Source organism: Pseudophryne corroboree, chromosome 12 (genome assembly GCF_028390025.1).
Source record: "Pseudophryne corroboree isolate aPseCor3 chromosome 12, aPseCor3.hap2, whole genome shotgun sequence".
Taxonomy (NCBI): domain Eukaryota; kingdom Metazoa; phylum Chordata; class Amphibia; order Anura; family Myobatrachidae; genus Pseudophryne; species Pseudophryne corroboree.
The window spans coordinates 176,512,625-176,584,236 of record NC_086455.1 but is presented as its reverse complement, the minus strand read 5'-3'; the positions used below and the strand labels follow the sequence as shown (position 1 = coordinate 176,584,236).

The 71,612-nt window shown below is 50.9% G+C and overlaps 1 long non-coding RNA gene across 1 annotated transcript; it reads right to left on the bottom strand.

The window, feature by feature from the left end:
• Nucleotides 1-33,489: 33,489 nt before the first annotated feature.
• Nucleotides 33,490-63,497, bottom strand: LOC134980600 (uncharacterized). Its single transcript, XR_010190443.1, has 3 exons — nt 63,226-63,497; nt 34,871-34,996; nt 33,490-34,705 (listed from the first exon to the last, which is right to left on the bottom strand). It is a non-coding gene; the product is annotated as an uncharacterized LOC134980600 (long non-coding RNA).
• Nucleotides 63,498-71,612: the final 8,115 nt, after the last annotated feature.

Here is a 71,612-nt window from a genome sequence, read left to right as displayed (position 1 = left end):
CTCTATGGTCCTCTCTGTATCTCTAGTGCAGGGGCCCGCCTGTGTTCTCTATGGTCCTCTCTGTATCTCTAGTGCAGGGGCCCGCCTGTGTTCTCTATGGTCCTCTCTGTATCTCTAGTGCAGAGGCCCGCCTGTGTTCTCTATGGTCCTCCCTGTATCTCTAGTGCAGGGGCCCGCCTGTGCTCTCTATGGTCCTCTCTCTATCTCTAATGCAGGGGTCCGCCTGTGTTCTCTATGGTCCTCTCTGTATCTCTAGTGCAGGGGTCCGTCTGTGTTCTCTATGGTCCTCTCTGTATCTCTAGTGCAGGGGCCCGCCTGTGTTCTCTATGGTCCTCCCTGTATCTCTACTGCAGGGGCCCGCCTGTGCTCTCTATAGTCCTCTCTGTATCTCTAGTGCAGGGGGCCGCCTGTGCTCTCTATGGTCCTCTCTGTATCTCTAGTGCAGGGGTGCGCCTGTGTTCTCTATGATCCTCTCTGTATCTCTAGTGCAGGGGCCCGCCTGTGCTCTCTATGGTCCTCTCTGTATCTCTAGTGCAGGGGCCCGCCTGTGCTCTCTATGGTCCTCTCGGTATCTCCAGTGCGGGGGTCCGCCTGTGCTCTCTATGGTCCTCTCTGTATCTCTAGTGCAGGGGCCCGCCTGTGCTCTCTATGGTGCTCTCTATGGTCCTCTCTGTATCTCTAGTGCAGGGGCCCGCCTGTGCTCTCTATGGTCCTCTCTGTATCTCTAGTGCAGGGGTCCGCCTGTGCTCTCTATGGTCCTCTCTGTATCTCTAGTGCAGGGGCCCGCCTGTGTTCTCTATGGTCCTCTCTGTATCTCTAGTGCAGGGGCCCGCCTGTGCTCTCTATGGTCCTCTCTCTATCTCTAGTGCAGGGGCCCGCCTGTGCTCTCTATGGTCCTCTCTGTATCTCTAGTGCAGGGGCCCGCCTGTGTTCTCTATGGTCCTCTCTGTATCTCTAGTGCAGGGGCCGCCTGTGCTCTCTATGGTCCTCTCTGTATCTCTAGTGCAGGGGCCCGCCTGTGCTCTCTATGGTCCTCTCTGTATCTCTAGTGCAGGGGCCCGCCTGTGTTCTATATGGTCCTCTCTGTATCTCTAGTGCAGGGGCCCGCCTGTGCTCTCTATGGTCCTCTCTGTATCTCTAGTGCAGGGGCCCGCCTGTGCTCTCTATGGTCCTCTCTGTATCTCTAGTGCAGGGGCCCGCCTGTGCTCTCTATGGTCCTCTCTGTATCTCTAGTGCAGGGGCCCGCCTGTGTTCTCTATGGTCCTCTCTGTATCTCTAGTGCAGGGGCCCGCCTGTGTTCTCTATGGTGCTCTCTGAATCTCTAGTGCAGGGGCCCGCCTGTGTTCTCTATGGTCCTCTCTGTATCTCTAGTGCAGGGGCCCGCCTGTGCTCTCTATGGTCCTCTCTGTATCTCTAGTGCAGGGGCCCGCCTGTGTTCTCTATGGTCCTCTCTGTATCTCTAGTGCAGGGGCCCGCCTGTGCTCTCTATGGTCCTCTCTGTATCTCTAGTGCAGGGGCCCGCCTGTGCTCTCTATGGTCCTCTCTGTATCTCTAGTGCAGGGGCCCGCCTGTGTTCTCTATGGTCCTCTCTGTATCTCTAGTGCAGGGGCCCGCCTGTGCTCTCTATGGTCCTCTCTCTATCTCTAGTGCAGGGGCCCGCCTGTGTTCTCTATGGTCCTCCCTGTATCTCTACTGCAGGGGCCCGCCTGTGCTCTCTATAGTCCTCTCTGTATCTCTAGTGCAGGGGCCCGCCTGTGTTCTCTATGGTCCTCCCTGTATCTCTACTGCAGGGGCCCGCCTGTGCTCTCTATGGTCCTCTCTGTATCTCTAGTGCAGGGGCCCGCCTGTGTTCTCTATGGTCCTCTCTGTATCGCTAGTGCAGGGGCCCGCCTGTGCTCTCTATGGTCCTCTCTGTATCTCTAGTGCAGGGGCCCGCCTGTGCTCTCTATGGTCCTCTCTGTATCTCTAGTGCAGGGGCCCGCCTGTGCTCTCTATGGTCCTCTCTGTATCTCTAGTGCAGGGGCCCGCCTGTGTTCTCTATGGTCCTCTCTGTATCTCTAGTGCAGGGGCCCGCCTGTGTTCTCTATGGTCCTCTCTGTATCTCTAGTGCAGGGGCCCGCCTGTGTTCTCTATGGTCCTCTCTGTATCTCTAGTGCAGGGGCCCGCCTGTGCTCTCTATGGTCCTCTCTGTATCTCTAGTGCAGGGGCCCGCCTGTGCTCTCTATGGTCCTCTCTGTATCTCTAGTGCAGGGGCCCGCCTGTGTTCTCTATGGTCCTCTCTCTATCTCTAGTGCAGGGGCCCGCCTGTGTTCTCTATGGTCCTCTCTGTATCTCTAGTGCAGGGGCTCGCCTGTGTTCTCTATGGTCCTCTCTGTATCTCTAGTGCAGGGGCCCGCCTGTGTTCTCTATGGTCCTCTCTGTATCTCTAGTGCAGGGGTCCGCCTGTGTTCTCTATGGTCCTCTCTCTATCTCTAGTGCATGGGCCCGCCTGTGTTCTCTATGGTCCTCTCTGTATCTCTAGTGCAGGGGCCCGCTTGTGTTCTCTATGGTCCTCTCTGTATCTCTAGTGCAGGGGCCCGCCTGTGCTCTCTATGGTCCTCTCTGTATCTCTAGTGCAGGGGCCCGCCTGTGTTCTCTATGGTCCTCTCTGTATCTCTAGTGCAGGGGCCCGCCTGTGCTCTCTATGGTCCTCTCTGTATCTCTAGTGCAGGGGCCCGCCTGTGCTCTCTATGGTCCTCTCTGTATCTCTAGTGCAGGGGCCCGCCTGTGTTCTCTATGGTCCTCTCTGTATCTCTAGTGCAGGGGCCCGCCTGTGCTCTCTATGGTCCTCTCTGTATCTCTAGTGCAGGGGCCCGCCTGTGCTCTCTATGATCCTCTCTATCTCTAGTGTAGGGGCCTGCCTGTGCTCTCTATGATCTTCTCTATCTCTAGTGTAGGGGCCCGCCTGTGCTCTCTATGGTCCTCTCTGTATCTCTAGTGCAGGGGCCCGCCTGTGCTCTCTATGATCCTCTCTATCTCTAGTGCAGGGGCCCGCCTGTGCTCTCTATGGTCCTCTCTGTATGTCTAGTGCAGGGGCCCGCCTGTGCTCTCTATGGTCCTCTCTGTATCTCTAGTGCAGGGGTCTGCCTGTGCTCTCTATGGTCCTCTCTGTATCTCTAGTGCAGGGGCCCGCCTGTGCTCTCTATGATCCCCTCTATCTCTAGTGCAGGGGCCTGCCTGTGCTCTCTATGGTCCTCTCTGTATCTCTAGTGCAGGGGCCCGCCTGTGCTCTCTATGGTCCTCTCTGTATCTCTAGTGCAGGGGCCCGTCTGTGTTCTCTATGGTCCTCTCTGTATCTCTAGTGCAGGGGCCCGCCTGTGCTCTCTATGGTCCTCTCTGTATCTCTAGTGCAGGGGCCCGCCTGTGCTCTCTATGGTCCTCTCTGTATCTCTAGTGCAGGGGCCCGCCTGTGTTCTCTATGGTCCTCTCTGTATCTCTAGTGCAGGGGCCCGCCTGTGTTCTCTATGGTCCTCTCTGTATCTCTAGTGCAGGGGCCCACCTGTGCTCTCTATGGTCCTCTCTGTATCTCTAGTGCAGGGGCCCGCCTGTGTTCTCTATGGTCCTCTCTGTATCTCTAGTGCAGGGGCCCGCCTGTGCTCTCTATGGTCCTCTCTGTATCTCTAGTGCAGGGGCCCGCCTGTGCTCTCTATGGTCCTCTCTGTATCTCTAGTGCAGGGGCCCGCCTGTGTTCTCTATGGTCCTCTCTGTATCTCTAGTGCAGGGGCCCGCCTGTGTTCTCTATGGTCCTCTCTGTATCTCTAGTGCAGGGACTGCCTGTGCTCTCTATGGTCCTCTCTGTATCTCTAGTGCAGGGGCCCGCCTGTGCTCTCTATGGTCCTCTCTGTATCTCTAGTGCAGGGGCCCGCCTGTGTTCTCTATGGTCCTCTCTGTATCGCTAGTGCAGGGGCCCGCCTGTGCTCTCTATGGTCCTCTCTGTATCTCTAGTGCAGGGGCCCGCCTGTGCTCTCTATGGTCCTCTCTGTATCTCTAGTGCAGGGGCCCGCCTGTGCTCTCTATGGTCCTCTCTGTATCTCTAGTGCAGGGGCCCGCCTGTGTTCTCTATGGTCCTCTCTGTATCTCTAGTGCAGGGGCCCGCCTGTGTTCTCTATGGTCCTCTCTGTATCTCTAGTGCAGGGGCCCGCCTGTGTTCTCTATGGTCCTCTCTGTATCTCTAGTGCAGGGGCCCGCCTGTGCTCTCTATGGTCCTCTCTGTATCTCTAGTGCAGGGGCCCGCCTGTGCTCTCTATGGTCCTCTCTGTATTTCTAGTGCAGGGGCCCGCCTGTGTTCTCTATGGTCCTCTCTCTATCTCTAGTGCAGGGGCCCGCCTGTGTTCTCTATGGTCCTCTCTGTATCTCTAGTGCAGGGGCCCGCCTGTGTTCTCTATGGTCCTCTCTGTATCTCTAGTGCAGGGGCCCGCCTGTGTTCTCTATGGTCCTCTCTGTATCTCTAGTGCAGGGGTCCGCCTGTGTTCTCTATGGTCCTCTCTCTATCTCTAGTGCATGGGCCCGCCTGTGTTCTCTATGGTCCTCTCTGTATCTCTAGTGCAGGGGCCCGCTTGTGTTCTCTATGGTCCTCTCTGTATCTCTAGTGCAGGGGCCCGCCTGTGCTCTCTATGGTCCTCTGTGTATCTCTAGTGCAGGGGCCCGCCTGTGTTCTCTATGGTCCTCTCTGTATCTCTAGTGCAGGGGCCCGCCTGTGCTCTCTATGGTCCTCTCTGTATCTCTAGTGCAGGGGCCCGCCTGTGCTCTCTATGGTCCTCTCTGTATCTCTAGTGCAGGGGCCCGCCTGTGTTCTCTATGGTCCTCTCTGTATCTCTAGTGCAGGGGCCCGCCTGTGCTCTCTATGGTGCTCTCTGTATCTCTAGTGCAGGGGCCCGCCTGTGCTCTCTATGATCCTCTCTATCTCTAGTGTAGGGGCCTGCCTGTGCTCTCTATGATCTTCTCTATCTCTAGTGTAGGGGCCCGCCTGTGCTCTCTATGGTCCTCTCTGTATCTCTAGTGCAGGGGCCCGCCTGTGCTCTCTATGATCCTCTCTATCTCTAGTGCAGGGGCCCGCCTGTGCTCTCTATGGTCCTCTCTGTATGTCTAGTGCAGGGGCCCGCCTGTGCTCTCTATGGTCCTCTCTGTATCTCTAGTGCAGGGGTCCGCCTGTGCTCTCTATGGTCCTCTCTGTATCTCTAGTGCAGGGGCCCGCCTGTGCTCTCTATGATCCCCTCTATCTCTAGTGCAGGGGCCTGCCTGTGCTCTCTATGGTCCTCTCTGTATCTCTAGTGCAGGGGCCCGCCTGTGCTCTCTATGGTCCTCTCTGTATCTCTAGTGCAGGGGCCCGTCTGTGTTCTCTATGGTCCTCTCTGTATCTCTAGTGCAGGGGCCCGCCTGTGCTCTCTATAGTCCTCTCTCTATCTCTAGTGCAGGGGCCCGCCTGTGCTCTCTATGGTCCTCTCTCTATCTCTAGTGCAGGGGCCCGCCTGTGCTCTCTATGGTCCTCTCTGTATCTCTAGTGCAGGGGCCCGCCTGTGTTCTCTATGGTCCTCTCTGTATCTCTAGTGCAGGGTCAAGCCTGTGCTCTCTATGGTCCTCTCTGTATCTCTAGTGCAGGGGCCCGCCTGTGCTCTCTATGGTCCTCTCTGTATCTCTAGTGCAGGGGCCCGCCTGTGCTCTCTATGGTCCTCTCTGTATCTCTAGTGCAGGGGCCCGCCTGTGTTCTCTATGGTCCTCTCTGTATCTCTAGTGCAGGGGCCCGCCTGTGCTCTCTATGGTCCTCTCTGTATCTCTAGTGCAGGGGCCCGCCTGTGTTCTCTATGGTCCTCTCTGTATCTCTAGTGCAGGGGCCCGCCTGTGCTCTCTATGGTCCTCTCTGTATCTCTAGTGCAGGGGCCCGCCTGTGCTCTCTATGGTCCTCTCTGTATCTCTAGTGCAGGGGCCCGCCTGTGTTCTCTATGGTCCTCTCTGTATCTCTAGTGCAGGGGCCCGCCTGTGCTCTCTATGGTCCTCTCTCTATCTCTAGTGCAGGGGCCCGCCTGTGCTCTCTATGGTCCTCTCTCTATCTCTAGTGCAGGGGCCCGCCTGTGCTCTCTATGGTCCTCTCTGTATCTCTAGTGCAGGGGCCCGCCTGTGCTCTCTATGGTCCTCTCTGTATCTCTAGTGCAGGGGCCCGCCTGTGTTCTCTATGGTCCTCTCTGTATCTCTAGTGCAGGGACCGCCTGTGCTCTCTATGGTCCTCTCTGTATCTCTAGTGCAGGGGCCCGCCTGTGCTCTCTATGGTCCTCTCTGTATCTCTAGTGCAGGGGCCCGCCTGTGTTCTCTATGGTCCTCTCTGTATCGCTAGTGCAGGGGCCCGCCTGTGCTCTCTATGGTCCTCTCTGTATCTCTAGTGCAGGGGCCCGCCTGTGCTCTCTATGGTCCTCTCTGTATCTCTAGTGCAGGGGCCCGCCTGTGCTCTCTATGGTCCTCTCTGTATCTCTAGTGCAGGGGCCCGCCTGTGTTCTCTATGGTCCTCTCTGTATCTCTAGTGCAGGGGCCCGCCTGTGGTCTCTATGGTCCTCTCTGTATCTCTAGTGCAGGGGCCCGCCTGTGTTCTCTATGGTCCTCTCTGTATCTCTAGTGCAGGGGCCCGCCTGTGCTCTCTATGGTCCTCTCTGTATTTCTAGTGCAGGGGCCCGCCTGTGCTCTCTATGGTCCTCTCTGTATCTCTAGTGCAGGGGCCCGCCTGTGTTCTCTATGGTCCTCTCTGTATCTCTAGTGCAGGGGCCCGCCTGTGTTCTCTATGGTCCTCTCTGTATCTCTAGTGCAGGGGCCCGCCTGTGTTCTCTATGGTCCTCTCTGTATCTCTAGTGCAGGGGTCCGCCTGTGTTCTCTATGGTCCTCTCTCTATCTCTAGTGCATGGGCCCGCCTGTGTTCTCTATGGTCCTCTCTGTATCTCTAGTGCAGGGGCCCGCCTGTGTTCTCTATGGTCCTCTCTGTATCTCTAGTGCAGGGGCCCGCCTGTGCTCTCTATAGTCCTCTCTGTATCTCTAGTGCAGGGGCCCGCCTGTGTTCTCTATGGTCCTCTCTGTATCTCTAGTGCAGGGGCCCGCCTGTGCTCTCTATGGTCCTCTCTGTATCTCTAGTGCAGGGGCCCGCCTGTGCTCTCTATGGTCCTCTCTGTATCTCTAGTGCAGGGGCCCGCCTGTGTTCTCTATGGTCCTCTCTGTATCTCTAGTGCAGGGGCCCGCCTGTGCTCTCTATGGTCCTCTCTGTATCTCTAGTGCAGGGGCCCGCCTGTGCTCTCTATGATCATCTCTATCTCTAGTGTAGGGGCCTGCCTGTGCTCTCTATGATCCTCTCTATCTCTAGTGTAGGGGCCCGCCTGTGCTCTCTATGGTCCTCTCTGTATCTCTAGTGCAGGGGCCCGCCTGTGCTCTCTATGATCCTCTCTATCTCTAGTGCAGGGGCCCGCCTGTGCTCTCTATGGTCCTCTCTGTATGTCTAGTGCAGGGGCCCGCCTGTGCTCTCTATGGTTCTCTGTATCTCTAGTGCAGGGGTCCGCCTGTGCTCTCTATGGTCCTCTCTGTATCTCTAGTGCAGGGGCCCGCCTGTGCTCTCTATGATCCCCTCTATCTCTAGTGCAGGGGCCCGCCTGTGCTCTCTATGGTCCTCTCTGTATCTCTAGTGCAGGGGCCCGCCTGTGCTCTCTATGGTCCTCTCTATCTCTAGTGTAGGGGCCCGCCTGTGCTCTCTATGGTCCTCTCTGTATGTCTAGTGCAGGGGCCCGCCTGTGCTCTCTATGGTCCTCTCTGTATCTCTAGTGCAGGGGCCCGCCTGTGCTCTCTATGATCCTCTCTATCTCTAGTGTAGGGGCCCGCCTGTGCTCTCTATGGTCCTCTCTATCTCTAGTGTAGGGGCCCGCCTGTGCTCTCTATGGTCCTCTCTGTATGTCTAGTGCAGGGGCCCGCCTGTGCTCTCTATGGTCCTCTCTGTATCTCTAGTGCAGGGGCCCGCCTGTGTTCTCTATGGTCCTCTCTGTATCTCTAGTGCAGGGGCCCGCCTGTGCTCTCTATGATCCTCTCTATCTCTAGTGTAGGGGCCTGCGATTCTACAGTAATCCCTTCTCTGAGACCCCAGAAACCCAGTATTAAAGTCTACAGATTACAGGCCCCAAAGCTACTGCGGTCTCCTGATTGAATTTGTTCATTGGATCTCTCCCAACTCGTTCATATAAACTATTGTCAGTCTGACACCTCATTCCCCCAATCTTACCTCCTTTCCAGCATTCACTCCCTAATAAGAAGAGAAAGAGAGAAATGTCTTCTCAGATGTAAATGTCATTGCTGGAACGTCAGGTTCTGGAAGAGATTTATCATATTTGTACGGCGGATAGTGTACGCCGGAGACAGGGCGAGAGGTGTGGCAGAGAGTGGGCTTTACACCATGGATCAATGCAAATCTACCTCCGATCTTAATCGCCCAGCCCAGAGCAAGGCCGCCAGTACGTGTAGTGCCACCATGTGATGCCTCCGCAATACCAGGTGCCCCTGCATATTTACCCAGGCTACGTATGAAGGTGCACCAGCGCATGTTTTCCATCACAGCTACTGCACGTCACCTATCCGCCCTGAAAACGGCCATGACATGCCTGCGTTTCCTGCACCAACACTGCATCACCGCCCCTGAAAACACACCAGCTGTCAATCACTATGCGATGACATCATGCCGGGATGCGATTGCATTGTGAAAGTCCGCCCATGCGTGATGTGAATGCAGCGCATGTGCAGTCGTCTGATAATCGGACGATTTGTGAATTTGCAATTTTGCAACTGAAGCTGAATAAGTACTAGTATTGGGGTGGTGCTTGTAGCCAGTGGAGGAGGACTAAGGGGGGTATTCAGCTTCAGGCGAAGCGGCATTGCGGGGATGGCGATGCTGCATTGGACAGGTGTAGCGATAAAAACTGGGGCGGGTTCAGGACAACCGCGTGACATCACACACTTCTGCTGCATCCCGTAAAATGGCGGCCCGGCTGCGGAGGCAGGGGGGCTTTCACAAATCAGTGATGCAATCGCAATGACATAGCAATCGCATCGCTGCTGGGTGTTTGCATGTGTAATAGGAGGCGTACGCTGCTTATTCCAGACCTTCCACGACTTCTTCCGGAGGAGCCTGTGGCAGGAGAATGGACCCCGCAGATTAAGGATCTGGCAAATCGACGGTCACAACAATTTTATTTGTAAGGAGATGATTGGTTACCACTATAAGGTCAACTGCGTTAATAGTGAAACACATACATTAGGCATCAGCAGCATTGGCATTAAGGCATGTGAAAATCATTGCTGTATAATTACCATCAATAAGAATTGTCAGGTAAGAACTGGTTTGGTACTAACTTTACCCAACCAGCTAGACTGTCCACACGGTGGCGCTAACCGCCTAGCAATAACATTCAGTTCTCGGATTAGTAGAGCCTGCACGGCAATGATGAACTCCTGAGCTAGTGTCAGCGGACACCAGGTAAGTACTCGTAGGAAGGCGTGCCGGGTGGGGGTATTTGTATCCACGGAAAAGGTAAGTCAATTACTGGGATATTGGGGGGTATGGCATTACCCTCCTTAATTCAAGGGGGGACCCTTTGTAATAATAGACCCCACTGAGTGTAAGCTGACTGGGGTAAATATGAAACAAGTAACTGTACAGCAGTGGGGACCTGCTGTTTGCTCCGCTGCTTGTGGCTGATGATAGGGGCTGGTGGTCACAGTGTACTGGCTGCTGGGGATTCTCCTGTGTGCTGCGTGGTAGCACCGTGTGCTGTGGGGAATCTCTGCCCCTCTGTTGCCCTGCTGTGGCTGTAGCCGGCGGCTGTGCGCTCCCCTTCCCTGCGGCTCTCTAGCGGCTGACAGGCGGGCAGATAACCATCGGGTCCCGTCTCTCTCTAGTGCGTTGCCTCTTCTCCTGTCCAGCGACCAGCACGGCGCTCTCTGTCCTCTTCACAGGCGGGTCAGTCCACATATCGCGCGCACTCTGCTCCTCTTCACTTTTTAAACAGTCCCTCCGCTCTCCTTTTGCCGCGTCTCATCCACCAATCAGGGCGGCTGTTCGGTTTCTCGCTCTATAGGGACAGGGGTCATTTGTCTCTGGGTCCCAGAGCCATCCCGATTCTTTTCCGGCCGCTGTGGTTGCCTAGCAACCGGGGAGATCTTTAACCCCCGCACTCTGCTATAGCAAGCCTTCACAGACAGCCTTGGTTGTGGTGTTCTGTCCAAGCCCACACAAAGGGGCCTCCCCTGAGCCGGGGCTCCACACGTGCTGGACGGCCTCCAGCAAGCGCTCGCAGCCAGTTGCAGCTTCGCTAAAATAGTAAAACTGCAACTGAAGCTGAATGAGGGCCTAAGGAGTCTATTTACTAAGCCTCGGACAGAGATAAAGTGGACGGAGATAATGTCCCAGCCAATCAGCTCATAACTGTCATTTTCCAAATACAGCCTGTGACATGGCAGCTAGAAGCTGATTGGCTGTACTTTAATCTCCGTCCGAGGCTTAGTAAATACTGTATTCAGACGCCTGTCCTGTTTCCTGATAATGATCAATGGTAAAGTATAGTATCTGAGGCTTTTAAATGTTAAATAAAAATAAGGCCCCAAATACACAGTCACTTCCCCCACTGTTACAGAGCCGCAACGAAACTTTTCGGTGCCATGTGGCAGAGATTTGGCGCCCCCCCCCACCTACTCCCCGTTTTTTCAATAGGGACATAATATGCATACCTCGTGGGGAAGGGGCATGACAAAACTGATCCCAGTGAAAGCCCATGCTATGATGCCCCTTCCCATATATATATATATATATATATATATATATATGTATATATATTTTAAGGCTGAGCAAGTTAACACGTTAATATCGCGTTAACGCATTAACTAATTAATGGCGACAATTATTTTAACGCTTGGCGGCCATCGGGGAAGACATGCAGCTCCTCTCAATCTCCCTGCAGTCATTGGCGGATACAGCAGAGGGCAGGCCCGCCATCAAGGGGGGACTTCAGACCTGGACTGAGATGGGGCCCGGGTGGCTGCACTTATGATCGGGGGCCATTGCAGCTGCCTGCCTGCAGTGCGCACCGGCGGCTGCCTTGGAAGGACCTGATTGGCTGCCGGCCCGTGACCTCCGATTGGCTCACGGCAGGCTCTGTACTAATAATAGCGTTGCGGCTCTGTTCCTCCATGTCGTGGCTGCCTGGCGGTTCGCAGGCAGCTGGCTCTGTCCCGATCTTTGCTGCTGCCTCCCGGGTCCCCTCAAAATGTAAGTTTTGTAGAATGCAGGGGGGAGGAATGGGGCAGCGTTTGTGTGGAGAGGGGGGCCCTGCCTCATTTGTCAGTCCCGGGCCCCTTCATTTCTGATGGCAGCCCTGGCGGAGGGGGATTGTGGCGATCACCCCCCCTAGCACTGTGCAGTTGTAATCAGCTCTCTTCGTCCTCCCAGCTGTTGGTGCATACAGTAATTAGCTGCGGGCAGCCATGGAGACCGTGACAGCGCCGGTGCCATTTCAAGTGCATTGCTGGCCGCCAGCGAGCCAATCGGAACTCGAGGACTGGCAGCAAATCAGGAGCGCAATACACTACTTTTGAATTCATTAATGAATCTTGCACATAACAATGCGATTAATCGCGATTAGAAATTTTAATCGCTGCCCACCACTAATATATATATATATATATATATATATATATATATATATATATCTCCAATTGCAGAACTCACCTAATATTAACACTTCAAACTGTAATTCATCTGAGTTCAGGGAGTGTACCACTGGCACCGCGGATGTATGAGTGCTGTGGATTCTAGCCTTGTGGGTAAATTTAGCACAGCTACGATCAACTCTGAATGACCCCCAAAACGTATTACAGTTCTGTGAGAGTAGATCGTTGCTCTGCAATAATTATAACTTTAGGCTTTTGTTGTAAGGTGTTGTCTCAATAATCTTATGGAAATAAATCTCCAAGCAAGTACAGCAGGCGTTACCGGTGCTGTAGCCGTGGCTCTGTACGGCAGTGACTGCTAGGAGGGTGTAATGGGTGACAGCAGTAATACAGACAAGTACAGCAGGCGTTACCGGTGCTGTGCCCGTGGCTCTGTACTGCAGTGACTGCTAGGAGGGTGTAATGGGTGACAGCAGTAATACAGACAAGTACAACAGGCGTTACCGGTGCTGTAGCCGTGGCTCTGTACGGCAGTGGCTGCTGGGAGGGTGTAATGGCTGACAGCAGTAATACAGACAAGTACAACAGGCGTTACCGGTGCTGTAGCCGTGGCTCTGTACTGCAGTGACTGCTAGGAGGGTGTAATGGGTGACAGCAGTAATACAGACAAGTACAACAGGCGTTACCGGTGCTGTAGCCGTGGCTCTGTACTGCAGTGACTGCTAGGAGGGTGTAATGGGTGACAGCAGTAATACAGACAAGTACAACAGGCGTTACCGGTGCTGTAGCCGTGGCTCTGTACGGCAGTGGCTGCTAGGAGGGTGTAATGGGTGACAGCAGTAATACAGACAAGTACAACAGGTGTTACCGGTGCTGTAGCCGTGGCTCTGTACGGCAGTGACTGCTAGGAGGGTGTAATGGGTGACAGCAGTAATACAGAGAAGTACAACAGGCGTTACCGGTACTGTAGCTGTGGCTCTGTACTGCAGTGACTGCTAGGAGGGTGTAATGGGTGACAGCAGTAATACAGACAAGTACAACAGGCGTTACCGGTGCTGTAGCCGTGGCTCTGTACTGCAGTGACTGCTAGGAGGGTGTAATGGCTGACAGCAGTAATACAGACAAGTACAACAGGCGTTACCGGTGCTGTAGCCGTGGCTCTGTACTGCAGTGACTGCTAGGAGGGTGTAATGGGTGACAGCAGTAATACAGACAAGTACAGCAGGCGTTACCGGTGCTGTAGCCGTGGCTCTGTACGGCAGTGGCTGCTAGGAGGGTGTAATGGGTGACAGCAGTAATACAGACAAGTACAACAGGCGTTACCGGTGCTGTAGCCGTGGCTCTGTACGGCAGTGACTGCTAGGAGGGTGTAATGGGTGACAGCAGTAATACAGACAAGTACAACAGGTGTTACCGGTGCTGTAGCCATGGCTCTGTACTGCAGTGACTGCTAGGAGGGTGTAATGGGTGACAGCAGTAATACAGACAAGTACAGCAGGCGTTACCAGTGGTGTAGCCGTGGCTCTGTACGGCAGTGACTGCTAGGAGGGTGTAATGGGTGACAGCAGTAATACAGACAAGTACAACAGGCATTACCGGTGCTGTAGCCGTGGCTCTGTACTGCAGTGACTGCTACGAGGGTGTAATGGGTGACAGCAGTAATACAGACAAGTACAACAGGCGTTACCGGTGCTGTAGCCGTGGCTCTGTACTGCAGTGACTGCTAGGAGGGTGTAATGGGTGACAGCAGTAATACAGACAAGTACAACAGGCGTTACCGGTGCTGTAGCCGTGGCTCTGTACTGCAGTGACTGCTAGGAGGGTGTAATGGCTGACAGCAGTAATACAGACAAGTACAACAGGCGTTACCGGTGCTGTAGCCGTGGCTCTGTACTGCAGTGACTGCTAGGAGGGTGTAATGGCTGACAGCAGTAATACAGACAAGTACAACAGGCGTTACCGGTGCTGTAGCCGTGGCTCTGTACGGCAGTGACTGCTGGGAGGGTGTAATGGGTGACAGCAGTAATACAGGCAAGTACAACAGGTGTTACCGGTGCTGTAGCCGTGGCTCTGTACTGCAGTGACTGCTAGGAGGGTGTAATGGGTGACAGCAGTAATACAGACAAGTACAGCAGGCGTTACCAGTGCTGTAGCCGTGGCTCTGTACGGCAGTGGCTGCTAGGAGGGTGTAATGGGTGACAGCAGTAATACAGACAAGTACAACAGGCGTTACCAGTGCTGTAGCCGTGGCTCTGTACGGCAGTGACTGCTAGGAGGGTGTAATGGCTGACAGCAGTAATACAGACAAGTACAGCAGGCGTTACCAGTGCTGTAGCCGTGGCTCTGTACTGCAGTGACTGCTAGGAGGGTGTAATGGCTGACAGCAGTAATACAGACAAGTACAACAGGCGTTACCGGTGCTGTAGCCGTGGCTCTGTACTGCAGTGACTGCTAGGAGGGTGTAATGGGTGACAGCAGTAATACAGACAAGTACAACAGGCGTTACCGGTGCTGTAGCCGTGGCTCTGTACTGCAGTGACTGCTAGGAGGGTGTAATGGGTGACAGCAGTAATACAGACAAGTACAACAGGCGTTACCGGTGCTGTAGCCGTGGCTCTGTACTGCAGTGACTGCTAGGAGGGTGTAATGGCTGACAGCAGTAATACAGACAAGTACAACAGGCGTTACCGGTGCTGTAGCCGTGGCTCTGTACTGCAGTGACTGCTAGGAGGGTGTAATGGCTGACAGCAGTAATACAGACAAGTACAACAGGCGTTACCGGTGCTGTAGCCGTGGCTCTGTACTGCAGTGACTGCTAGGAGGGTGTAATGGGTGACAGCAGTAATACAGACAAGTACAGCAGGCGTTACCAGTGCTGTAGCCGTGGCTCTGTACGGCAGTGGCTGCTAGGAGGGTGTAATGGGTGACAGCAGTAATACAGACAAGTACAACAGGCGTTACCGGTGCTGTAGCCGTGGCTCTGTACGGCAGTGACTGCTAGGAGGGTGTAATGGGTGACAGCAGTAATACAGACAAGTACAACAGGCGTTACCGGTGCTGTAGCCGTGGCTCTGTACTGCAGTGACTGCTAGGAGGGTGTGATGGGTGACAGCAGTAATACAGACAAGTACAGCAGGCGTTACCAGTGCTGTTGCCGTGGCTCAGTACGGCAGTGACTGCTAGGAGGGTGTAATGGGTGACAGCAGTAATACAGACAAGTACAACAGGCATTACCGGTGCTGTAGCCGTGGCTCTGTACTGCAGTGACTGCTAGGAGGGTGTAATGGGTGACAGCAGTAATACAGACAAGTACAACAGGCGTTACCGGTGCTGTAGCCGTGGCTCTGTACGGCAGTGACTGCTAGGAGGGTGTAATGGGTGACAGCAGTAATACAGACAAGTACAACAGGCGTTACCGGTGCTGTAGCCGTGGCTCTGTACTGCAGTGACTGCTAGGAGGGTGTAATGGGTGACAGCAGTAATACAGACAAGTACAACAGGCGTTACCGGTGCTGTAGCCGTGGCTCTGTACTGCAGTGACTGCTAGGAGGGTGTAATGGGTGACAGCAGTAATACAGACAAGTACAACAGGCGTTACCGGTGCTGTAGCCGTGGCTCTGTACTGCAGTGACTGCTAGGAGGGTGTAATGGCTGACAGCAGTAATACAGACAAGTACAACAGGCGTTACCGGTGCTGTAGCCGTGGCTCTGTACTGCAGTGACTGCTAGGAGGGTGTAATGGCTGACAGCAGTAATACAGACAAGTACAACAGATGTTACCGGTGCTGTAGCCGTGGCTCTGTACGGCAGTGACTGCTAGGAGGGTGTAATGGGTGACAGCAGTAATACAGACAAGTACAACAGGCGTTACCGGTGCTGTAGCCGTGGCTCTGTACGGCAGTGACTGCTAGGAGGGTGTAATGGGTGACAGCAGTAATACAGACAAGTACAGCAGGTGTTACCGGTGCTGTAGCCGTGGCTCTGTACGGCAGTGACTGCTAGGAGGGTGTAATGGGTGACAGCAGTAATACAGACAAGTACAACAGGCGTTACCGTTGCTGTAGCCGTGGCTCTGTACGGCAGTGACTGCTAGGAGGGTGTAATGGCTGACAGAAGTTATACAGACAAGTACAACAGGCGTTACCGGTGCTGTAGCCGTGGCTCCGTACTGCAGTGACTGCTAGGAGGGTGTAATGGGTGACAGCAGTAATACAGACAAGTACAACAGGTGTTACCGGTGCTGTAGCCGTGGCTCTGTACGGCAGTGACTGCTAGGAGGGTGTAATGGCTGACAGCAGTAATACAGACAAGTACAGCAGGCGTTACCCATGCTGTTGCCGTGGATCTGTACGGCAGTGACTGCTAGGAGGGTGTAATGGCTGACAGCAGTAATACAGACAAGTACAGCAGGCGTTACCGGTGCTGTATCCGTGGCTCTGTATGGCAGTGACTGCTGGGAGGGTGTAATGGGTGACAGCAGTAATACAGACAAGTACAACAGGCGTTACCGGTGCTGTTGCCGTGGATCTGTACGGCAGTGACTGCTAGGAGGGTGTAATGGCTGACAGCAGTAATACAGACAAGTACAACAGGCGTTACCGGTGCTGTAGCCGTGGCTCTGTACTGCAGTGACTGCTAGGAGGGTGTACTGGGTGACAGCAGTAATACAGACAAGTACAGCAGGCGTTACCAGTGCTGTAGCCGTGGCTCTGTACGGCAGTGACTGCTAGGAGGGTGTACTGGGTGACAGCAGTAATACAGACAAGTACAGCAGGCGTTACCGGTGCTGTAGCCGTGGCTATGTACGGCAGTGGCTGCTAGGAGGGTGTAATGGGCAACAGCAGTAATACAGACAAGTACAACAGGCGTTACCGGTGCTGTAGCCGTGGCTCTGTACGGCAGTGGCTGCTGGGAGGGTGTAATGGGTGACAGCAGTAATACAGACAAGTACAGCAGGCGTTACCGGTGCTGTGCCCGTGGCTCTGTACTGCAGTGACTGCTAGGAGGGTGTAATGGGTGACAGCAGTAATACAGACAAGTACAGCAGGCGTTACCGGTGCTGTGCCCGTGGCTCTGTACTGCAGTGACTGCTAGGAGGGTGTAATGGGTGACAGCAGTAATACAGACAATTACAACAGGCGTTACAGGTGCTGTAGCCGTGGCTCTGTACGGCAGTGACTGCTAGGAGGGTGTAATGGGTGACAGCAGTAATACAGACAATTACAACAGGCGTTACCGGTGCTGTAGCCGTGGCTCTGTACGGCAGTGACTGCTAGGAGGGTGTAATGGGTGACAGCAGTAATACAGACAAGTACAGCAGGCATTACCGGTGCTGTAGCCGTGGCTCTGTACGGCAGTGACTGCTAGGAGGGTGTAATGGGTGACAGCAGTAATACAGACAATTACAACAGGTGTTACCGGTGCTGTAGCCGTGGCTCTGTACGGCAGTGACTGCTAGGAGGGTGTAATGGGTGACAGCAGTAATACAGACAAGTACAGCAGGCGTTACCAGTGCTGTAGCCGTGGCTCTGTACGGCAGTGACTGCTAGGAGGGTGTAATGGCTGACAGCAGTAATACAGACAAGTACAGCAGGCGTTACCAGTGCTGTAGCCGTGGCTCTGTACTGCAGTGACTGCTAGGAGGGTGTAATGGCTGACAGCAGTAATACAGACAAGTACAACAGGCGTTACCGGTGCTGTAGCCGTGGCTCTGTACTGCAGTGACTGCTAGGAGGGTGTAATGGCTGACAGCAGTAATACAGACAAGTACAACAGGCGTTACCGGTGCTGTAGCCGTGGCTCTGTACTGCAGTGACTGCTAGGAGGGTGTAATGGCTGACAGCAGTAATACAGACAAGTACAACAGGCGTTACCGGTGCTGTAGCCGTGGCTCTGTACGGCAGTGACTGCTGGGAGGGTGTAATGGGTGACAGCAGTAATACAGGCAAGTACAACAGGTGTTACCGGTGCTGTAGCCGTGGCTCTGTACTGCAGTGACTGCTAGGAGGGTGTAATGGGTGACAGCAGTAATACAGACAAGTACAGCAGGCGTTACCAGTGCTGTAGCCGTGGCTCTGTACGGCAGTGGCTGCTAGGAGGGTGTAATGGGTGACAGCAGTAATACAGACAAGTACAACAGGCGTTACCAGTGCTGTAGCCGTGGCTCTGTACGGCAGTGACTGCTAGGAGGGTGTAATGGCTGACAGCAGTAATACAGACAAGTACAGCAGGCGTTACCAGTGCTGTAGCCGTGGCTCTGTACTGCAGTGACTGCTAGGAGGGTGTAATGGCTGACAGCAGTAATACAGACAAGTACAACAGGCGTTACCGGTGCTGTAGCCGTGGCTCTGTACTGCAGTGACTGCTAGGAGGGTGTAATGGGTGACAGCAGTAATACAGACAAGTACAACAGGCGTTACCGGTGCTGTAGCCGTGGCTCTGTACTGCAGTGACTGCTAGGAGGGTGTAATGGGTGACAGCAGTAATACAGACAAGTACAACAGGCGTTACCGGTGCTGTAGCCGTGGCTCTGTACTGCAGTGACTGCTAGGAGGGTGTAATGGCTGACAGCAGTAATACAGACAAGTACAACAGGCGTTACCGGTGCTGTAGCCGTGGCTCTGTACTGCAGTGACTGCTAGGAGGGTGTAATGGCTGACAGCAGTAATACAGACAAGTACAACAGGCGTTACCGGTGCTGTAGCCGTGGCTCTGTACTGCAGTGACTGCTAGGAGGGTGTAATGGGTGACAGCAGTAATACAGACAAGTACAGCAGGCGTTACCAGTGCTGTAGCCGTGGCTCTGTACGGCAGTGGCTGCTAGGAGGGTGTAATGGGTGACAGCAGTAATACAGACAAGTACAACAGGCGTTACCGGTGCTGTAGCCGTGGCTCTGTACGGCAGTGACTGCTAGGAGGGTGTAATGGGTGACAGCAGTAATACAGACAAGTACAACAGGCGTTACCGGTGCTGTAGCCGTGGCTCTGTACTGCAGTGACTGCTAGGAGGGTGTGATGGGTGACAGCAGTAATACAGACAAGTACAGCAGGCGTTACCAGTGCTGTTGCCGTGGCTCTGTACGGCAGTGACTGCTAGGAGGGTGTAATGGGTGACAGCAGTAATACAGACAAGTACAACAGGCATTACCGGTGCTGTAGCCGTGGCTCTGTACTGCAGTGACTGCTAGGAGGGTGTAATGGGTGACAGCAGTAATACAGACAAGTACAACAGGCGTTACCAGTGCTGTAGCCGTGGCTCTGTACGGCAGTGACTGCTAGGAGGGTGTAATGGGTGACAGCAGTAATACAGACAAGTACAACAGGCGTTACCGGTGCTGTAGCCGTGGCTCTGTACTGCAGTGACTGCTAGGAGGGTGTAATGGGTGACAGCAGTAATACAGACAAGTACAACAGGCGTTACCGGTGCTGTAGCCGTGGCTCTGTACTGCAGTGACTGCTAGGAGGGTGTAATGGGTGACAGCAGTAATACAGACAAGTACAACAGGCGTTACCGGTGCTGTAGCCGTGGCTCTGTACTGCAGTGACTGCTAGGAGGGTGTAATGGCTGACAGCAGTAATACAGACAAGTACAACAGGCGTTACCGGTGCTGTAGCCGTGGCTCTGTACTGCAGTGACTGCTAGGAGGGTGTAATGGCTGACAGCAGTAATACAGACAAGTACAACAGGCGTTACCGGTGCTGTAGCCGTGGCTCTGTACGGCAGTGACTGCTGGGAGGGTGTAATGGGTGACAGCAGTAATACAGACAAGTACAACAGGCGTTACCGGTGCTGTAGCCGTGGCTCTGTACTGCAGTGACTGCTAGGAGGGTGTAATGGCTGACAGCAGTAATACAGACAAGTACAACAGGCGTTACCGGTGCTGTAGCCGTGGCTCTGTACTGCAGTGACTGCTAGGAGGGTGTAATGGGTTACAGCAGTAATACAGACAAGTACAACAGGTGTTACCGGTGCTGTAGCCGTGGCTCTGTACTGCAGTGACTCCTAGGAGGGTGTAATGGGTGACAGCAGTAATACAGACAAGTACAGCAGGCGTTACCAGTGCTGTAGCCGTGGCTCTGTACGGCAGTGGCTGCTAGGAGGGTGTAATGGGTGACAGCAGTAATACAGACAAGTACAACAGGCGTTACCAGTGCTGTAGCCGTGGCTCTGTACGGCAGTGACTGCTAGGAGGGTGTAATGGCTGACAGCAGTAATACAGACAAGTACAGCAGGCGTTACCAGTGCTGTAGCCGTGGCTCTGTACTGCAGTGACTGCTAGGAGGGTGTAATGGCTGACAGCAGTAATACAGACAAGTACAACAGGCGTTACCGGTGCTGTAGCCGTGGCTCTGTACTGCAGTGACTGCTAGGAGGGTGTAATGGGTGACAGCAGTAATACAGACAAGTACAACAGATGTTACCGGTGCTGTAGCCGTGGCTCTGTACGGCAGTGACTGCTAGGAGGGTGTAATGGGTGACAGCAGTAATACAGACAAGTACAACAGGCGTTACCGGTGCTGTAGCCGTGGCTCTGTACGGCAGTGACTGCTAGGAGGGTGTAATGGGTGACAGCAGTAATACAGACAAGTACAGCAGGTGTTACCGGTGCTGTAGCCGTGGCTCTGTACGGCAGTGACTGCTAGGAGGGTGTAATGGGTGACAGCAGTAATACAGACAAGTACAACAGGCGTTACCGTTGCTGTAGCCGTGGCTCTGTACGGCAGTGACTGCTAGGAGGGTGTAATGGCTGACAGAAGTTATACAGACAAGTACAACAGGCGTTACCGGTGCTGTAGCCGTGGCTCCGTACTGCAGTGACTGCTAGGAGGGTGTAATGGGTGACAGCAGTAATACAGACAAGTACAACAGGTGTTACCGGTGCTGTAGCCGTGGCTCTGTACGGCAGTGACTGCTAGGAGGGTGTAATGGCTGACAGCAGTAATACAGACAAGTACAGCAGGCGTTACCCATGCTGTTGCCGTGGATCTGTACGGCAGTGACTGCTAGGAGGGTGTAATGGCTGACAGCAGTAATACAGACAAGTACAGCAGGCGTTACCGGTGCTGTATCCGTGGCTCTGTATGGCAGTGACTGCTGGGAGGGTGTAATGGGTGACAGCAGTAATACAGACAAGTACAACAGGCGTTACCGGTGCTGTTGCCGTGGATCTGTACGGCAGTGACTGCTAGGAGGGTGTAATGGCTGACAGCAGTAATACAGACAAGTACAACAGGCGTTACCGGTGCTGTAGCCGTGGCTCTGTACTGCAGTGACTGCTAGGAGGGTGTACTGGGTGACAGCAGTAATACAGACAAGTACAGCAGGCGTTACCAGTGCTGTAGCCGTGGCTCTGTACGGCAGTGACTGCTAGGAGGGTGTACTGGGTGACAGCAGTAATACAGACAAGTACAGCAGGCGTTACCGGTGCTGTAGCCGTGGCTATGTACGGCAGTGGCTGCTAGGAGGGTGTAATGGGCAACAGCAGTAATACAGACAAGTACAACAGGCGTTACCGGTGCTGTAGCCGTGGCTCTGTACGGCAGTGGCTGCTGGGAGGGTGTAATGGGTGACAGCAGTAATACAGACAAGTACAGCAGGCGTTACCGGTGCTGTGCCCGTGGCTCTGTACTGCAGTGACTGCTAGGAGGGTGTAATGGGTGACAGCAGTAATACAGACAAGTACAGCAGGCGTTACCGGTGCTGTGCCCGTGGCTCTGTACTGCAGTGACTGCTAGGAGGGTGTAATGGGTGACAGCAGTAATACAGACAATTACAACAGGCGTTACAGGTGCTGTAGCCGTGGCTCTGTACGGCAGTGACTGCTAGGAGGGTGTAATGGGTGACAGCAGTAATACAGACAATTACAACAGGCGTTACCGGTGCTGTAGCCGTGGCTCTGTACGGCAGTGACTGCTAGGAGGGTGTAATGGGTGACAGCAGTAATACAGACAAGTACAGCAGGCGTTACCGGTGCTGTAGCCGTGGCTCTGTACGGCAGTGACTGCTAGGAGGGTGTAATGGGTGACAGCAGTAATACAGACAATTACAACAGGCATTACCGGTGCTGTAGCCGTGGCTCTGTACGGCAGTGACTGCTAGGAGGGTGTAATGGGTGACAGCAGTAATACAGACAAGTACAGCAGGCGTTACCAGTGCTGTAGCCGTGGCTCTGTACGGCAGTGACTGCTAGGAGGGTGTAATGGCTGACAGCAGTAATACAGACAAGTACAGCAGGCGTTACCAGTGCTGTAGCCGTGGCTCTGTACTGCAGTGACTGCTAGGAGGGTGTAATGGCTGACAGCAGTAATACAGACAAGTACAACAGGTGTTACCGGTGCTGTAGCCGTGGCTCTGTACTGCAGTGACTGCTAGGAGGGTGTAATGGGTGACAGCAGTAATACAGACAAGTACAACAGGCGTTACCGGTGCTGTAGCCGTGGCTCTGTACTGCAGTGACTGCTAGGAGGGTGTAATGGGTGACAGCAGTAATACAGACAAGTACAACAGGCGTTACCGGTGCTGTAGCCGTGGCTCTGTACTGCAGTGACTGCTAGGAGGGTGTAATGGCTGACAGCAGTAATACAGACAAGTACAACAGGCGTTACCGGTGCTGTAGCCGTGGCTCTGTACTGCAGTGACTGCTAGGAGGGTGTAATGGGTGACAGCAGTAATACAGACAAGTACAGCAGGCGTTACCAGTGCTGTAGCCGTGGCTCTGTACGGCAGTGGCTGCTAGGAGGGTGTAATGGGTGACAGCAGTAATACAGACAAGTACAACAGGCGTTACCGGTGCTGTAGCCGTGGCTCTGTACGGCAGTGACTGCTAGGAGGGTGTAATGGGTGACAGCAGTAATACAGACAAGTACAACAGGTGTTACCGGTGCTGTAGCCGTGGCTCTGTACTGCAGTGACTGCTAGGAGGGTGTAATGGGTGACAGCAGTAATACAGACAAGTACAGCAGGCGTTACCAGTGCTGTAGCCGTGGCTCTGTACGGCAGTGACTGCTAGGAGGGTGTAATGGGTGACAGCAGTAATACAGACAAGTACAACAGGCATTACCGGTGCTGTAGCCGTGGCTCTGTACTGCAGTGACTGCTAGGAGGGTGTAATGGGTGACAGCAGTAATACAGACAAGTACAACAGGAGTTACCAGTGCTGTAGCCGTGGCTCTGTACGGCAGTGACTGCTAGGAGGGTGTAATGGGTGACAGCAGTAATACAGACAAGTACAACAGGCGTTACCGGTGCTGTAGCCGTGGCTCTGTACTGCAGTGACTGCTAGGAGGGTGTAATGGGTGACAGCAGTAATACAGACAAGTACAACAGGCGTTACCGGTGCTGTAGCCGTGGCTCTGTACTGCAGTGACTGCTAGGAGGGTGTAATGGGTGACAGCAGTAATACAGACAAGTACAACAGGCGTTACCGGTGCTGTAGCCGTGGCTCTGTACTGCAGTGACTGCTAGGAGGGTGTAATGGCTGACAGCAGTAATACAGACAAGTACAACAGGCGTTACCGGTGCTGTAGCCGTGGCTCTGTACTGCAGTGACTGCTAGGAGGGTGTAATGGCTGACAGCAGTAATACAGACAATTACAACAGGCGTTACAGGTGCTGTAGCCGTGGCTCTGTACTGCAGTGACTGCTAGGAGGGTGTAATGGGTGACAGCAGTAATACAGACAAGTACAACAGGTGTTACCGGTGCTGTAGCCGTGGCTCTGTACTGCAGTGACTGCTAGGAGGGTGTAATGGGTGACAGCAGTAATACAGACAAGTACAGCAGGCGTTACCGGTGCTGTAGCCGTGGCTCTGTACGGCAGTGGCTGCTAGGAGGGTGTAATGGGTGACAGCAGTAATACAGACAAGTACAACAGGCGTTACCAGTGCTGTAGCCGTGGCTCTGTACGGCAGTGACTGCTAGGAGGGTGTAATGGCTGACAGCAGTAATACAGACAAGTACAGCAGGCGTTACCAGTGCTGTAGCCGTGGCTCTGTACTGCAGTGACTGCTAGGAGGGTGTAATGGCTGACAGCAGTAATACAGACAAGTACAACAGGCGTTACCGGTGCTGTAGCCGTGGCTCTGTACTGCAGTGACTGCTAGGAGGGTGTAATCGGTGACAGCAGTAATACAGACAAGTACAACAGATGTTACCGGTGCTGTAGCCGTGGCTCTGTACGGCAGTGACTGCTAGGAGGGTGTAATGGGTGACAGCAGTAATACAGACAAGTACAACAGGCGTTACCAGTGCTGTAGCCGTGGCTCTGTACGGCAGTGACTGCTAGGAGGGTGTAATGGCTGACAGCAGTAATACAGACAAGTACAGCAGGCGTTACCAGTGCTGTAGCCGTGGCTCTGTACTGCAGTGACTGCTAGGAGGGTGTAATGGCTGACAGCAGTAATACAGACAAGTACAACAGGCGTTACCGGTGCTGTAGCCGTGGCTCTGTACTGCAGTGACTGCTAGGAGGGTGTAATGGGTGACAGCAGTAATACAGACAAGTACAACAGATGTTACCGGTGCTGTAGCCGTGGCTCTGTACGGCAGTGACTGCTAGGAGGGTGTAATGGGTGACAGCAGTAATACAGACAAGTACAACAGGCGTTACCGGTGCTGTAGCCGTGGCTCTGTACGGCAGTGACTGCTAGGAGGGTGTAATGGGTGACAGCAGTAATACAGACAAGTACAGCAGGTGTTACCGGTGCTGTAGCCGTGGCTCTGTACGGCAGTGACTGCTAGGAGGGTGTAATGGGTGACAGCAGTAATACAGACAAGTACAACAGGTGTTACCGTTGCTGTAGCCGTGGCTCTGTACGGCAGTGACTGCTAGGAGGGTGTAATGGCTGACAGCAGTTATACAGACAAGTACAACAGGCGTTACCGGTGCTGTAGCCGTGGCTCCGTACTGCAGTGACTGCTAGGAGGGTGTAATGGGTGACAGCAGTAATACAGACAAGTACAACAGGCGTTACCGGTGCTGTAGCCGTGGCTCTGTACGGCAGTGGCTGCTAGGAGGGTGTAATGGGTGACAGCAGTAATACAGACAAGTACAGCAGGCGTTACCAGTGCTGTAGCCGTGGCTCTGTACGGCAGTGGCTGCTAGGAGGGTGTAATGGGTGACAGCAATAATACAGACAAGTACAACAGGTGTTACCGGTGCTGTAGCCGTGGCTCTGTACGGCAGTGACTGCTAGGAGGGTGTAATGGCTGACAGCAGTAATACAGACAAGTACAACAGGCGTTACCCATGCTGTTGCCGTGGATCTGTACGGCAGTGACTGCTAGGAGGGTGTAATGGCTGACAGCAGTAATACAGACAAGTACAGCAGGCGTTACCGGTGCTGTATCCGTGGCTCTGTATGGCAGTGACTGCTGGGAGGGTGTAATGGGTGACAGCAGTAATACAGACAAGTACAACAGGCGTTACCGGTGCTGTTGCCGTGGATCTGTACGGCAGTGACTGCTAGGAGGGTATAATGGCTGACAGCAGTAATACAGACAAGTACAACAGGCGTTACCGGTGCTGTAGCCGTGGCTCTGTACTGCAGTGACTGCTAGGAGGGTGTACTGGGTGACAGCAGTAATACAGACAAGTACAGCAGGCGTTACCAGTGCTGTAGCCGTGGCTCTGTACGGCAGTGACTGCTAGGAGGGTGTACTGGGTGACAGCAGTAATACAGACAAGTACAGCAGGCGTTACCGGTGCTGTAGCCGTGGCTCTGTACGGCAGTGGCTGCTAGGAGGGTGTAATGGGTAACAGCAGTAATACAGACAAGTACAACAGGCGTTACCGGTGCTGTAGCCGTGGCTCTGTACGGCAGTGACTGCTAGAAGGGTGTAATGGGTGACAGCAGTAATACAGACAAGTACAACAGGCGTTACCGGTGCTGTAGCCGTGGCTCTGTACGGCAGTGGCTGCTGGGAGGGTGTAATGGGTGACAGCAGTAATACAGACAAGTACAGCAGGCGTTACCGGTGCTGTGCCCGTGGCTCTGTACTGCAGTGACTGCTAGGAGGGTGTAATGGGTGACAGCAGTAATACAGACAAGTACAGCAGGCGTTACCGGTGCTGTGCCCGTGGCTCTGTACTGCAGTGACTGCTAGGAGGGTGTAATGGGTGACAGCAGTAATACAGACAAGTACAGCAGGCGTTACCGGTGCTGTGCCCGTGGCTCTGTACTGCAGTGACTGCTAGGAGGGTGTAATGGGTGACAGCAGTAATACAGACAATTACAACAGGCGTTACAGGTGCTGTAGCCGTGGCTCTGTACGGCAGTGACTGCTAGGAGGGTGTAATGGGTGACAGCAGTAATACAGACAATTACAACAGGCGTTACCGGTGCTGTAGCCGTGGCTCTGTACGGCAGTGACTGCTAGGAGGGTGTAATGGGTGACAGCAGTAATACAGACAAGTACAGCAGGCGTTACCGGTGCTGTAGCCGTGGCTCTGTACGGCAGTGACTGCTAGGAGGGTGTAATGGGTGACAGCAGTAATACAGACAATTACAACAGGCGTTACCGGTGCTGTAGCCGTGGCTCTGTACGGCAGTGACTGCTAGGAGGGTGTAATGGGTGACAGCAGTAATACAGACAAGTACAACAGGCGTTACCGGTGCTGTAGCCGTGGCTCTGTACGGCAGTGACTGCTAGAAGGGTGTAATGGGTGACAGCAGTAATACAGACAAGTACAACAGGCGTTACCGGTGCTGTAGCCGTGGCTCTGTACGGCAGTGGCTGCTGGGAGGGTGTAATGGGTGACAGCAGTAATACAGACAAGTACAGCAGGCGTTACCGGTGCTGTGCCCGTGGCTCTGTACTGCAGTGACTGCTAGGAGGGTGTAATGGGTGACAGCAGTAATACAGACAAGTACAGCAGGCGTTACCGGTGCTGTGCCCGTGGCTCTGTACTGCAGTGACTGCTAGGAGGGTGTAATGGGTGACAGCAGTAATACAGACAAGTACAGCAGGCGTTACCGGTGCTGTGCCCGTGGCTCTGTACTGCAGTGACTGCTAGGAGGGTGTAATGGGTGACAGCAGTAATACAGACAATTACAACAGGCGTTACAGGTGCTGTAGCCGTGGCTCTGTACGGCAGTGACTGCTAGGAGGGTGTAATGGGTGACAGCAGTAATACAGACAATTACAACAGGCGTTACCGGTGCTGTAGCCGTGGCTCTGTACGGCAGTGACTGCTAGGAGGGTGTAATGGGTGACAGCAGTAATACAGACAAGTACAGCAGGCGTTACCGGTGCTGTAGCCGTGGCTCTGTACGGCAGTGACTGCTAGGAGGGTGTAATGGGTGACAGCAGTAATACAGACAATTACAACAGGCGTTACCGGTGCTGTAGCCGTGGCTCTGTACGGCAGTGACTGCTAGGAGGGTGTAATGGGTGACAGCAGTAATACAGACAATTACAACAGGCGTTACCGGTGCTGTAGCCGTGGCTCTGTACTGCAGTGACTGCTAGGAGGGTGTAATGGGTGACAGCAGTAATACAGACAATTACAACAGGCGTTACCGGTGCTGTAGCCGTGGCTCTGTACGGCAGTGACTGCTAGGAGGGTGTAATGGCTGACAGCAGTAATACAGACAAGTACAACAGGCGTTACCGGTGCTGTAGCCGTGGCTCCGTACTGCAGTGACTGCTAGGAGGGTGTAATGGGTGACAGCAGTAATACAGACAAGTACAGCAGGCGTTACCAGTGCTGTAGCCGTGGCTCTGTACGGCAGTGGCTGCTAGGAGGGTGTAATGGGTGACAGCAGTAATACAGACAAGTACAGCAGGCGTTACCAGTGCTGTAGCCGTGGCTCTGTACGGCAGTGGCTGCTAGGAGGGTGTAATGGGTGACAGCAGTAATACAGACAAGTACAACAGGTGTTACCGGTGCTGTAGCCGTGGCTCTGTACGGCAGTGACTGCTAGGAGGGTGTAATGGCTGACAGCAGTAATACAGACAAGTACAACAGGCGTTACCCATGCTGTTGCCCTGGCTCTGTACGGCAGTGACTGCTAGGAGGGTGTACTGGGTGACAGCAGTAATACAGACAAGTACAGCAGGCGTTACCAGTGCTGTAGCCGTGGCTCTGTACGGCAGTGGCTGCTAGGAGGGTGTAATGGGTGACAGCAGTAATACAGACAAGTACAACAGGCGTTACCGGTGCTGTAGCCGTGGCTCTGTACGGCAGTGGCTGCTGGGAGGGTGTAATGGGTGACAGCAGTAATACAGACAAGTACAACAGGTGTTACCAGTGCTGTAGCCGTGGCTCTGTACGGCAGTGACTGCTAGGAGGGTGTACTGGGTGACAGCAGTAATACAGACAAGTACAACAGGCGTTACCCGTGCTGTAGCCGTGGCTCTGTACGGCAGTGACTGCTAGAAGGGTGTAATGGGTGACAGCAGTAATACAGACAAGTACAACAGGCGTTACCGGTGCTGTAGCCGTGGCTCTGTACGGCAGTGGCTGCTGGGAGGGTGTAATGGGTGACAGCAGTAATACAGACAAGTACAGCAGGCGTTACCGGTGCTGTATCCGTGGCTCTGTACGGCAGTGACTGCTAGGAGGGTGTAATGGGTGACAGCAGTAATACAGACAAGTACAGCAGGCGTTACCGGTGCTGTATCCGTGGCTCTGTACGGCAGTGACTGCTAGGAGGGTGTAATGGGTGACAGCAGTAATACAGACAAGTACAGCAGGCGTTACCGGTGCTGTAGCCGTGGCTCTGTACGGCAGTGGCTGCTAGGAGGGTGTAATGGGTGACAGCAGTAATACAGACAAGTACAACAGGTGTTACCGGTGCTGTATCCGTGGCTCTGTACGGCAGTGACTGCTAGAAGGGTGTAATGGGTGACAGCAGTAATACAGACTAGTACAACAGGCGTTACCGGTGCTGTATCCGTGGCTCTGTACTGCAGTGACTGCTAGGAGGGTGTAATGGGTGACAGCAGTAATACAGACAAGTACAGCAGGTGTTACCGGTGCTGTATCCGTGGCTCTGTACGGCAGTGACTGCTAGAAGGGTGTAATGGGTGACAGCAGTAATACAGACAAGTACAACAGGCGTTACCGATGCTGTTGCCGTGGATCTGTACGGCAGTGACTGCTAGGAGGGTGTAATGGGTGACAGCAGTAATACAGACAAGTACAGCAGGCGTTACCGGTGCTGTATCCGTGGCTCTGTACGGCAGTGACTGCTAGGAGGGTGTTATGGGTGACAGCAGTAATACAGACAAGTACAACAGGCGTTACCGGTGCTGTAGCCGTGGCTCTGTACGGCAGTGACTGCTAGAAGGGTGTAATGGGTGACAGCAGTAATACAGACAAGTACAACAGGTGTTACCGGTGCTGTATCCGTGGCTCTGTACGGCAGTGACTGCTAGAAGGGTGTAATGGGTGACAGCAGTAATACAGACTAGTACAACAGGCGTTACCGGTGCTGTATCCGTGGCTCTGTACGGCAGTGGCTGCTAGGAGGGTGTAATGGGTGACAGCAGTAATACAGACAAGTACAACAGGTGTTACCGGTGCTGTATCCGTGGCTCTGTACGGCAGTGACTGCTAGAAGGGTGTAATGGGTGACAGCAGTAATACAGACTAGTACAACAGGCGTTACCGGTGCTGTATCCGTGGCTCTGTACTGCAGTGACTGCTAGGAGGGTGTAATGGGTGACAGCAGTAATACAGACAAGTACAGCAGGTGTTACCGGTGCTGTATCCGTGGCTCTGTACGGCAGTGACTGCTAGAAGGGTGTAATGGGTGACAGCAGTAATACAGACAAGTACAACAGGCGTTACCGATGCTGTTGCCGTGGATCTGTACGGCAGTGACTGCTAGGAGGGTGTAATGGGTGACAGCAGTAATACAGACAAGTACAGCAGGCGTTACCGGTGCTGTATCCGTGGCTCTGTACGGCAGTGACTGCTAGGAGGGTGTAATGGGTGACAGCAGTAATACAGCAATGGCCAACTTAGGGATCTATTTACTAAGAGTGGATGGAGATAAAGTACAAGGCAATCAGCTCCTAGCTGCCATGTCACAGGCTGTTTAAAAAAAAAGACAGGAGCTGATTGGCTGGTACTTTGTCTCCATGTTAAGCTTTGTAAATAGACCCCGCAGTCACCATCCACCATATCTGCGGCACTGATTGGGGGTGATAACTAACATTGGCCCTCATTCCGAGTTGATCGTTCGCAAGGCGAATTTAGCAGAGTTACACACGCTAAGCCGCCGCCTACTGGGAGTGAATCTTAGCTTCTTAAAATTGCGACCGATGTATTCGCAATATTGCGATTACTAACTACTTAGCAGTTTTAGAGTAGCTTCAGACTTACTCTGCCTGTGCGATCAGTTCAGTGCTTGTCGTTCCTGGTTGACGTCACAAACACACCCAGCGTTCGCCCAGGCACTCCCACCGTTTCTCCGGCCACTCCTGCGTTTTTTCCGGAAACGGTAGCGTTTTCAGCCACACGCCCCTGAAACGCCGTGTTTCCGCCCAGTAACACCCATTTCCTGTCAATCACATTACGTTCGCCGGAGCGATGAAAAAGCCGTGAGTAAAATTACTTTCTACATAGCAAAGTTACTTGGCGCAGTCGCAGTGCGAACATTGCGCATGCGTACTAAGCGGATTTTCATTGCGATGCGATGAAAAATACCGAGCGAACAACTCGGAATGAGGGCCATTGTCCCAACAGGGCCGGTTCTGCTTCTTCCAGTGCCCCGGGCGGGCAAAGGGGGCGTGGCTTCGTACAGGGAGCGTGGTCATTTACGCCCCCTGTACAGTAGTGAAATGATGTGCGGTGCGCGATGACGTCATCGCGCACCGCACAGTAAAGGTCCTCTCCACGAAGGGAAACTAGACGCTCGCGTCTAGTTCCCTTCACAGCGGGGGACAGCGGCAGCGGCAGCGGGACAGAGGGACCAACGGGGGGCACAGCAGCAGCGGATCTTGCCATGGTGCGGCGCCCTCCAGATGGCGCTGGCGCCCTCCGGAAGGCGGCGCCCCGGGTAAAAGTCCTGCTTGCCCGTGGCAAGATCCGCTACTGTGTCCCAACATGATGTGAGGGGGAACCTGGAGGCAGCAGGAAGCCACAGACTGAGAGTTATATAGTGGGAGGAGCAGGGTCCCCAGCAGCACAGAGTATATCAGGAGATTAGTAATGTGTCAGTGAGGACAGGGCTGCATGTGACAGGGGCAGTGACATGATGTGAGGAGGGGAATGGAGGCAGCAGGAAGCCACAGACTGAGAGTTATATAGTGGGAGGAGCAGGATCCCAGCAGCACAGAGTATATCAGGAGATGAGTGATGTGTCAGTGAGGACAGGGCTGCATGTGACAGGGGCAGTGACATGATGTGAGGAGGGGAATGGAGGCAGCAGGAAGCCACAGATTGAGAGTAATATAGTGAGAGGCAATGGCACACGTAGGGGGGGGGGGGGGTTCCGAGTACCTGGAAACCCCTCCCCTGATGAGCTGAATTTTCTTTGTGTCTCCGTCTCAGCAAAAGCAGCAACCAAGGAGCTGCAGCAACAACAGAGAGCTATGGAGAATGTCTCTGGGACCGGGGGAGCTTCTGGCTGCACATGCTCAGCCACAGCAGCTTCCTCTGTCCTCACACTGCCGCCCCTCTGCTCCCAACCCCTGGTGGATTGCATGTAACCTTGTACTGTATGTGTAAGTTTAAAGTCTGTGTTTATTTGAATGTTTGTATATATGTACGTATGTGGGTTTGCATGTGTGCTTGTGTATGTACAGTATGTATGTATATATGAATGTGTGCTATACTGTGTATATAGATTGTGTGTGTGCATATATATATATATATACAGTACACATACATGCACGTATGCATACACACACACACCCAACCACCCTCAGAAACCCCCCTTGCTAAATCCTGCGTTTGCTTCTGCGAGGAAAGTGTTACATAGTGGGTAAGGGAAGCACAATACACGACGTCTGTGACATTAGAGTAAATTCAGCCTCCTCTATTACTGAAATATGTTTCTTGTCTGTAGCTATAACGTCTGGACCCTGAGCATTCAGTAGCCTGACTGTGTGTGAGCAGAATGAGGAGAAGTGCCAGGTGAAGTGCAGGGTCTCACAATGACTAATGAGGGGGAGGAATGCAAGTGATTAATTTCTAATCCAAATTTTTTTCAAACCTGCCAGAGATTATGGGAAATGCTTTGTAGAATTTTGGGAAATCGCGGCCAGCATGTCTGGTATGTGAGTTGCTGAAAGATGTGATCTTACAATAAAGTGTTTGTGTAAAGTATACAGTGTATTGTCAGGAGCCAGAGACCACAGTGGTCAGGCTGATTCCTCACCGCGGCCCGGACACAGCTGCTTCTGTATAGGGGAGGACGGTCTGTGGATTCCCAGCTGTTGTGTGGCTCATTTACCCCTACAGTGGGGCACACAGAGTATTGTTATGTACCATGATGACTCGGGGACTGTATTACGCTCATGAGGTCATTATGTTGCCCATGGTGGGGTGCTGAGAAGGACGTAGAAGGCACATGGCATGGGCTAGTGAGGGAGTTGCAGCCATGCCCCTTTCCGCGCTGTAATGCCATGTAAGAGGGCCCTTGGCATTCCTCTAGGGCAGGGGTGGCCGGACTTTTGGGACCTGGGATCTACTTTTTGTTTACTTACTTAGCGGTGATCTACCAGCGTCAAATAACACCAATAATAACGCTCATATTTAAAAATAGCATTCATAAATACGCCATCAAATAACAGCACCAATATTAATGCGCACAATTAAAAATAGTATTAAGAATGACAACTTCAAATAACCCCCCTCTGTGCAGACCCCCCTTGTGCAGATACCCCCTTCCACTCTCCTGCATAAAAGCCCCCTGTACAATACCCTCCTCCGTACAAATCCCCCCCTTTGCAGATCCCCCCCCTTGTGCAGATACGCCCCTTCCAGTCCCCTGCACAATAATCACCTCTGTGAAGATCGTCCCTCCCCTTGTGAAGAATCATCCATTGCATAACTTACCTGACAGTTGTCACGCTGCCTAGCTTCCGTCCTCCATCTCCCCGCAGTCACGCTCCCGCTTTCACGCTGCATGGCCTTCCACTGGCTGCTAGATCAAACTGGATCCAACTAGCGCCCAGGCCCCTCACATCGCGGGTGATGTAATTACGTCAGCCGCACACCCGCACACTGCGTCCTTGGGAACTGTGAGGAGAAGCAGCGGCGGCGGGCTCCTTACAGTTATTTTCTGTTAAGACTGTTGCGATCTACTGGCGGATGCTCCGCGAGCTCCCGGTAGACCATCTACCTTTTGGCCACCTCTGCTCTAGGGTTTGGATAGCAGCTGCGAGTGTATATATGGGTCTGCCATACACAGTCCTACAGTCCCCCTGCAATCCCCATCATGTCACATTTATTGAATTTGATCTTTTTTTTTTTACTTTTTATACCCACTACAGTAAATATTCACATAAAAAATACAATAAGAAATGTGAATTCATCTTGCTAATAAGAACAGATTGTAAGAATGACATCTTCCAATTTCTGGGACTGTCCCTGGGTATAGGGACTTCTCCTTGTGGTGTGCAAGGCTGCAATCTCAGTTACTATTCTTTGTATCTAAGCTGAACGTCAGCGACGTGGAACACAAGTTCAGTATTAAACTCTGATAAATGACACAAGCATTGGAAGTACCTGAATGCAGCCTTTACTCAGAGCCAAGCTCGACACAGGCCGGAAATTGGGCCCATGAAGGGAGAAGAAGATAAAGGTGATTTATTTGCCTCTGATTATTTTTTTATTGAACTTACAATGGGAAACATATGATTACAATATGTATGAAACCTTCACAGACATTTTCCACTTAGATTAAAAAAAGTTTTAATTTCAATCTGCAACTCCGCATTTCAGCACTAGGTGGCGCTGTGGCATTTGCATTTCTTTGAATCATTACACACATAAATTACAGAAAATGTGAATTATTTTTACATTTCTGATCCGTTTTTGAATAACATTTGAAAAATAAAAACAAAGTAAATTTTTTTGTTATTCTAGTTTCCAGTGTTTATTCTACGATACTAGTGGTTTGTCTTTTGTAAATTAGAGAGGTCCTCCTAGTGTGTACAATACAAATTATACATGGAATTATTCCTCATGTAATGTCAATTATTGTCATATAGTAATCAGTGAATATAAATATTAATGTATTGGAATATTAGCTTTTTTGGATCATATAAAATACATTGTTCTTTTATAACATTGTCATCTTGTATAATGACCGGCAGTAGAAGCAGGACTAATCCACAGCTCACTTCCATGTAACAGAGCGGCCCTACTGGTCTAGTGTAGTCCAAGGCCGGGGTCTGGGCACACATCAGTGCCCTCCGGTCTGTCTCCCGGAACCGGAGGATAGACTGCATAAAACGTGGGACCCGTAAGCGGGAGCCCATGGTAGCTTGTTTTATGGGGGCCCAAACAAATCAGGCACTTGTTGCTGCAGTGCTTGGGTCTGTTCAGCTTTGCATGTCCTTCATTATAGCCAACATAAGGATGGGTGAGAGGACCCGAGGACAACTCCATCTTGCACCACTTTCCTTTTCATAATGGGCTGCATTTGTTTTTGTTTTTTTGTGTGGGGGGGGGCATTGGTGATGGTGTTATTTGCACAGAAAAACATTTTTACTGGTTACTGCTAATACGTTACTCATTTGAAACACATATCTACAGAGATGTGACTGCCGGGTGTTTGTGCCGCTGCTCTGCTGCTTAGTTTAGCCAGCCAGCCTTTGGGTCAGAATCTCCCACATGTCTTGGTCGATGGTAGAGGTCATCTCACGCAGCTCCAGGAGCACCTGTTGTTGAAACTGCTCCGTCCTCTGGCATTGATCTAGTATGGCTAGGAGGAACTCCTGGTTGATGGGGGGGGGGGGCTCAGCAGGCTGCTCCCCAGAGTGTGGACCAGACCCCCCCCATCCCCAGGCTGCCTGAGCTGATCATCCTCCTCTGAAATGTAAACAAACAAAAATAAAAATTGGCATTTGGCATTTTGTATGTCTTAAAATTTGACTTTAATTTAATTAATTTCCTCGGTCAGTATGTGGGAGATCAATGGCAGACATGTCCGTGTCCATATCAGACACGCCTGCCATCTCCTCTTCGACAACACACCCCAACGCCATCTCCTCCAATGTGGTGTATTCCAAAGTCTGATGGATTTGCCCACCATCTGTCCTCCTCGCATGTCGCCAGCGGGCAGCCATCTTCCCCTTCAGCCGGCACTGGAAGTCCGCCCATCTAAAATAAATTACAATATAGAGGAAACATATTACTAAGGTATTCAAACCATGTGAAAATACCATATTTCTACACTCATGAAAAGTTACTGGTAAATTCTCTAATAGTTGTTACTAAACTATTTTTTTATTTAAAAATAAAACCATACACCACCGTTACATATAACACGTGAGTGCCGTGTGACTCGGTAGCGCCAAGTGTCTATATTCTGTGTCTATATTGTATGTGACTGTATCTGCATACAAAATGCTATGCTACAGTGTTTTCATGGAAAACTGTAACGTGTCATTTTGGATGCAGATACAGCGCAATCACATACAGAATATAGGCATGCCACATATCAGTTTAATTAGCAGAAGCTGCTCGTGCATCCTATTATATTACTTTCCATCTAAGACGCATTTTTGCAAAAAAAAAGATGCTCTGCGCTACCGAGTCTCACCATGGCATGGTGCGACTTCAAGGGCTGTTCAGCGTGACTGCAGCAAGGATGTAAGAGGTGCTCTGAGGCTGGCATCCGTGTCGGTGAGGGACAGCAGTTTGAGCTTGATACTGAGTGGTATACAGAGCCAGTGGAGTGACTGGCACAGGGGCAGTAGAGGTAGACTGATGAGACAGGAACATGAGGTGGGCAGCAGAGTTGAGGAGATGGGTGAAGTTCTGTAGAAGGTGTTGAGAAACCTTCCACTGGCCCTGGATAAACTGTATTGTTGTCAAGGATGTTATTTCAGCAAACAAGATGGCTGCTGTTAGTGCACATTAGGCCAAGTACATCTTAGGCAGCCGCAGGGCAGGAATGACTGGTAGCTACTATGGAATTCAATACACCAGCGCGGTATTGTAATGTAATGTACTCGCTTTGTGTGGGCCAATGTGAATGACATTGTTCTGCCATCCATAACTGCTAGTTGTACATCACTTGAAGATGTCCTGTACCATAGACAGCATGTTTCCCGTAAGTGGTATTTTATGTAGAAAACATGTTTTCATCCTGTGACATTTCAATATTTCTGCATTTTTGCACATTGGCCTCCAACCATTGGAATGTCCCACACAGCACATATCTCACTACGGCCAACAGACTTGGACACCACTGCAGCCAAACGCTGCCTTTGAGGCTCCTACCACAAGTAACCGTATTGCTGTACAGAAACACAACACAAATGCTCTGTCTCTAGGATGTTAGGAATAAAGGTATCTTCTGCTAGGAAATTCCTTTCACGCTGTCTGAAATAAACCTGAAACAGCCAAAACTGATTTCATATGTCTTCTTTTAGAAATTAGAGGTGTGCGCCAACCCCAATGTTTTGGTTTTGGATCTGTATTTGAAAAAAAAAAAAAATTTTTTTAAAAACAGCTAAAATAAGGTAGTTTTTGTTCCTACAATATTATTAAACCCAATAACATTAATTTCCCACAATTCTGACCATCTCACTGCTCACAATATTGTTCAACAACATACTGTAGGCCAAAGGCCGGTTGGCTAAACTAAGAAGCAGAAGCAGTGGCACAAACCCACGGCAGTTATTTCTGTTTAAAAATGTTCTGCAAATTAGTAATTTATTAGCAATAACCAATCAGACCAACTCACAAGTACTATCAATATCAAACAATACAACACAGAAATGTATTAAGAATTGTGTGCGGCATATCAGTGGCAGAGCTTGTGAATGGTGGGCCCAGGTGCAAAACTATGATTTGAGCCCCCTCCTTCAAGTTCACAATATGCCATAAAACAGTGGGTGTCAGGGAGAGATACAGGGTGAGGGGGAGAGGCAAAGGACAACAGGGAGATGGAGAGTTGGTGAAAGGGAGATGCAATGGGTGACTGGAAAAGGGTGAGAGGGAGAAGCAGTAGGTGCAGGGAGAGGCACTGGAGGATGGAGACGGTGACTGGGAGAAGTTGAAGATGAGATGCAGAGGGTGTGAGAGGTCTCTGTAGGAGGGAGTAAAGAGTGTAAATGGGGTTAAAAGGGTTCACTTGGACATGAAGGGAAAGTATCAGTGGGGGAGATAGGCAGAAAAAACAAGTGGCTTTAACATAAGAGCTGAGGGAAGACAATGCTACTGTAGTGGAAGAATTTACTAAAGAGATAGAAGAGGAATTATGCTAGAGAAGAGGAGAGAGAGAGGGAGAGAGAGAGGGAGAAAGAGGAGTGAAGAGGAAGTAAGAGAGGTGCAGTGTAACAGAGAGTGAGAGAGACAGGAGATGGAGGGAGAGAGAGGAGAGGAAACAAAGAGAGAGGGGGCAGAGAGAGAGATGGGAGATGGAGATAGAGGGGGTGAGTCAGAGACAGGGGGTGAGTTAGAGAGAGAGGGGGAGTCAGAGAAAGAGGGGGAGACAGAGAGAGAGGGAGGAGACAGAAAGAGGGGGAGATGGAGGAAAGGAGAGAGGGGTGAAGAGGAAGGAAGAGAGTTGCAGGGGAACAGAGAGAGAGAGAGACAGAGGGAGGAAGAGAGAGAGAGGGCAAGACAGAGAGAGGGTCAGAGCTGGAAAGAGACAGACAGGGAGGGTGCGACAGAGAGAGAGGGATAGAAGAGAAATTATATTAGTGAATAGGAGAGAGTGAGGGGTAGGGAGAAAGGGAGAGAAGGGTGAAGATGAAGGAAGAGAAGAGCAGGGGAACAGAGAGAGAGCGAGACATGAGATGGAGAGAGAGGTGAGGTAAGGGAGAGAGAGGGAGACAGAGAGTGAGGGCAGAGATGGAGAGAGAGACAGAGGGGGAGGCAGAGAAAGAGGGGCAGAGGCGGAGAGAGATAGAGAGGGGGGAGGAGATGGAGAGAGAGAGGGTGGGCGGAGTGATAGTGGGTGGAGTGAGAGATAGAGGGGGCAGTGGGAGAGAGTGTGTACAAGAGAGAGAGAGAGGGCAGAGGGAGGGGGGGGGGCAAGAGAGAGTAGGAGTACCTCAAACCTTATTTGAGCTTTATTTCTGTGTAAGGAGATCCTTATGTCTGTCCCATGTATGCTTACATTGCTCTACTGTCTTATCCTTTACCACCTCTGATGGGTGGCTATTCCACTTGTCCACTACTAGAACTTTGTCAGCCATATAGTAACATTTTGAAGGGACCCCTACAAAACACCTCCACACCGAGCATCTGGATATAGAGAGGGGGTCCCCAACAAGTCACACAGCGCAGTTTTCCCCATTCTTCTGAAAAGCTTTACTAACTTACCTCACAGCTTCTGTTTCCTCCGATTCTAGCTCCTCAGTGGCAGCATTGTAAATGTCACGTGACCTAATTGTTTATGTGTTGTTAACTGGTTAATTGCTACATGCTGTCACGCTGTGTGTGATTGTGCATGACTTACCTGTCTTTATTACATCACATGTCTGAGTGAACCTGAGTACCAGACAGATTGTCTAGACTACAAGTGCAGGATTTGTTTACATGCCTCTGTATAATGATCTGCATGTGCACAAGTCTGTCACTATCTTATTGGAGCACCGCAGTCCTGTACGGCTGTACAGTGTTTAGCCCAAACAAGATTGATATTTTATTGTATTCACTGCTGTTTACCTTCTATCATATGTATCCTATTATATTCAATAAAGGTTACTCCAGTTTGGAATCAGCATGCGGACTAAACTTCTTGTTCTACACACTTAATGACTTGTAGACAATACATCTGCTATTACTAATGACAGCAAAGCCTCCCTGGAATCTGCTCCCCTCTATGGGCATTTGTTTCATCAACTCATTAAAAAAGGTTCTGGTTCCAGGGATGGAACCAGCCACCAGAAAGCAGAGCAGACCAATCACCGGGCCATCTACTAGTAGGTACAAACAGGCCCTGAACAGAAAAAAATATATATAAAATATAAACCTTAAGCAGCTGTGATGTTACTGGGGAGCAGCTTGCCTTTCCCTCCTTAGATAGTGGAAGTGGCAGTCACAGAGGTACCCTGGGGCCTGGGCTCTGCCCTCTTCCTCTTCTGGTAGAGGGTGGGGCTCTGAGCCAGTGGGAACCACCAGGGATCACCCATTGTCCTCTCCATGTAAATACAATCCTGCATTCTAGGCATGTGATACTAGGCAGCTGGGGTTCAGGAAAAAGTGTTCACGCTGGGCACCAAAGCAACTCTTGTCCTTTCCCCCTCCACCTGCCCCATGGATCCCCTTCCCTCCCGTGTTCTCCGCTCCCTCTCCCCCACTGCCTGCTACCACCTTGTTCACCTCTTTAACCTGTCCCTCTCTACCAGCATCTTCCCCTCACCATTCAAACATGCTCTGGTCTCACCTATTCTCAAGAAACCTAACTTCGACCCCTCATCACCCACTAACTACCGCCCCATCTCTCTTCTCCCTTTCGACTCCAAATTCCTTGAACAACTTGTCTACAGCTGTCTCACAAGCTACTTCTCTGACAACTCCATCCTCGATCCACTACAATCTGGCTTTTGACCACTCCACTCCACTGAGACTGCTCTGGTGAAAGTCACCAATGACCTGCTTTCAGCTAAATCCAATGGCCACTTCTATCTGCTCATCCTTCTGGACCTCTCTGCTGCCTTTGACACCGTGGATTATCCTCTCCTCCTCAGCACACTCCAAAGCACTGTCCTTGACTGGTTTTCTTCTTACCTCACTAACCGCTCCTTCTCTGTGTCTGCCTCCAACACCACCTCACACCCTTCCATCCTTCCTGTTGCTGTACCTCAGGTTTCTGTCCTTGGCCCCCTTCTGTTCTCCCTGTATACCTCTTCCCTGGGTGCACTCAATAACTTCTTTGGCCTTCAAGACTACCTCTATGCTGATGACACACAACTCTACCTCTCCTCTCCTGATCTGTCCCCCTCTGTCCTCTCTCTGGTTTCCAGCTGCCTCTCCGCAATCTCAGCATGGACAAAACTGAACTCATCATCTTTCCCCCATCCAGAGCAACACCCCCGACCAATATCTCTATCATTGTTGACAACACTATCATCTCCCCCGTTCCCCAACTCCACTGCTTGGGCATCACTCTTGACTCCTCCCTCTCCTTTGCACCCCACACCCGAGCTCTGGCACAATCCATTGCTCGTATTAGGCCATTTCTCTCCCAGAGTGCAACTAAACTTATCATCCACTCACTGGTCATCTCACGACTCGACTACTGCAATGTTCTCACTGGCCTCGCTTGCTCCCACATCGCTCCCCTCCAATCTGTCCTGAACTCCGCAGCTAGGCTTATCTTCCTCTCCCGCCGCTCCACATCTGCCACTCCCATTCCCCAATACCTGCACTGGCTCCCATTCCCCTACAGAATCCTCTTCACACTCCTCACCCTCACATACAAGGCCATCTCTAATTCCACTGCTCCCTACATCTCCAACCTCCTCTCCCTTCATACTCCCTCCCGCCCCCTACGGGGTCAGCCAATGACCGTCACCTCTCCACCGCCCTGGTCACTGCTTCCCATGCTCGAGTTCAAGACTATGCCCTTCAGTGGAACGCGCTCCCCCGCTCCATTAGACTCTCCCCGACCTCGCAAAGCTTCAAACGGGCACTAAAAACCCACCTATTCATCAAAGCTTACCCTCCAATGCATAACCTAGTCCTGAGGTCGCTCCTCCATTCCCTGCCTCATGCCTTGACCATCTCTGCTTTCCTTACATCCTGCCATCGGGCTTCCTCCCGCTTGCTGCACCTCATGTCGTCTGTCTGTCGCCCCTTCCCACTAGATTGTTAGCTCCTCAGAGCAGGGCCCTCTTTCCTCTTGTTATCTAAGCCATCTTCTCCACACATTTCACTCGCAGCTCTCTCCTACTCAGTGACCATCTGTACCGCTTTCTCTCTGGCTGGTAAAGGCTCCTCTCTATCTATGGCCGCCAGCTCCTAGTAGTACGATGATCACTCCCTCACTACTTACATATCAGCTGTATTATGTATGAGAATTGTGCTGCTCTGTTACCTGTACTCTATTTCTGTTATTTATTTACTGTAATGCTACGTTCTGTCTCCCTGTACTGTCCTTTGTACGGCGCTGCAAAACACTTGTGGCGCCCTATAAATAAAATGTAATAATAATAAGAACTCCCAGAAGTTCACAGAACCAATAGGATGGGATTGTCTCTCGTGCACTTGATACAGTGACATGAAAGGGAGTGCAGTTCCTGTAGCATATTGTTACAGGCAATGAAATGACGGTGCGTCCATGCGCTACCATTGGGAGGTACTGGACTATCCACTCTAAAGCACCTACCTGGCATAGAATGATTTCCATCTATCTGGACCATTGAAGTGTTTTGCAATGACTGCTAAATTCTAAGATTACATTTTACAAAGCATTTTACATAAAAGATGTGTCACCACTCGTAATGTGATTCTCCACAGCTAGATAACAATCTGTCTCCTCCAGGCTCTCTCTAGAGAGACGGCTTGTAGCGAGTCACATAAGGTTTGCTCGCTTCGCTGCTTTCTGCTCTCTAGTTTATATGTAGAATTTACTCAGCACATTTCTTTCTTTTTCCCTGCTGTAATATTAGTAAAAGTTTATCTACACTTCTGTGGTTACTTAGGTTAAAATAATGAGCCCCAGCGCTCGCTGCTGTCCGTCTTCCTGAGTCTGATGTAAAGAGCTGTGGGAATTCCAGGTTACGTGCACATTGCTTTATACAGTTCCAGGAAACTTTCCAAGAAGTTGCATTTTATGATCCGATCAGCGTAAGCTCCCTGTTGCGATGCAAGATTTGGGTCAGCGGGTCACTTACACGTTTTCCAAACCTGCTTCCCTTACATATATATTCAGTATATCTGAATACAAACACACTATTGTATTGTTTTCTATTCACTCTGTATCCAGCCAGTCCAGGTGTATTGGAAAATATCACTTTTAGCTTCATTAATTACTGCCAATGGACTATGCCCTCCTATGTAACCCCGTCATCTATTTACAGTTACATGAAAGTTGGGACTGAGGAATGACACAATATTCTACAGTAGGTCTGTTATAGGGCAATTAGCCAAGTCTTTCACCAGGGTTCAGCTGGGGAGAACCCCCAATGGGCCAACAATTTCCTTTCAAGTCCCCCCACGGTATGTAACCGTAACGCAGCAGGAACACAGTCATTTATCATTTACACTTTTATTATATTGAAATTCCTTTATTCCACAATAGATTACCTAGGAGGAAATGTCATAAATCCTCAACGTATCTCTATATAGTGGAGAACAATCCTAATACAGATTTATGTTCTTTTACAGGTTTAACCCACAGATTAGTTCATATTACTCCTTATTATTACATTGGAAAGAGAGAGCGCGGTTGTATTGCCAGGCGCACACAGAAGAACATTCTTACAAACATCACTTCTAATAAATTATTTTGAACCCTTTTCTCCCATTGTTGCTGGGTAAGTGGCAGTGACATATATATAGGACATAGACTGGCATTTATTGGGGATGTTGTTATATTGCCGCCAGTCGGAATCCTGGCAGTCAGGATACCGACGCAGGAATCCCGACCACTGACATTGCCGCCAGCCACATTCCCGGCTTACAAGGGCTATTCCCACTTGTGGGTGTCCACGATACCCACAGAGCAGGATTAGCACCTGTGGCGAGCGCAGTAAGCCACCAAGACCGCAGTGTGGCGAGGGCAGCGGGCCCGCAAGGGGCTTCATTGCACTCGCCCCCCTGCCGGCATTCTAGAGGCCGGGATTCCGCTGCCTCCTGCATGCTTGTGTGACCTGCTGCTGCCTCCTGCATGCTTGTGTGACCTGCTGCTGCCTCCTGCATGCTTGTGACCTGCAGCTGCCTCCTGCATGCTTGTGTGACCTGCTGCTGCCTCCTGCATGCTTGTGTGACCTGCTGCTGCCTCCTGCATGCTTGTGTGACCTGCCGCTGCCTCCTGTATACTTGTGTGACCTGCTGCTGCCTCCTGCATGCTTGTGTGACCTGCTGCTGTCTCCTGCATGCTTGTGTCACCTGCTGCTGCCTCCTACATGCTTGTGTCATCTGCTGCTGCCTCCTGCATGCTTGTGTGACCTGCTGCTGCCTCCTGCATGCTTGTGTGACCTGCTGCTGCCTCCTGCATGCTTGTGTGAGCTGCCGCTGCCTCCTGCATGCTTGTGTGACCTGCTGCTGTCTCCTGCATGCTTGTGTGACCTGCTGCTGCCTCCTACATGCTTGTGTCACCTGCTGCTGCCTCCTACATGCTTGTGTCATCTGCTGCTGCCTCCTGCATGCTTGTGAGACCTGCTGCTGCCTCCTGCATGCTTGTGTGACCTGCTGCTGCTTCCTGCATGCTTGTGTGACATGCTGCTGCCTCCTGCATGCTTGTGTGACCTGCTGCTGCCTTCTGCATGCTTGTGTGACCTGCTGCTGCCTCCTGCATGCTTGTGTGACCTGCTGCTGCCTCCTGCATGCTTGTGTGACCTGCCGCTGCCTCCTGCATGACCTGCTGCTGCATCCTGCATGCTTGTGTGACCTGCTGCTGCCTCCTGAATGCTTGTGTGACCTGCTGCTGCATCCTGCATGCTTGTGTGACCTGCTGCATGCTTGTGTGACCTTCTGCTGCCTCCTGCATGCTTGTGTGACCTGCTGCTGCCTCCTGCATGCTTGTGTGACCTGCTGCTTACTCCTGCATGCTTGCGTGACCTGCCGCTGCCTCCTGCATGCTTGTGTGACCTGCCGCTGCCTCCTGCATGCTTGTGTGACCTGCCGCTGCCTCCTGCATGCTTGTGTGACCTGCCGCTGCCTCCTGCATGCTTGTGTGACCTGCTGCTGCCTCCTGCATGATTATGTGACTGGGTGCTACTTCCTGCATGCTTGTGTGATCTGCTGCTGCCTCCTGCATGCATGTGTGATCTGCTGCCTCCTGCATGCTTGTGTGACCTGCTGCTGCCTCCTGCATGATTATGTGACTGGGTGCTACTTCCTGCATGCTTGTGTGACTTGCTGCTGCCTCCTGCATGATTATGTGACTGGGTGCTACTTCCTGCATGCTTGTGTGATCCGCTGCTGCCTCCTGCATGCTTGTGTTACCTGCTGCCTCCTACATGCTTGTGTGACCTGTTGCTGCCTCCTGCATACTTGTGTGACCTGCTGCTGCCTCCTGCATGCTTGTGTTACATGCTGCTGCCTCCTGCATGCTTGTGTGACCTGCTGCTGCCTCCTGCATGATTATGTGACTGGGTGCTGCCTCCTGCATGCTTGTGTGATCCGCTGCTGCCTCCTGCATGCTTGTGTTACCTGCTGCTACTGCCTCCTGCATGCTTGTGTGACCTGCTTTCTCCTGCATGCTTGTGTGACCTCCTGCCTCTGCATGCTTGTGTGACCTGCTGCTGCCTCCTGCATGCTTGTGTGACCTGCCGCTGCCTCCTGCATGATTATGTGACTGGGTGCTACTTCCTGCATGCTTGTGTGACCTGCTGCTGCCTCCTGCATGCTTGTGTGACCTGCTTTCTCCTGCATGCTTGTGTGACCTGCTGCCTCTGCCTGCTTGTGTGACCTGCTGCTGCCTCCTGCATGCTTGTGTGACCTCCTGCCTCTGCATGCTTGTGTGACCTGCTGCTGCCTCCTGCATGCTTGTGTGACCTGCCGCTGCCTCCTGCATGATTATGTGACTGGGTGCTACTTCCTGCATGCTTGTGTGACCTGCTGCTGCCTCCTGCATGCTTGTGTGACCTGCTTTCTCCTGCATGCTTGTGTGACCTGCTGCCTCTGCATGCTTGTGTGACCTGCTGCTGCCTCCTGCATGCTTGTGTGACCTGCCGCTGCCTCCTGCATGATTATGTGACTGGGTGCTACTTCCTGCATGCTTGTGTGACCTGCTGCTGCTTCCTGCATGCTTGCGTGACCTGCTGCTGCTTCCTGCATACTTGTGTGACCTGCTGCTGCTTCCTGCATGCTTGTGTGACCTGCTGCTGCCTCTTGCATGATTATGTGACCTGCTGCTGTCTCCTGCATGCTTGTGTGACCTGCTGCTGCCTCCTGCATGATTGTGACCTGCTGCTGCCTCCTGCATGCTTGTGTGACCTGCTGCTGAATCTGAGGAGGCAGTTTTGTATCACTTGCGTGAATCTTGAGCACCTTAGTCCTCCTGATGTTTGCGCTGCTGGATCCAGTGAAGCTGCATCTGAGGAAACAGCCACTGGCCTGGCCAATCCTATAAAAGGGAAATATTCCTCCATTTTCAAACCCCAAACTATCTGCTTCTCAGCTCATTCACAGTCTTCCTGGCGACCTTCTACCTCTGCTCCTGTGACTGCCAGCATAGCTGTAACCCTTCACTGGCAGCTCCTGATTGAAGTAAAGCAGTGGGGTTACAGATATTAATCTTATGTATAAATGCCGAAGGCTGTACATTAGCAGGGTCAAAATATGAACAAATCGCATGCAAAGGAGTGAAACAGAAGATAAAGATGTCCTGGTCCACATGAGCTTACAATCCACATGAGCTTACAATCTGGATAGATAAGGCAGCGGGATAACAGATGTAGTGGTGGGGAAAGCGTGTGCTACAACAATGGTGCACAGAGCCACATTGTCTGATAGAAACTCTCCAACGTTTTACACATAAAAACCGGGTCTGCATCTGCCACACTGTCTCCTGCTACGTCTGTCTCACTGATGCTGCATCTTCCACACTGTCACCTGCTGCGTCTGTCCCACTGATGCTACATCTGCCACACTGTCTCCTGCTATATCTGTCTCACTGCTGCTGCGTCTGCCACACTGTCTCCTGCGTCTATCTCACTGATGCTGCATCTGCCACACTATCTCCTGCTACGTCTGTCTCACTGATGCTGCATCTGCTACACTGTCACCTGCTGCGTCTCTCTCACTGATGCTGCGTCTTCCACACTGTCTCCTGCTGCATCTATTCACTGATGTTGCATCTGACACACTGTCTCCTGCTGTGTCTGTATCACTGATGCTGCGTCTGCCACACTGTCTCCTGCTGCATCTGTCCCACTGATGCTGTAACTGCCATACTGTCTCTTGTTGCATCTGTCCCACTGATTCTGCATCTGCCACACTTTTTCCTGCTGTGTCTGTCTCACTGATGCTGCATCTGCCACACTGTCTCCTGCTGCGTCTGTCTCACTGATGCTGCATCTGCCACACTGTCTCCTGCTGCGTCTGTCTCACTGATGCTGCATCTGCCACACTGTCTCCTGCTGCGTCTGTCTCACTGATGCTGCATCTGCCACACTGTCTCTTGTTGCATCTGTCCCACTGATTCTGCATCTGCCACACTTTTTCCTGCTGTGTCTGTCTCACTGATGCTGCATCTGCCACACTGTCTCCTGCTGCGTCTGTCTCACTGATGCATCTGCCACACTGTCTCCTGCTGTGTCTGTCTCACTGATGCTGCATCTGCCACACTGTCTCCTACTGCGTCTGTCTCACTGATGCTGTAACTGCCACACTGTCTCCTGCTGCATCTGTCCCACTGATTCTGCATCTGCCACACTTTTTCCTGCTGTGTCTGTCTCACTGATGCTGCATCTGCCACACTGTCTCCTGCTGCGTCTGTCTCACTGATGCTGCATCTGCCACACTGTCTCCTGCTGCGTCTGTCTCACTGATGCTGCATCTGCCACACTGTCTCCTGCTGCGTCTGTCCCACAGATGCTGCTTCGGCCACACTGTCTCTTGCTGCGCCTGTCTCACTGATGCCGCATCTCCCACACTGTCTCCTGCTGCGTCTGTCTCACTGATGCTGCATCTGCCACACTGTCTCCTGCTGCATCTGTCTCACTGATGCTGCATCTGCCACACTGTCTCATGCTGCGCCTGTCTCACTGATGCTGCATCTGCCACACTGTCTCCTGCTGCGTCTGTCTCACTGATGCTGCATCTACCACACTGTCTCCTGCTGCGTCTGTCTCACTGATGCTGCATCTGCCACACTGTCTCCTGCTGCGTCTGTCTCACTGATGCTGCATCTACCACACTGTCTCCTGCTGCGTCTGTCTCACTGATGCTGCATCTGCCACACTGTCTCCTGCTGCGTCTGTCTCACTGATGCTACATTTGCCACACTGTCTCCTGCTGCGTCTGTCTCACTGATGCTGCATCTGCCACAATGTCTCCTGCGTCTATCTCACTGATGCTGCATCTACCACACTGTCTCCTGCTGCTTCTGTCTCACTGATGCTGCATCTGCCACACTGTCTCCTGCTGCATCTGTCTCACTGATGCTGCATCTGCTACTGTCACCTGCTGCGTCTGTCTCACTGCTGCTGCGTCTTCCACACTGTCTCCTGCTGCATCTGTCCCACTGATGCTGTAACTACCACACTCTTTCCTGCTGCATCTGTCCCACTGATGCTACATCTTCCACACTGTCTCCTGCTATATCTGTCTCACTGCTGCTGCGCCTGCCACACTGTCTCCTGCGTCTATCTCACTGATGCTGCATCTGCCACACTATCTCCTGCTACGTCTGTCTCACTGATGCTGCATCTGCTACACTGTCTCCTGCTGCGCCTCTCTCACTGATGCTGCGTCTTCCACACTGTCTCCTGCTGCGTCTGTCTCACTGATGCTGCGTCTGCCACACTGTCAACTGCTGCGTCTGTCTCACTGATGCTGCATCTGCCACACTGTCTCCTGCTGCGTCTGTCTCACTGATGCCGCATCTCCCACACTGTCTCCTGCTGCGTCTGTCTCACTGATGCTGCATCTGCCACACTGTCTCCTGCTGCGTCTGTCTCAATGATGCTGCATCTGCCACACTGTCTCCTGCTGCGTCTGTCTCACTGATGCTGCATCGGCCACACTGTCTCCTGCTGCGTCTGTCTCACTGATGCTGCATCTGCCACACTGTCAACTGCTGCGTCTGTCTCACTGATGCTGCATCTGCCACACTGTCTCCTGCTGCATCTGTCTCACTGATGCTGCATCTGCCACACTGTCTCCTGCTGCATCTGTCTCACTGATGCCGCATCTCCCACACTGTCTCCTGCTGCGTCTGTCTCACTGATGCTGCATCTGCCACACTGTCTCCTGCTGCGTCTGTCTCACTGATGCCGCATCTCCCACACTGTCTCCTGCTGCGTCTGTCTCACTGATGCTGCATCTGCCACACTGTCTCTTGCTGCGCCTGTCTCACTGATGCCGCATCTCCCACACTGTCTCCTGCTGCGTCTGTCTCACTGATGCTGCATCTGCCACACTGTCTCCTGCTGCGTCTGTCTCACTGATGCTGCATCTGCCACACTGTCTCATGCTGCGCCTGTCTCACTGATGCTGCATCTGCCACACTGTCTCCTGCTGCGTCTGTCTCACTGATGCTGCATCTACCACACTGTCTCCTGCTGCGTCTGTCTCACTGATGCTGCATCTGCCACACTGTCTCCTGCTGCGTATGTCTCACTGATGCTGCATCTACCACACTGTCTCCTGCTGCGTCTGTCTCACTGATGCTGCATCTGCCACCTGCTGCGTCTGTCTCACTGATGCTGCATCTGCCACACTGTCTCCTGCTGCGTCTGTCTCACTGATGCTGCATCTGCCACAATGTCTCCTGCTGCGTCTGTCTCACTGATGCTACATCTGCCACACTGTCTCCTGCTGCGTCTTATCTCACTGATGCTGCATCTACCACACTGTCTCCTGCTGCATCTGTCTCACTGATGCTGCATCTGCCACAGTGTCACCTGCTGCGTCTGTCTCACTGCTGCTGCGTCTGCCACACTGTCTCCTGCTGCATCTGTCCCACTGATGCTGTAACTGCCACACTTTTTCCTGCTGCATCTGTCTCACTGATGCTGTAACTGCCACACTCTTTCCTGCTGCATCTGTCTCACTGATGCTGCATCTTCCACACTGTCTCCTGCTGCGTCTGTCTCACTGATGCTGCATCTGCCACACTGTCAACTGCTGCGTCTGTCTCACTGATACTGCATCTGCCACACTGTCTCCTGCTGCATCTGTCCCACTGATGCTGTAACTGCCACACTCTTTCCTGCTGCATCTGTCTCACTGATGCTGTAACTGCCACACTCTTTCCTGCTGCATCTGTCTCACTGATGCTGCATCTGCCACACTGTCTCCTGCTGCATCTGTCCCACTGATGCTGTAACTGCCACACTCTTTCCTGCTGCATCTGTCTCACTGATGCTGTAACTGCCACACTTTTTCCTGCTGCATCTGTCTCACTGATGCTGTAACTGCCACACTGTCTCTTGCTGCATCTGTCCCACTGATGCTGCATCTGCCACACTCTTTCCTGCTGCATCTGTCTCACTGATGCTGCATCTTCCACACTGTCTCCTGCTGCGTCTGTCTCACTGATGCTGCATCTGCCACACTGTCAACTGCTGCGTCTGTCTCACTGATACTGCATCTGTGACGCTGTCTCCTGCTGCGTCTGTCCCACAGATGCTGCATCGGCCACACTGTCTCTTGCTGCGCCTGTCTCACTGATGCCGCATCTCCCACACTGTCTCCTGCTGCGTCTGTCTCACTGATGCTGCATCTTCCACACTGTCTCCTGCTGCGTCTGTCTCACTGATGCTGCATCTGCCACACTGTCTCCTGCTGCGCCTGTCTCACTAATGCTGCATCTGCCACACTGTCTCCTGCTGCGTCTGTCTCACTGATGCTGCATCTGCCACACTGTCACCTGCTGCGTCTGTCCCACTGATGCTGTAACTACCACACTCTTTCCTGCTGCATCTGTCTCACTAATGCTGCATCTGCCACACTGTCTCTTGCTGCATCTGTCTCACTAATGCTGCATCTGCCACACTGTCTCCTGCTGCGTCTGTCACTGATGCTGCATCTGCCACACTGTCTCCTGCTGCATCTGTCCCACTGATGCTGTAACTACCACACTCTTTCCTGCTGCATCTGTCTCACTAATGCTGCATCTGCCACACTGTCTCTTGCTGCATCTGTCTCACTAATGCTGCATCTGCCACACTGTCTCCTGCTGCGTCTGTCTCACTGATGCTGCATCTGCCACACTGTCTCCTGCTGCATCTGTCCCACTGATGCTGTAACTGCCACACTCTTTCCTGCTGCATCTGTCTCACTGATGCTTTAACTGCCACACTGTCAACTGCTGCGTCTGTCTCACTGATACTGCATCTGTGACGCTGTCTCCTGCTGCGTCTGTCCCACAGATGCTGCATCGGCCACACTGTCTCTTGCTGCGCCTGTCTCACTGATGCCGCATCTCCCACACTGTCTCCTGCTGCATCTGTCTCACTGATGCTGCATCTGCCACACTGTCTCCTGCTGCGTCTGTCTCACTGATGCTGCATCTACCACACCGTCTCCTGCTGCGTCTGTCTCACTGATGCTGCATCTACCACACTGTCTCCTGCTGCATCTGTCTCACTGATGCTGCATCTGCCACACTGTCACCTGCTGCGTCTGTCTCACTGATGCTGCATCTGCCACAATGTCTCCTGCTGCGTCTGTCTCACTGAGGCTACATCTGCCACACTGTCTCCTGCTGCGTCTATCTCACTGATGCTGCATCTACCACACTGTCTCCTGCTGCGGCTGTCTCACTGATCCTGCATCTACCACACTGTCTCCTGCTGCGTCTGTCTCACTGATGCTGCATCTGCCACACTGTCACCTGCTGCGTCTGTCTTACTGATGCTGCATCTGCCACACTGTCTCCTGCTGCATCTGTCTCACTGATGCTGCATCTGCCACACTGTCTCCTGCTGCGTCTGTCTCACTGATGCTGCATCTACCACACTGTCTCCTGCTGCGTCTATCTTACTGATGCTGCATCTACCACACTGTCTCCTGCTGCGTCTGTCTCACTGATGCTGCATCTGCCACACTGTCACCTGCTGCGTCTGTCTCACTGATGCTGCATCTACCACACTGTCACCTGCTGCGTCTGTCTCACTGATGCTACATCTGCCACACTGTCTCTTGCTGCGTCTGTCTCACTGATGCTGCATCTGCCACACTGTCACCTGCTGCGTCTGTCTCACTGATGCTGCATCTACCACACTGTCTCCTGCTGCATCTATCTCACTGATGCTGCATCTACCACACTGTCTCCTGCTGCGTCTGTCTCACTGATGCTGCATCTGCCACACTGTCTCCTGCTGTGTCTATCTCACTGATGCTGCATCTGCCACACTGTCTCCTGCTGCATCTGTCTCACTGATGCTACATCTGCCACACTGTCACCTGCTGCATCTGTCTCACTGGTGCTACATCTGCCACACTGTCATCCTGCTGCGTCTATCTCACTGATGCTGCATCTACCACACTGTCTCCTGCTGCGTCTGTCTCACTGATGCTACATCTACCACACTGTCTCCTGCTGCATCTATCTCACTGATGCTGCATCTGCCACACTGTCTCCTGCTGCGTCTGTTTCACTGCTGCTACATCTGCCACACTGTCACCTGCTGCATCTGTCTCACTGATGCTGCATCTACCACACTGTCTCCTGCTGCGTCTATCTCACTGATGCTGCATCTACCACACTGTCTCCTGCTGCGTCTGTCTCACTGATGCTACATCTACCACACTGTCTCCTGCTGCGTCTATCTCACTGATGCTGCATCTGCCACACTGTCTCCTGCTGCGTCTGTTTCACTGCTGCTACATCTGCCACACTGTCTCCTGCTGCGTCTGTTTCACTGCTGCATGCCAAATCTCACATGGAGAGAACTGTGCTTAATTTCTAAGCAATCTAGGGGGTCATTCTGACCCATTTGCATGCAGTGGTTCTTCGCTGTGGTGCAAATGGGTCAGAACAGTGCATGCACGGCGGTCGCAATGCGCACGCGCATTGTTGCCCGGCGCCGGACAAGAAGACTGACAGCGTAGAGGCGTTCCGGGGCATCTACTCACCGTTTTCCGGGCGTGGAGATCCGAACGCAGGCGTGTCCAGGCGTTTGGAGGGCGGATATCTGACGTCAATCCCGGGACCTTTGTCGCTGGATCCGTCGCACAGGGTAAGTAGGTCTGACCCCGGTCTTATTTTGCAGGAAACTTTTTAGCATAGCAGTAGTACACAAGTGATCGCAGCCACGCTATGCTAAAATACACTCCCCCATAGGCGGCGTCAAGTTGATCGCACGAGCAGCAAAAAGTTGCTATGTGCGATCAACTTGGAATGACCCCCCCTAGTCAGATGTCTCCGTGTGTACCCCCCATTAGGTATATTTTCAATTCCAACATATCAGCAAATCCAGGAATATCACTGAATTTACCATCCAGTGCCAGTTTGTAACGCTGGCAGGAATCACAGACATTTCAAAACATTGTATTTTGGTTAGTGCAGTCTTAATTAAATAGGAAAAACACCAGCTTGTCTCATGTTTCTGTCATCTCTGGCTGATTATACGCTCTTTATTCTGTATACTGCATCCTGCCGTACTGGAAAACATCTTGTGTATTGTTCCAAATTGTTCATCAGAAAAGATAAAATAAAATGCAAAATGAATTTGCCCAACACCTGTCAGGAATGATTCTGGTGTCAGATGAATATAAGAGGAACGCTGTTGCTTAGATGGAAGTTACAGTGAGTAGGAATAGAAGGATCTGTGCGCTGCGGATATTGGGAGGTTATCTAAGGACAGAACAAAACTTTCTATATCTCCAAAGCGTTTCACATAAGAGAAGCAGCTAAGACGCCAATACATCTAATACACGCCCCACACAATCTATCACTGCTTCATTATTACCCTGAGAGCGCAGAATACTAAACTGCAAGTACTTTGTGTCTATCCCGTATTAGGACTACTATACAGCTGGAACATAAAATGTAAGAGCACCATGCCTGGGAAATAATGTGGGAGCAATATCCTGCCTTTGCTTTTGCAACGTGTAAGTAATCTCTTGACAAGGTTGTCGCTTCTGGTTGCATCAGCAATTTTGTTACAGCAACATTTTGTTTTATTGTCACGTTATCTTCCCACCGAGGTGCAGTAAAATGTGCAGATTGTATTTTGCTGCATTTAATAAAACACACACTTGCACCCAGTTCGGATGCCTGCCAGGACTTGTGCCCTGTGGAATGTGGGAGCTGGGGGGGGCACCAACAAGACCTCCAAGAGGGAATAACGCTAAAGGTGCAAGGTTAATTTACTCCTTGGGGGGAAGTCCAAGACTTTGGGTAAGTTCTCCCTTTTTTTTTAAAGCACCAATAACTTATATGCCAAACACAACCTGGTTGTGCCGTGTAAATAATTGCCACTTTAAAAAAATGGGAGAACACAAAGTCTCTTAGTTCCTGTATCTCTCAGGCTATTACATACCCCCCATTGTATCACTTTCCCAGTGATCCAAGGAGAGGTCAGTCAGCCCCACAACCCCTTGCTCAGAGGGTGGGAGATCCTGTCTGAGCAGCATAATGTTACTACATTATTACTACGTTACTACATACATACAGAACAGCACAAGCCTTTCCTTCAGCAGAAAAAAAGAGGACAATGAGGTGGCCAATGACACATAGCTACGAGGTGCCAGTGAGAGCTACGAGGTGCCAGTGAGAGCTACGAGGTGCCAGTGAGAGCTGCGAGGTGACAGTGAGAGGTCTGCGAGGGATCAGTGAGATGTATGAGGGGACAGAAAGAGCTGAGTGGTGTCAGTGAGAGCTGAGTGGTGCCAGTGAGAGCTGAGTGGTGCCAGTGAGAGCTGAGTGGTGCCAGTGAGAGCTGTGAGGTGCCAATGAGAGCTGCGCTGTGCCAGTGAGAGTTGTGAGGAGTCAGTGAGAGCTGTGAGGTGTCAATGAGAGCTATGAGGTGCCAGTGAGAGCTGTGAGGTGTCAGTGAGAGCTGTGAGGTGTCAGTGAGAGCGATGAGGTGCCAGTGAGAGCTGCGCTGTGCCAGTGAGAGTTGTGAGGAGTCAGTGAGAGCTGTGAGGTGTCAGTGAGAGCTATGAGGTGCCAATGAGAGCTGCGCTGTGCCAGTGAGAGCTGTTAGGAGTCAGTGAGAGCTGTGAGGTGCGAGTGAGAGCTGAGTGGTGCCAGTGAGAGCTGTGAGGTGACAGTGAGAGCTGCGAGGAGTCAGTGAGAGCTGCGAGGTGACAGTGAGAGCTGTGAGGTGCGAGTGAGAGCTGAGTGGTGCCAGTGAGAGCTGTGAGGTGACAGTGAGAGCTGCGAGGAGTCAGTGAGAGCTGCGAGGTGACAGTGAGAGCTGCGAGGTGACAGTGAGAGCTGCGAGGTGCCAGTGAGAGCTGCGAGGTGCCAGTGAGAGCTGCGAGGTGCCAGTGAGAGCTGTGAGGTGTCAGTGAGAGCTGCGAGGTGACAGTGAGAGCTGTGAGGTGACAGTGAGAGCTGTGAGGTGTCAGTGAGAGCTGCGAGGTGACAGTGAGAGCTGCGAGGTGACAGTGAGAGCTGTGAGGAGTCAGTGAGAGCTGTGAGGTGTCAGTGAGAGCTGTGAGGTGTCAGTGAGAGCTGCGAGGTGCCAGTGAGAGCTGCGAGGTGCCAGTGAGAGCTGCGAGGTGCCAGTGAGAGCTGCGAGGTGACAGTGTGAGCTGTGAGGGGTCAGTGAGAGCTGTAAGGAGCCAGTGACAGCCGTGAGGTCTGCGAGGGATCAGTGAGATGTATGAGGGGACAGAAAGAGCTGAGTGGTGTCAGTGAGAGCTGAGTGGTGCCAGTGAGAGCTGAGTGGGGCCAGTGAGAGCTGAGTGGTGCCAGTGAGAGCTGAGTGGTGCCAGTGAGAGCTGAGTGGTGCCAGTGAGAGCTGAGTGGTGCCAGTGAGAGCTGCGCTGTGCCAGTGAGAGTTGTGAGGAGTCAGTGAGAGCTGTGAGGTGTCAATGAGAGCTATGAGGTGCCAGTGAGAGCTGTGAGGTGTCAGTGAGAGCTGTGAGGTGTCAGTGAGAGCTATGAGGTGCCAGTGAGAGCTGCGCTGTGCCAGTGAGAGTTGTGAGGAGTCAGTGAGAGCTGTGAGGTGCCAATGAGAGCTGCGCTGTGCCAGTGAGAGCTGTTAGGAGTCAGTGAGAGCTGTGAGGTGCGAGTGAGAGCTGAGTGGTGCCAGTGAGAGCTGTGAGGTGACAGTGAGAGCTGCGAGGAGTCAGTGAGAGCTGCGAGGTGACAGTGAGAGCTGTGAGGTGCGAGTGAGAGCTGAGTGGTGCCAGTGAGAGCTGTGAGGTGACAGTGAGAGCTGCGAGGAGACAGTGAGAGCTGCGAGGTGACAGTGAGAGCTGCGAGGTGACAGTGAGAGCTGTGAGGAGTCAGTGAGAGCTGTGAGGTGTCAGTGAGAGCTGTGAGGTGTCAGTGAGAGCTGTGAGGAGTCAGTGAGAGCTGCGAGGAGTCAGTGAGAGCTGCGAGGTGACAGTGAGAGCTGCGAGGTGCCAGTGAGAGCTGCGAGGTGCCAGTGAGAGCTGCGAGGTGCCAGTGAGAGCTGCGAGGTGCCAGTGAGAGCTGCGAGGTGCCAGTGAGAGCTGTGAGGTGACAGTGTGAGCTGTGAGGGGTCAGTGAGAGCTGTAAGGAGCCAGTGACAGCCGTGAGGTCTGCGAGGGATCAGTGAGATGTATGAGGGGACAGAAAGAGCTGAGTGGTGTCAGTGAGAGCTGAGTGGTGCCAGTGAGAGCTGAGTGGGGCCAGTGAGAGCTGAGTGGGGCCAGTGAGAGCTGAGTGGTGCCAGTGAGAGCTGAGTGGTGCCAGTGAGAGCTGAGTGGTGCCAGTGAGAGCTGAGTGGTGCCAGTGAGAGCTGCGCTGTGCCAGTGAGAGTTGTGAGGAGTCAGTGAGAGCTATGAGGTGCCAGTGAGAGCTGTGAGGTGTCAGTGAGAGCTGTGAGGTGTCAGTGAGAGCTATGAGGTGCCAGTGAGAGCTGCGCTGTGCCAGTGAGAGTTGTGAGGAGTCAGTGAGAGCTGTGAGGTGTCAGTGAGAGCTATGAGGTGCCAATGAGAGCTGCGCTGTGCCAGTGAGAGCTGTTAGGAGTCAGTGAGAGCTGTGAGGTGCGAGTGAGAGCTGTGAGGAGTCAGTGAGAGCTGTGAGGAGTCAGTGAGAGCTGTGAGGTGTCAGTGAGAGCTGTGAGGTGTCAGTGAGAGCTGTGAGATGACAGCGAGAGCTAAGTGGTGCCAGTGAGAGCTGCGTGGTACCAGTGAGAGCTGAGTGGTGCCAGTAAGAGCTGTGAGGTGCCAGTGAGAGCTGTGAGGGGACAGTGAGAGCTGTGAGGTGACAGTGAGAGCTGAGTGGTGCGAGTGAGAGCTGTGAGGGGTCAGTGAAAGCTGTGAGGTGTCAGTGAGAGCTATGAGGTGCCAGTGAGAGCTGTGAGAAGTCAGTGAGAGCTGTGAGGTGTCAGTGAGAGCTGTGAGGTGCGAGTGAGAGCTGAGTGGTGCCAGTGAGAGCTGTGAGGTGACAGTGAGAGCTGAGTGGTGCCAGTGAGAGCTGTGAGGTGACAGTGAGAGCTGAGTGGTGCCAGTGAGAGCTGCGAGGTGACAGTGAGAGCTGTGAGGAGTCAGTGAGAGCTGTGAGGTGACAGTGAGAGCTGTGAGGAGTCAGTGAGAGCTGCGAGGTGCCAGTGAGAGCTGCGAGGTGCCAGTGAGAGCTGCGAGGTGCCAGTGAGAGCTGCGAGGTGCCAGTGAGAGCTGTGAGGTGCCAGTGAGAGCTGTGAGGTGACAGTGTGAGCTGTGAGGGGTCAGTGAGAGCTGTAAGGAGCCAGTGACAGCAATGAGGTCTGCGAGGGATCAGTGAGATGTATGAGGGGACAGAAAGAGCTGTAAGGTGTCAGTGAGAGCTGAGTGGGGCCAGTGAGAGCTGAGTGGTGCCAGTGAGAGCTGAGTGGTGCCAGTGAGAGCTGAGTGGTGCCAGTGAGAGCTGAGTAGTGCCAGTGAGAGCTGTGAGGTGACAGTGAGAGCTGTGAGGTGACAGTGAGAGCTATGAGGTGCCAGTGAGAGCTGCGCTGTGCCAGTGAGAGCTGTGAGGAGTCAGTGAGAGCTGTGAGGTGTCAGTGAGAGCTATGAGGTGCCAGTGAGAGCTGCGCTGTGCCAGTGAGAGCTGTGAGGAGTCAGTGAGAGCTGTGAGGTGTCAGTGAGAGCTATGAGGTGCCAGTGAGAGCTGCGCTGTGCCAGTGAGAGTTGTGAGGAGTCAGTGAGAGCTGTGAGGTGTCAGTGAGAGCTATGAGGTGCCAATGAGAGCTGCGCTGTGCCAGTGAGAGCTGTTAGGAGTCAGTGAGAGCTGTGAGGTGCGAGTGAGAGCTGAGTGGTGCCAGTGAGAGCTGTGAGGTGCCAGTGAGAGCTGAGTGGTGCCAGTGAGAGCTGTGAGGTGACAGTGAGAGCTGAGTGGTGCCAGTGAAAGCTGAGTGGTGCCAGTGAGAGCTGTGAGGTGACAGTGAGAGCTGAGTGGTGCCAGTGAGAGCTGAGTGGTGCCAGTGAGAGCTGTGAGGTCCCAGTGAGAGCTGAGTGGTGCCAGTGAGAGCTGAGTGGTGCCAGTGAGAGCTGCAAGGTGACAGTGAGAGCTGTGAGGTGTCAGTGAGAGCAGAGTAGTGCCAGTGAGAGCTGTGAGGAGTCAGTGAGAGCTGTGAGGTGTCAGTGAGAGCTGAGTAGTGCCAGTGAGAGCTGTGAGGAGTCAGTGAGAGCTGTGAGGAGTCAGTGAGAGCTGTGAGGTGTCAGTGAGAGCTGTGAGGTGTCAGTGAGAGCTGTGAGATGACAGCGAGAGCTAAGTGGTGCCAGTGAGAGCTGCGAGGTGCCAGTGAGAGCTGCGAGGTGCCAGTGAGAGCTGAGTGGTGCCAGTAAGAGCTGTGAGGTGCCAGTGAGAGCTGTGAGGGGACAGTGAGAGCTGTGAGGTGACAGTGAGAGCTGAGTGGTGCGAGTGAGAGCTGTGAGGGGTCAGTGAAAGCTGTGAGGTGTCAGTGAGAGCTATGAGGTGCCAGTGAGAGCTGTGAGAAGTCAGTGAGAGCTGTGAGGTGTCAGTGAGAGCTGTTAGGAGTCAGTGAGAGCTGTGAGGTGCGAGTGAGAGCTGAGTGGTGCCAGTGAGAGCTGTGAGGTGCCAGTGAGAGCTGAGTGGTGCCAGTGAGAGCTGTGAGGTGACAGTGAGAGCTGTGAGGAGTCAGTGAGAGCTGTGAGGTGCGAGTGAGAGCTGAGTGGTGCCAGTGAGAGCTGTGAGGTGACAGTGAGAGCTGCGAGGAGTCAGTGAGAGCTGCGAGGTGACAGTGAGAGCTGTGAGGTGCGAGTGAGAGCTGAGTGGTGCCAGTGAGAGCTGTGAGGTGACAGTGAGAGCTGCGAGGAGTCAGTGAGAGCTGTGAGGTGACAGTGAGAGCTGCGAGGTGACAGTGAGAGCTGCGAGGTGACAGTGAGAGCTGTGAGGAGTCAGTGAGAGCTGTGAGGTGTCAGTGAGAGCTGTGAGGTGTCAGTGAGAGCTGTGAGGAGTCAGTGAGAGCTGTGAGGTGTCAGTGAGAGCTGCGAGGTGACAGTGAGAGCTGCGAGGTGCCAGTGAGAGCTGCGAGGTGCCAGTGAGAGCTGCGAGGTGCCAGTGAGAGCTGTGAGGTGCCAGTGAGAGCTGTGAGGTGACAGTGTGAGCTGTGAGGGGTCAGTGAGAGCTGTAAGGAGCCAGTGACAGCCGTGAGGTCTGCGAGGGATCAGTGAGATGTATGAGGGGACAGAAAGAGCTGAGTGGTGTCAGTGAGAGCTGAGTGGTGTCAGTGAGAGCTGAGTGGTGCCAGTGAGAGCTGAGTGGGGCCAGTGAGAGCTGAGTGGGGCCAGTGAGAGCTGAGTGGTGCCAGTGAGAGCTGCGCTGTGCCAGTGAGAGTTGTGAGGAGTCAGTGAGAGCTATGAGGTGCCAGTGAGAGCTGTGAGGTGTCAGTGAGAGCTGTGAGGTGTCAGTGAGAGCTATGAGGTGCCAGTGAGAGCTGCGCTGTGCCAGTGAGAGTTGTGAGGAGTCAGTGAGAGCTGTGAGGTGTCAGTGAGAGCTATGAGGTGCCAATGAGAGCTGCGCTGTGCCAGTGAGAGCTGTTAGGAGTCAGTGAGAGCTGTGAGGTGCGAGTGAGAGCTGTGAGGAGTCAGTGAGAGCTGTGAGGAGTCAGTGAGAGCTGTGAGGTGTCAGTGAGAGCTGTGAGGTGTCAGTGAGAGCTGTGAGATGACAGCGAGAGCTAAGTGGTGCCAGTGAGAGCTGCGTGGTACCAGTGAGAGCTGAGTGGTGCCAGTAAGAGCTGTGAGGTGCCAGTGAGAGCTGTGAGGGGACAGTGAGAGCTGTGAGGTGACAGTGAGAGCTGAGTGGTGCGAGTGAGAGCTGTGAGGGGTCAGTGAAAGCTGTGAGGTGTCAGTGAGAGCTATGAGGTGCCAGTGAGAGCTGTGAGAAGTCAGTGAGAGCTGTGAGGTGTCAGTGAGAGCTGTGAGGTGCGAGTGAGAGCTGAGTGGTGCCAGTGAGAGCTGTGAGGTGACAGTGAGAGCTGAGTGGTGCCAGTGAGAGCTGTGAGGTGACAGTGAGAGCTGAGTGGTGCCAGTGAGAGCTGCGAGGTGACAGTGAGAGCTGTGAGGAGTCAGTGAGAGCTGTGAGGTGACAGTGAGAGCTGTGAGGAGTCAGTGAGAGCTGCGAGGTGACAGTGAGAGCTGCGAGGTGACAGTGAGAGCTGCGAGGTGCCAGTGAGAGCTGTGAGGTGCCAGTGAGAGCTGTGAGGTGCCAGTGAGAGCTGTGAGGTGACAGTGTGAGCTGTGAGGGGTCAGTGAGAGCTGTAAGGAGCCAGTGACAGCCATGAGGTCTGCGAGGGATCAGTGAGATGTATGAGGGGACAGAAAGAGCTGTAAGGTGTCAGTGAGAGCTGAGTGGGGCCAGTGAGAGCTGAGTGGTGCCAGTGAGAGCTGAGTGGTGCCAGTGAGAGCTGAGTGGTGCCAGTGAGAGCTGAGTAGTGCCAGTGAGAGCTGTGAGGTGACAGTGAGAGCTGTGAGGTGACAGTGAGAGCTATGAGGTGCCAGTGAGAGCTGCGCTGTGCCAGTGAGAGCTGTGAGGAGTCAGTGAGAGCTGTGAGGTGTCAGTGAGAGCTATGAGGTGCCAGTGAGAGCTGCGCTGTGCCAGTGAGAGCTGTGAGGAGTCAGTGAGAGCTGTGAGGTGTCAGTGAGAGCTATGAGGTGCCAGTGAGAGCTGCGCTGTGCCAGTGAGAGTTGTGAGGAGTCAGTGAGAGCTGTGAGGTGTCAGTGAGAGCTATGAGGTGCCAATGAGAGCTGCGCTGTGCCAGTGAGAGCTGTTAGGAGTCAGTGAGAGCTGTGAGGTGCGAGTGAGAGCTGAGTGGTGCCAGTGAGAGCTGTGAGGTGCCAGTGAGAGCTGAGTGGTGCCAGTGAGAGCTGTGAGGTGACAGTGAGAGCTGAGTGGTGCCAGTGAAAGCTGAGTGGTGCCAGTGAGAGCTGTGAGGTGACAGTGAGAGCTGAGTGGTGCCAGTGAGAGCTGTGAGGTCCCAGTGAGAGCTGAGTGGTGCCAGTGAGAGCTGAGTGGTGCCAGTGAGAGCTGCAAGGTGACAGTGAGAGCTGTGAGGTGTCAGTGAGAGCAGAGTAGTGCCAGTGAGAGCTGTGAGGTGTCAGTGAGAGCTGAGTAGTGCCAGTGAGAGCTGTGAGGAGTCAGTGAGAGCTGTGAGGAGTCAGTGAGAGCTGTGAGGAGTCAGTGAGAGCTGTGAGGTGTCAGTGAGAGCTGTGAGGTGTCAGTGAGAGCTGTGAGATGACAGCGAGAGCTAAGTGGTGCCAGTGAGAGCTGCGAGGTGCCAGTGAGAGCTGCGAGGTGCCAGTGAGAGCTGAGTGGTGCCAGTAAGAGCTGTGAGGTGCCAGTGAGAGCTGTGAGGGGACAGTGAGAGCTGTGAGGTGACAGTGAGAGCTGAGTGGTGCGAGTGAGAGCTGTGAGGGGTCAGTGAAAGCTGTGAGGTGTCAGTGAGAGCTATGAGGTGCCAGTGAGAGCTGTGAGAAGTCAGTGAGAGCTGTGAGGTGTCAGTGAGAGCTGTTAGGAGTCAGTGAGAGCTGTGAGGTGCGAGTGAGAGCTGAGTGGTGCCAGTGAGAGCTGTGAGGTGCCAGTGAGAGCTGAGTGGTGCCAGTGAGAGCTGTGAGGTGACAGTGAGAGCTGTGAGGAGTCAGTGAGAGCTGTGAGGAGTCAGTGAGAGCTGTGAGGTGTCAGTGAGAGCTGTGAGGTGTCAGTGAGAGCTGTGAGGTGTCAGTGAGAGCTAAGTGGTGCCAGTGAGAGCTGTGAGGTGTCAGTGAGACCTGTGAGGTGTCAGTGAGAGCTGAGTGGTACCAGTGAGAGCTGCGAGGTGACAGTGAGAGCTGTGAGGAGTCAGTGAGAGCTGTGAGGTGTCAGTGAGAGCTGTGAGGTGTCAGTGAGAGCTGAGTAGTGCCAGTGAGAGCTGTGAGGAGTCAGTGAGAGCTGTGAGGTGTCAGTGAGAGCTGTGAGGAGTCAGTGAGAGCTGAGGAGTCAGTGAGAGCTGTGAGGAGTCAGTGAGAGCTGTGAGGTGTCAGTGAGAGCTGTGAGGAGTCAGTGAGAGCTGTGAGGAGTCAGTGAGAGCTGTGAGGAGTCAGTGAGAGCTGAGTGGTGCCAGTAAGAGCTGTGAGGTGTCAGTGAGAGCTGTGAGGTGTCAGTGAGAGCTGTGAGGAGTCAGTGAGAGCTGTGAGGAGTCAGTGAGAGCTGTGAGGAGTCGGTGAGAGCTGTGAGGTGTCGGTGAGAGCTGTGAGGAGAGCTGCGAGGTGCCAGTGAGAGCTGCGAGGTGCAAGTGAGAGCTGCGAGGTGCCAGTGAGAGCTGCGAGGTGCCAGTGAGAGCTGCGAGGTGTCAGTGAGAGCTGTTAGGAGTCAGTGAGAGCTGTGAGGTGCGAGTGAGAGCTGTGAGGTGCGAGTGAGAGCTGTGAGGGGTCAGTGAAAACTAAAAGTGAAAGCATATACTGTGAGGGGGCAGTTACAGCTATTAGGGGGCAGTGAGAGCTCTAAGGAGCCAGTGACAGATGTTAGGTACTGTGAGAGAACAGTGAGACGTATCAGGGGGTAGTAAGAGCTGTAAGGGGACAGTGAGAGCTGTGAGGGGGAATGAGAGCTAAGAAGGCAGAAGGAGCTTTAGGGGGCCAGTGAGAGCTGTAAGAAATTATATTACAGACAGCATTAGTGACTGCTGTATACTACAGACAGCATTACTGACCCCTATATATTACAGACAGCATTAGTGACCGCCATATACTACAGATAGCAATAATGATCACCATCTACTACAGGCAGCATTAGTGATCACTATATATTACTGACCGCATTAGTGACCCCCATATATTACAGACAGCATTAGTGACCCCCATATATTACAGACAGCATTAGTGACCCCCATATATTACAGACAGCATTAGTGACCCCCATATATTACAGACAGCATTAGTGACCCCCATATATTACACAGTGCCGTAACTAGGCATTTTAGCGCTGTGTGCAAGAAACTGCATTGCCCCCCCCCCCCCCCCATGCAGGCGCACAAAAAATATATAGTGGCGTGGCTTCGTGGGGAAGGAGCGTGGCCCCTTTTACACATTACGGCAGACAGTCCTTTTTACACATTACGGCAGACAGAGTACACCTTTTACACATTACGGCAGACAGCGTTCCCCTTTTTACGCATTACAGCAGCCAGCGTCCCCCTTTTTACACATTACGACAGCCATTCCCCCTTTTTACACATTACGGCAGACAGCATCCACCTTTTTACACATTACGGCAGACAGCATCCCCTTTTTACACATTACTGCAGACAGAGTCCTCTTTTTACACATTACAGCAGACAGCGTAGAGCGCAGAGTAGGGAGCAATGTTGGTGGGTGAAGGTAACAGAAATATATATATATTTGTGACTTGGTCTCCTGATTACTGTCCCCGTTTAATTCCTGGGAGTGCTACCTGACTCTGGCAGTTGTATATGTGCGGCACTCCAGACGACTTCTAATAAAAGACTGTTTGTCCTGTTGATGTCAACGCTTCAGACTTTTTACTTATGTTTTTTTACTTCTATTCTTTCTTCAGGATGCTGATGAAAGAACATAAGTGAAAAGTTCTGAAACGTTGACATCAATGGGACTAAGAGTCTTTTAGTACAAGTTGTCTGGGGTGCCGCCCTGGTGGATCTATTTCTTGGCTGGAGCTCGGCGTTGGGAGGATACCGACGCAAGGCGATTACAGTACAAGTTGGGAGTTCTAGCTTACCACATACTAATATATATATATATATATATATATACATATATGAATATATATATATATATATATATATATACACACATATATTGTATGTATATGCTTACAGACTTATATACACAATTTTATATATATATATATATATATATATATATATATATATATATGACCCAGAGCCACCACTTCTAATTTAATTAATAACATTGATCAGCTGCTAGCAAAAACTCACTCAGCCAAGGACAGGAACGGGAGCTTGAACTTTCTCTCTGCTCCACCGATCACAACACCTCCACACACTGCGGATGTGTGAACTGCAAGGATCCTGTCTCCTTCTTCCCTGCAGCCTGCGCTCCAGCCACACATGGAGCTGCAGGCTGCAGCTGTACATACCACTGGACAGAAGACCCGGAAGTTCGGCAGCCCAGTATAACCCTGCGGCTACGACACACTGAGGGCAGTAAGTGGTGTCAGTGGGGAGCTCTGCGCTGCGGTCCGGATCCGATCATGGTGATCGGATGCACTGCCGCCCCGCCTATGACGCGTGCTATTAAGCAGCCAGCGTGCGGGTGCCAGTACTGGATCCCCGCGCTGGCTCTGTAATAAAAGGATGCACTGCACTGTCCACCACTGCTCCCGCTGTCTCCTCTCTGAGTAGCGCAGCAGTGGGGAGAAGGGTGTCTGCAGAGATTTCTCCGCCTCACAGCGCATTGCGCTGTGTGCGATGCCCCTCTCGCCCATAGCTAGTTACGGCTCTGATATTACAGACAGCATTAGTGACCCCCATATATTACAGATAGCATTACTGACCCCCATATATTACAGACAGGATTAGTGACTGCCATTTACTACAGACAGCTATAATGATCACCATGTACTACAGGCAGCATTAGTGACCCCATATATTACAGACAGCATTAGTGATCACCATATATTATAGACAGCATTAGTTATCACCATATATTACAGACAGCATTAGTGACCACCTTATAGTACAGACAGCATTAGTGACCCCCATATATTATAGACAACATTAGTGACCACCATATATTACAGACAGCATTAGTGACCACCTTATAGTACAGACAGCATTAGTGACCCCCATATATTATAGACAACATTAGTGACCACCATATATTACAGACAGCATTAGTGACCACCTTATAGTACAGACAGCATTAGTGACCACCTTATAGTACAGACAGCATTAGTGACCACCATATATTACAGACAGCATTAGTGACCCCCATATATTACAGACAGCATTAGTGACCACCTTATAGTACAGACAGCATTAGTGATCACCATATATTACAGACAGCATTAGTGACCACCATATATTACAGACAGCATTAGTGACCACCTTATAGTACAGACAGCATTAGTGACCCCCATATATTACAGACAGCATTAGTGACCACCATATATTACAGACAGCATTAGTGACCACCTTATAGTACAGACAGCATTAGTGACCCCCATATATTACAGACAGCATTAGTGACTGCCATATACTACACACAGCATCAGTGACCACCACTAATCAAATGTATCCTCCTTTTTGAGACCCAAACTCAAAAGGGATCCATGCAATGCAGAAATGAGCTGTTATCATTGGACAAAGTGCCATCAAATGCATAGGAATGGCCTGAGATCACAATGAAAGGCATGGTTCAGTTCCTTCACTCCAAGTACAGTCATTGGTGTTTTCTGTATTCTGGACAGGTACCCATGTCAATGGATATTACAATGGAAACAGGATGAATCTCAACTGGGAGGTAGTTAATGATTGCCAATAGCCATTGGGATTGTATTATTGTGTCAAAGGTTTGGCATATAATCTGTATGACTATCAGTCTGGTCGCTGCCTTCAGCTTCTCTACTTATTCTACAGAATTTATCATTTAAATTGCTCCTTAGAAACTGGCACAGAGGATCAGACAGAGAAAGAGGTAAATCTTATTGACCTAGAATTGATTTTTTAGATGCAAGTGTCCTTATGTAAACTCTCAACAGATGTATCTGCTCAGGAAGAAGCAGGTTTCACAAAACAAAAAAGCAAGTCTATCTATCTATCTATCTATCTATCTATCTATCTATCTATCTATCTATCTATCTATCTAATATCTATCTAATATCTATCTATCTATCTATCTATCTCATATCTATCTATCTATCTATCTATCTATCTATCTCTCATATCTATCTATCTATCTATCTATCTATCTATCTATCTATCTATCTATCTATCTCATATCTATCTATCTATCTATCTATCTATCTATCTATCTATCTATCTCATATCTATCTATCTATCTATCTATCTATCTCATATCTATCTATCTATCTATCTATCTATCTATCTATCTATCTCATATCTATCTATCTATCTATCTCATATCTATCTATCTATCTATCTATCTATCTATCTATCTATCTATCTATCTATCTATCTATCTCATATCTATCTATCTCATATCTATCTCATATCTATCTATCTATCTATCTATCTATCTATCTATCTCATATCTATCTATCTATCTATCTATCTAGCTCATATCTATCTATCTATCTATCTATCTATCTCATATCTATCTATCTATCTATCTATCTATCTATCTATCTATCTATCTATCTATCTATCTAGCTCATATCTATCTATCTATCTATCTATCTCATATCTATCTATCTATCTATCTATCCCATATCTATCTATCTATCTATCTATCTATCTATCTATCTATCTATCTATCTCATATCTATCTATCTATCTATCTATCTATCTATCTATCTATCTCATATCTATCTATCTATCCCATATCTATCTATCTATCTATCTATCTATCTATCTATCTATCTAAACAAATATAGAAAACCACAGCACTCGCCACCCCAGAAGCGGGGTGCAGTGTCTGCACTCACCACTCATAGGCTGGGGTGCATGCCTTTAAAAGCCACTAGATATGTGGCAGGCATACATTAAACCTAGTGGGCATATTTGCAGTTATATTATATGTGATACAGTTGCCAGGTTTTAATTCTTTAGGCTTTGTGATAGTGTAGGACCTGCATGAAGGTGGGGTACCTTGAAAATCGGTATGCAGGCTTCCGTGCATTGGCCAATCCACCAACTAAACCCCCATCATTTATTTATTGATGTTGTGAGGACAAGTGAGCTTGCTATGGTGAGTGCTGAATTCTCTATTTTGTATGTATTTGGGTAGGTGGCCATGGGCTGCATGCACCCCAGCCTATGAGTGGTGAGTGCAGACACTGCACCCCGCTTCTGGGGTGGCGAGTGCTGTGGTTTTCTATATTTGTTTGTATATTTTGGGGTTAATCTTTGGTTAACTCTTATTAACCATGGTCACAGGCCTTTTCATGCACCCCTGTGTAATCTTAATTGTTCTAAACCTGTGTCAGCTGCTGTTTAGTAATTTATCGGCTGTGTCAGGTGACTAGTATGCCTTTAAAAGCCACTAGATATGTGGCAGGCATACATTAAACCTAGTGGGCATATTTGCAGTTATATTATATGTGATACAGTTGCCAGGTTTTAATTCTTTAGGCTTTGTGATAGTGTAGGACCTGCATGAAGGTGGGGTACCTTGAAAATCGGTATGCAGGCTTCCGTGCATTGGCCAATCCACCAACTAAACCCCCATCATTTATTTATTGATGTTGTGAGGACAAGTGAGCTTGCTATGGTGAGTGCTGAATTCTCTATTTTGTATGTATTTGGGTAGGTGGCCATGGGCTGCATGCACCCCAGCCTATGAGTGGTGAGTGCAGACACTGCACCCCGCTTCTGGGGTGGCGAGTGCTGTGGTTTTCTATATTTGTTTGTATATTTTGGGGTTAATCTTTGGTTAACTCTTATTAACCATGGTCACAGGCCTTTTCATGCACCCCTGTGTAATCTTAATTGTTCTAAACCTGTGTCAGCTGCTGTTTAGTAATTTATCGGCTGTGTCAGGTGACTAGTATGCCTTTAAAAGCCACTAGATATGTGGCAGGCATACATTAAACCTAGTGGGCATATTTGCAGTTATATTATATGTGATACAGTTGCCAGGTTTTAATTCTTTAGGCTTTGTGATAGTGTAGGACCTGCATGAAGGTGGGGTACCTTGAAAATCGGTATGCAGGCTTCCGTGCATTGGCCAATCCACCAACTAAACCCCCATCATTTATTTATTGATGTTGTGAGGACAAGTGAGCTTGCTATGGTGAGTGCTGAATTCTCTATTTTGTATGTATTTGGGTAGGTGGCCATGGGCTGCATGCACCCCAGCCTATGAGTGGTGAGTGCAGACACTGCACCCCGCTTCTGGGGTGGCGAGTGCTGTGGTTTTCTATATTTGTTTGTATATTTTGGGGTTAATCTTTGGTTAACTCTTATTAACCATGGTCACAGGCCTTTTCATGCACCCCTGTGTAATCTTAATTGTTCTAAACCTGTGTCAGCTGCTGTTTAGTAATTTATCGGCTGTGTCAGGTGACTAGTATGCCTTTAAAAGCCACTAGATATGTGGCAGGCATACATTAAACCTAGTGGGCATATTTGCAGTTATATTATATGTGATACAGTTGCCAGGTTTTAATTCTTTAGGCTTTGTGATAGTGTAGGACCTGCATGAAGGTGGGGTACCTTGAAAATCGGTATGCAGGCTTCCGTGCATTGGCCAATCCACCAACTAAACCCCCATCATTTATTTATTGATGTTGTGAGGACAAGTGAGCTTGCTATGGTGAGTGCTGAATTCTCTATTTTGTATGTATTTGGGTAGGTGGCCATGGGCTGCATGCACCCCAGCCTATGAGTGGTGAGTGCAGACACTGCACCCCGCTTCTGGGGTGGCGAGTGCTGTGGTTTTCTATATTTGTTTGTATATTTTGGGGTTAATCTTTGGTTAACTCTTATTAACCATGGTCACAGGCCTTTTCATGCACCCCTGTGTAATCTTAATTGTTCTAAACCTGTGTCAGCTGCTGTTTAGTAATTTATCGGCTGTGTCAGGTGACTAGTATGCCTTTAAAAGCCACTAGATATGTGGCAGGCATACATTAAACCTAGTGGGCATATTTGCAGTTATATTATATGTGATACAGTTGCCAGGTTTTAATTCTTTAGGCTTTGTGATAGTGTAGGACCTGCATGAAGGTGGGGTACCTTGAAAATCGGTATGCAGGCTTCCGTGCATTGGCCAATCCACCAACTAAACCCCCATCATTTATTTATTGATGTTGTGAGGACAAGTGAGCTTGCTATGGTGAGTGCTGAATTCTCTATTTTGTATGTATTTGGGTAGGTGGCCATGGGCTGCATGCACCCCAGCCTATGAGTGGTGAGTGCAGACACTGCACCCCGCTTCTGGGGTGGCGAGTGCTGTGGTTTTCTATATTTGTTTGTATATTTTGGGGTTAATCTTTGGTTAACTCTTATTAACCATGGTCACAGGCCTTTTCATGCACCCCTGTGTAATCTTAATTGTTCTAAACCTGTGTCAGCTGCTGTTTAGTAATTTATCGGCTGTGTCAGGTGACTAGTATGCCTTTAAAAGCCACTAGATATGTGGCAGGCATACATTAAACCTAGTGGGCATATTTGCAGTTATATTATATGTGATACAGTTGCCAGGTTTTAATTCTTTAGGCTTTGTGATAGTGTAGGACCTGCATGAAGGTGGGGTACCTTGAAAATCGGTATGCAGGCTTCCGTGCATTGGCCAATCCACCAACTAAACCACCATCATTTATTTATTGATGTTGTGAGGACAAGTGAGCTTGCTATGGTGAGTGCTGAATTCTCTATTTTGTATGTATTTGGGTAGGTGGCCATGGGCTGCATGCACCCCAGCCTATGAGTGGTGAGTGCAGACACTGCACCCCGCTTCTGGGGTGGCGAGTGCTGTGGTTTTCTATATTTGTTTGTATATTTTGGGGTTAATCTTTGGTTAACTCTTATTAACCATGGTCACAGGCCTTTTCATGCACCCCTGTGTAATCTTAATTGTTCTAAACCTGTGTCAGCTGCTGTTTAGTAATTTATCGGCTGTGTCAGGTGACTAGTATGCCTTTAAAAGCCACTAGATATGTGGCAGGCATACATTAAACCTAGTGGGCATATTTGCAGTTATATTATATGTGATACAGTTGCCAGGTTTTAATTCTTTAGGCTTTGTGATAGTGTAGGACCTGCATGAAGGTGGGGTACCTTGAAAATCGGTATGCAGGCTTCCGTGCATTGGCCAATCCACCAACTAAACCCCCATCATTTATTTATTGATGTTGTGAGGACAAGTGAGCTTGCTATGGTGAGTGCTGAATTCTCTATTTTGTATATCTATCTATCTATCTATCTATCTATCTAGCTCATATCTATCTATCTATCTATCTATCTATCTATCTATCTATCTCATATCTATCTATCTATCTATCTAGCTATCTATCTCTCTCATATCTATCTATCTATCTATCTATCTATCTATCTATCTATCTATCTATCTATCTCATATCTATCTATCTATCTATCTATCCCATATCTATCTATCTATCTATCTATCTATCTCATATCTATCTATCTATCTATCTATCTATCTATCTATCTCATATCTATCTATCTATCTATCTCATATCTATCTATCTATCTATCTCATATCTATCTATCTATCTATCTCATATCTATCTATCTATCTATCTATCTGTCTGTCTGTCTGTCTGTCTGTCTGTCTGTCTGTCTGTCTGTCTCTATCTATCTATCTCATATCTATCTATCTATCTCATATCTGTCTATCTATCTATCTATCTATCTCATATCTATCTATCTATCTATCTATCTATCTATCTATCTCATATCTATCTATCTATCTCATATCTATCTATCTCATATCTATCTATCTATCTATCTATCTATCTATCTATCTATCTCATATCTATCTATCTATCTATCTATCTATCTATCTATCTATCTATCTATCTATCTCATATCTATCTATCTATCTATCTATCTATCTATCTATCTATCTATCTATCTATCTCATATCTATCTATCTCATATCTATCTATCTATCTATCTATCTCATATCTATCTATCTATCTATCTATCTATCTATCTATCTATCTATCTAGCTATCTATCTCTCTCATATCTATCTATCTATCTATCTATCTATCTATCTATCTCATATCTATCTATCTATCTATCTCATATCTATCTATCTATCTATCTATCTATCTATCTATCTATCTATCTATCTATCCCATATCTATCTATCTATCTATCTATCTATCTATCTATCTATCTATCTATCTCATATCTATCTATCTATCTCATATCTATCTATCTATCTATCTATCTATCTATCTATCTATCTATCTATCCCATATCTATCTATCTATCTATCTATCTCATATCTATCTATCTATCTCATATCTATCTATCTATCTATCTATCTATCTATCTATCTATCTATCTATCTATCTATCTCATATCTATCTATCTATCTATCTATCTATCTCATATCTATCTATCTATCTATCTATCTATCTATCTATCTGTCTGTCTGTCTGTCTGTCTGTCTGTCTGTCTGTCTGTCTGTCTGTCTGTCTGTCTGTCTGTCTCTATCTATCTATCTATCTCATATCTATCTATCTATCTCATATCTGTCTATCTATCTATCTATCTATCTCATATCTATCTATCTATCTATCTATCTATCTATCTATCTATCTATCTATCTATCTATCTATCTATCTCATATCTATCTATCTATCTCATATCTATCTATCTATCTATCTCATATCTATCTATCTATCTATCTCATATCTATCTATCTATCTATCTCATATCTATCTATATCTATCTATCTATCTATCTATCTATCTCATATCTATCTATCTATCTATCTATCTATCTATCTATCTATCTATCTATCTCATATCTATCTATCTATCTATCTATCTATCTCATATCTATCTCTATCTATCTATCTATCTATCTATCTATCTATCTATCTATCTCCTATCTATCTATCTCATATCTGTCTATCTATCTATCTATCTATCTATCTATCTATCTATCTATCTAGGCACTGACCCCCATGTTTTGGATCTGTATTCATCTTCATGTTCTGGTTTTGTAAAATCACTGTCCTGTGTTTTGGATTCTGTTATTTTTGTATTTATGGAAACAGCTAGAAATCAGGTTATTTGGGACTGTTTGTACCTATGATATTATTAACCTCAATACCATTCATTTCCGGTCATTTCCAATGAATTCCGACCACCTCACAGTTCACAATATTGGCCAAACAAAGGCTGAATGGCTAAACTCAGCAACAGAGTAGTGGCAGGCCCACCATCAGGGGGTATTGTGGGCACAACTGGCCCGGGCACGGCCTCTCTAACATAGAAGGGAGGGTCCAGGCCGCTCATGCCGCTGCCCGCTGTCGTCCGCCAAACACCTGCAGGCCCTATTGAAAATGTCCCTCTTAAGATGGCTGCCACCTTAGAGGATACAGTTATGAAAGATACTAGAGGAGGCTCTAGTACCTTTAATAACTGTCTCCTGTGAGGCGTTGGCCATTTTGGGTGGGACTTTTTCAATAATTTTTACTTG